General features: G+C 42.7%; 2 protein-coding genes across 4 annotated transcripts in view; both read left to right on the top strand.

Annotated features, from left to right (window-relative positions):
• TTL (tubulin tyrosine ligase) overlaps positions 1-32,928 on the top strand; it is a 33,964-nt gene extending 1,036 nt beyond the window's left edge. The window contains exons 2-7 of one of the 3 annotated variants that reach the window (XR_004287911.1): positions 2,135-2,213; positions 10,667-10,899; positions 17,411-17,546; positions 18,494-18,763; positions 26,563-26,782; positions 29,371-29,484. Coding sequence is in view for 2 of the 3 variants with exons in the window: in XM_032352757.1 (XP_032208648.1) it covers positions 2,135-2,213; positions 10,667-10,899; positions 17,411-17,546; positions 18,494-18,763; positions 26,563-26,706; positions 29,371-29,485 (977 nt within the window). In the remaining variant the exon portion in view is untranslated. Of the gene's footprint in view, positions 1-2,134; positions 2,214-10,666; positions 10,900-17,410; positions 17,547-18,493; positions 18,764-24,124; positions 24,237-26,562; positions 26,783-29,370 lie in introns of those variants that run through there. The other 2 variants (XM_032352757.1, XM_032352758.1) reach the window with 2 other exon arrangements.
• Positions 32,929-37,285: 4,357 nt separating this feature from the next.
• POLR1B (RNA polymerase I subunit B) lies at positions 37,286-67,589 on the top strand. Its single transcript, XM_032352756.1, has 15 exons — positions 37,286-37,607; positions 42,036-42,203; positions 42,451-42,597; positions 44,124-44,256; positions 45,563-45,699; positions 46,579-46,802; positions 47,782-47,953; positions 51,019-51,190; positions 52,368-52,649; positions 53,532-53,665; positions 58,415-58,585; positions 59,597-59,753; positions 63,935-64,131; positions 64,943-65,196; positions 66,269-67,589. Exons 1-15 carry the CDS (start codon positions 37,377-37,379, stop codon positions 67,149-67,151), a joined length of 3,462 nt encoding a protein of 1,153 aa, XP_032208647.1. The 5' UTR covers positions 37,286-37,376; the 3' UTR covers positions 67,152-67,589.
• Positions 67,590-71,202: the final 3,613 nt, after the last annotated feature.

Here is a 71,202-nt window from a genome sequence, read left to right as displayed (position 1 = left end):
TGCAGAGATGAGCCAAGCCAGGGAATGGCCGGAGGGTGTCTGACTTCGGCCTTTCCTTAGTGTTTCCACAGCTGTGTGTTGAATGCAGATTTTACAGGACGCGGGCTTCCCCCTGCGTCCTACTTCTCTGACCTGCTCATCCCGAGGGAGTAACCTTCGGGAGTAACTTACATGGTTGATGCTGGCTTGGCATCATATCTACATCCATATCCGCATCCTCGCGTGTAGGGAGGGGCCGGGGACAGGAGAGGAGGGGAGGACCAGCAGCTCCTTTCTAGATGACGTAATCCAGAAGTTGTGCAGATCACTTCAACTTACATCCCATTGACCTGAACGGTCTCGTGGCTTCTCCTCACTGCGCAGTCATCCCGGAGATGCAGCCTCTCCCACAGTAGCCATCCATGTTCCTTGCCAAAATTCTCCTGGGGTGGGGACCAGTCAGTAACGAGGAAAAGTCATCTCTGCCTTGGAGGGCAGCCCAGAGAGAGCCGTGTTCGATGTCCAGCCGAGGATACAGTTTTTAGAAATAGGTGTGGTCAGAGGGTGGAGAGGTTGAATGGGCAGATTGAAAGCTGGCCACTGGTGAACCTCCATAGAGCCTTTGGGTGGGGGGGGGTGGCTTGTACAGTGGTAGTGATTTCGGGAATGAAGGGTGTTTAGCATAGCCTTATGGACATTTTTCCTTTGGAATGGTACCATGGACAACTTTTTATTGTTCTAGAAATGTAAGATGTATGTATGAGGGGGACTCCATAGGGGGACTCCATGGAGGGGCTAATTTCAACCCCCAGAAATTTGGGACCACAGGGAATGTGCCTGCAGATTCCCTTTGGTTAACCTGTCTCTCCAGGAAGCCCTTAGCAAATAGAATACCTTCCCTGAAAGAAGAACTACTGACACTTGAGAACATATATTTCCTTCTTGCTCTTGCATTTCCCTGCCTGACCGACTGACTTTCCTCTGTGGAAAGTCTCTGCCGGGGCCAAAGCAGGGACGTGGTTGGCATTGCTATGGTGGACTAGGGAGGACTAGGGAGGAAGGAGCAGAAACTCACAGGGCCCAAATCATAAACCAAGTACCACAGAGTCGACAGAGGATAAATATTTGGTTTTTTATGGAAAAGAAAACAGCATCCGTCAGCCATCTGGTTATATGTCTTCACTGTTAGGGATATTTAGTTTTTGCTTAAAGTGTGAAACCCAAGGAGGTGGCTTATAGAGCCAGGTAAAGTCTCAGGAAGGTTGGTACCATGGAGATAAGAAAGTAGACAGCTGAGGTATAAGGCAGGTTCATCTGCCCCAGGGAGACAGTGAGAGCTAGTTAGTGCCTAAGTCTTTTAATTTAAATTGTATGCTGTTCTCAGATGTATTCTTCTTACCTCTGGCATCTTCTACTCTCCCTTTGTTTGGTTTTACTTTTTTTGTTGTTGCTGGAAATTCAATGCATTTTGTTAGGATTTTAAACAAAAATGGAGGCCTTTGTGTTTGTTTGTGTCCTTTCTGCTCTATTTTATAGAGGAGGGGACAATCCAATAAGATTTACTAAAGATGAGTTTCTCTGTGGAGATACTCAGAAGAAGGTTCTCAGGGCTTCTGATTTTATAGACCTGGCTTCTCCACTACCTTCGTTCGCCTCTTGTGGCTCTTCTAGAAGGTCGCAGAGGTAGACGTGCTTGAGAAAAGCAACAGCATAGTTCTAGTGCCCGCCTTGATGTCTGTAGAAAAGCAAGGTTGGGGTGTCAGAGCATGACTGTTAGAGTTGCATTGTACAAAGATTATTAAATCCTTCTGTGTTAAGCCAAGAGTAGGGTGTGGTAGGGATCAAAGAGTGGTGAAATGGAAAATGCCCTTCTACCCTAAGGAGAGAAAACAAAAGCAGCAGCTGTCTTTGGCAGAGCTAGGATGTTGTTACCTTAATGCCCACTGTGGGGCCGGGGAGGGTTTCCAGGACCGTGCTGTGGAAGGGGAGTACATGTGCAGGGCAATGGAACAGTTCCATTTCCACCAACCAGTCCTGAAATGAAAGAAAGAAAAACTGGGCATGACACAGCTGTTCTCTCTCCTACATGCTGGTGCTGACATGGTCATTTCCCACCTGTCCTCTTTCCCTTCTGAACCTCCTCTTTCCTTTATAGGTCACGAGCCTGGGCTGATGCAGTTGGTGAATTACTACAGAGGGGCTGACAAACTGTGTCGCAAAGCTTCTTTAGTGAAGTAAGTGTTTAAGATCCTTTCAATGCAATACATAAATGTTTTTCGTTTTCATCCTGAAGCACTTAAACAAAAATGTGAGGTTGTTTTTTTTTTTTTTTTTTTAAGAGGATAAAAATAACTTTGATCTAAAAAGCCAGCAATATGAGTTCTGGAGCATCCTCTGTGCTACTTTGATTGCAGTTTTAAACTTTGCTCTTTGTGCTTGATAAAGCCTGTCTGTCTCCTAGGAGGCTCCCTAGAAGCAGAGGGGAAACCAGGTTTCTTGTGTGGGTGATTGATGGGTCGGGGGAAGAGGTGGAGGCTCCTGGGAGAAACTCACTTGGAAGCAAGCGGGGGCCAAACAGCAGGAGGAGAAGCCAAGCAAAGATGTGGTTTCAACAGAAGTCTCTCCTCAGCTTGACGCCCTGACGCTTCAGGAGTTCATGGTACCTCAGCATTGAGACAAGAGGACCTGTGCTCTAGTATCAGGCAGCCACTGGCTGTGGGGGAAGTGGGAAATGTAGCTCCTCCCACAAATTTTGAGCAGCGCCTAGACCCTGGAGCAGAGGCTTGCATGAGCTCTTGGGAGCCACCTCCCGGCAGCCAGGGGTCTCCTCAGAAAGGACAGCGGGGCAGGATATAACACTATTGGCTACACTGCCCATCTCTGAGCAGTGCGGTTATAGCAAGGTGTCACAAGAATGGTACGGGAAGGTGGAGGGGAGCAGTATTATACAGTAATTAAGATCTAGGATCAGAAGCTTGGGTTCTTTTTTTTTTTATTTTTATCTCAGAGTTCCAGAGAAGCCTGGGTTCTAATCCCAGGTCTTCTTCTTCTTGGCTGGGGCAAATTTCCTCATCCCTCTGAGCCTTAGAATCTACCTCATAAGGTGGCTGCAAGGATTAAATACGGTGACGATGTAAAGTATATAGCACAATGGTAAGACTCTGTGCATTAGTTTCCTTTTATGTAAATAAAATGAGGATAGTAGTAGCAACTGCCTTAGGGTTGTTGTAAGAATTAATTGAATTGATTTGTGTATTGGCTTTGAGTCATGTCTGTCTCATAGTTCACACTATATAAATATAGGCTCTTTTATTACTCTTATTATGGCTGTCACTGCTATGACTGTTTTCATTTGAGTAGGGAAAAACTGGGTAGTGCCCTTAAAATTGTGGCTGTAACAGGTTTCCAGTATTCTTTCCATGATGACCAATGAACATGTGTGTGTAGCCAAACAAACCACTTAGGGAAGAAGACACTGGAAGGTATGACTCAGTTTAAATGCTCTTTTCCCCACTTGCATTTCTCTCGGGGCTCCATCTAGGTTGGGTGTTCATGGCATTATTTTCCCCTTTTTGTTTATACTCACTGGCCCCAGTCATATATGTATCCACTTCTCTCTGTGATGGATTTTCATGATTCACCACTACCCCTAAAGGTGAGCAAAGCTTTGTGAAGTCTTATTATTACATTATTTTAAAAGATTTTGTTTATTGGTCAGGGAGAGAGGAAGAGTACGTGTGCAAGCAGGGGAGGGGCAGAGGGTGAGGGAGAAGCAGACTCCCCACGGAGCAGAGAGCCCAGTGCGGGGCTCAATCCCAGGATCCTGAGATCATGACCTGAGCTGAAGGCAGATGCTTAACTGACTGAGCCACCCAGGCGCCCCTTGTTAGTACATATTCACATATTTAGAATGCAAAAGATTATTTCACCAAAAATAAGAGTAAAAGTGGGACATGATTGTTTATCCAGATTATTCGTTTAGAAAATTTTTAAAAAGGTTTATTCAATCTTTTTTCTGCTATGATTTTTTAATCTGAAGATAAAGGTAGAATTTAGCTTTTAGTATAAAAAGTATAAGCTTTTTTTTTTTTTTTAAGATTTTATTCATTCACCTGACAGAGAGAACGATCACAAGTAGGCAGAGAGGCAGGCAGAGAGAGGGGAAAGCAGGCCCCCCACTGAGCAGAGAGCCCGACACAGGACTCGATCCCAGAACCTTGAGACCATGACCTGAGCTGAAGGCAAAGGCCCGACCCACTAGGCCACCCAGGTGCTCCTAAGTGTAAGCTTTTATGAGTATAAGTACAGAGGAAGCTGTAAAAAATACATATCTATAACATTCTACATATTTGCATAGTTAGCAGCTATAATGAAGTGGAGTCAGTACATGGCTGGAATCTTGATTGGGTCTGAGTAGGTATCTGGATCTTGGATGCTCAGTTGGTTAAGAATCTGCCTTCAGCTCAGGTCATGATCTCAGTGTACTGGGATCAGGTCCTGAATGGGGCTCCCTGCTCTGTGGGGAGTCTGCTTCTCACTCTGCCTGCTGCTTCCCTTGCTTGTATTCTCTCTCTGTGTCAAACAAATAAATAAAATCTTTAAAAAATAATAATAATTCACATTTCCCTGATGATGAGTGATGTTGAGCATCTTAAAAAAAAAAAAAGTGACCCATCTGTAAACATGGAATGGTGGTGATCATACCTAGCTCTGTGTCCTTCTATGGTATGTGACATTGTTGTGATGGCACCTTGTGAATGGTGGCTGGGGCTTGTCATCATCCGTGTAAGCTTTCTTCATTATCTCAGGTGTCCCTCAAGGGATTGTAGTAGTTCCAGGAATTGATGGTCCTTTTGTTGTTTTGTCCCTCTCTCATAATTTTGTATGGTGTGAAAGGGCTCCAGAGAGTTAAAAACATAATATTCTCATTTTAATGTGGGACAAAATGGCAGCTCCAGGAGGACAACTCGGTTGCCCATGGCCATATCTTGCCCATGTTGAGCTTAGACGGTTCTAATCTGTACAAATGGGACCTGTGGGCTGTATGACTGGGCATCCCTCACAGGGCTTTCCAGAACTGCAGTAGGGTTTTCCACTGGACCCTTTACAGCAAGTCCCTTCCTCTTGTTACTTCAGGGCATTTCAGAAATTCATCAAGGCCCTGAGGCTGTATTCTCAGAGCCCCAAGTGGCTTTTCTTTTGACCCAGGGTAGAAGCTTTCTTTTCCTATGGTGAATTTTTCTCCCTTGTGTATATATGTAAGTCTTCTATTGTGATTTCTTTCCAAATGAGTTTATGAGGAAATGCAGCAATTGCAAAGGTTGCTGTCCAGCAGAAATAGAATGCTAGCCACGTGTGTAATTTTAAATTTTTTTATAGCCGTGTTAAACTAAGTGCCAAGAAAGAAGTGCAGTTTACTTTAATAATATATTTTATTTGACCAGAGAAATCTAAAATAATCAGTTTGATGTATTATTAATAGAAAAAACAATTCATGAGATATTTTATGTATTATATTTTCGTTCTGAGTCTTCAAAATCTGATGTGCATTTTACATTTTTGGAACATCTTACTTTAGACACTAAATTTTCACCTGAAATCCTTTCCCTCTAGTTAGATTTCATAAAAATTTATGGTTGGAAAAGTAGATTTACAAACTTAGATTATCCCCACATCAACTTTTTCAGTAACCAAATGAAAAATCATTTTCCCGTAATAGTCACATGCACATTGACAAAACTGGTTCATATTTTTAGAAGAATTGACTTACCATGCCCAAGTTAAGTAAATTTTCTAACTCTTATGTCAAAACCATATTATTAACATTAACATAAATTCAAAAGAAGTATTAAATAAATTGAAAAGAAAATTTAAATTTAACAATATCAACAAAGTGTTCCTCAAACTTTTTAACTTTTGCAGTCAATTTACATAATGCTATTTCAACTTAAATCTACATGTTGAGTCATTTTCTAAAAATATGTAAAATTCATTATTGTTGACTTATATTATGAAGTTGAAACAAAAATTTTCACACTCGTCTGACTAGGTCATAAATATGATCTTCTTTTCCCTTCCTTGGAACTTTAAATTTAGCTTGATCATATGTGGTGTGGGTATCAGTGAGAAAATGTCAATCCCACTGCCATTTTTTATGTTTGATTATTGAGTGAAATAATTATTTCTTGACTTGGGGAGCATTTTCTTTTATTGCAAGGAATTCTGATTTCGAGTTGACAATACAGTGAATTGTAGGACTCCTTTATATCTCAATCAGTGAACACTGGCAGAAAACACAGAATCATTAAATCCATTGTCTTCTGTTTCTTTCAACAGTTCCATACTGGGGAATCATTGTAGCATTTACAAGTATATACTAAAGCATTTCAACAACTGTATCCATGATAGTTTTCACAGAGCCGGCTTCAGAAAATTGAGTGCAAGTGTTTCCGATATGTAACATACAGTACAATGAAGCAATAAAAGAAGCATCAGTCTTAAAATCCCAGTAAGTCAGATGTCAACCCAACCTAGCTGAAGTACTGTCACCATAGAAGTTTTCACATACAGGTGAAATTCTTCTTTGACAGATATAAAAGATTAAAAAAATACCTACGTCACAAGGTTCATAGTTTTTTGTTTTCATTTTTTAAAGATTTTAGGGGCGCCTGGGTGGCTCAGTGGGTTAAGCGTCTGCCTTCGGCTCAGGTCATGATCCCAGGGTCCTGGGATTGAGCCCCGCATCAGGCTCTCTGCTCAGCGGGGAGCCTGCTTCTCCCTCTCTCTGCCTGCTGCTCTGTCTACTTGTGATCTCTGTCTGCCAAATAAATAAATAAAATCTTAAAAAAAAATTTATTTATTTGACAGAGAGAGAGAGAGATCACAAGTAGGCAGAGAGGCAGGCAGAGAGAGAGAGGGGGAAGCAGGCTCCCTGCTGATCAGAGAGCCCAATTCGGGGCTCGATCCCAGGACCCCAAGATCATGACTTGAGCCGAAGGCAGAGGCTTAACCCACAGAGCCACCCAGGCACCCCGAGGTTCATAGTTTTGAGGCTACAAATACTTTTTCATGTATTTGAAAATTCTTTGAGACAGAACATACCCAAAGTATTAAATTGGGCAACATCTCGTGTCACAGAACTCAACTAAAACTAAAGAAAAATATTTAAGATTTTTTTACTTTTGAATCAGTTTTTGATATTGTTAGAAAGGTTTAGTGCTCCTTGGGCAATGTTCATGATTTAGTTAAAGATTGTTCACTTTTTGTAAAATACCTTTTTTGCTCTTTTCCTCAGAATATTTCTTCTAACTGTATTTCTATCTAAAATGGTTTGCTTTTTTTTTTCTTTAAGGTTTTACTTACTTATTTGAGACGGAGAGCATGAGCAGGGATGGGGGGCAGAGGGAGAGGGAGAAGCAGACTCCCCACTGAGCAGGAAGCCTTATGCAGGGCTCAACCCCAGGACCCTGAGATCATGACTTGAGCTGAAGGCAGACCTTTAACCAACTGAGCCACCCAGGAGCCGCTAAAATGGTTTTTTTTTTTGGAGCACCTGAGTGGCTCAGGCAGTTGAGTGTCTGAATCTTAGTTTTGGCTCAGGTTAATTCTGGTTTCAGCCACAGATTTCACTGATTGTTTTTTTAGTTTTTATTTAAATTCCAGTTGGTTAACATAGGATGTAATATTAGTTTCAAGGTGTAGAGTTAGTGATTCAGCACTTACATCCAACCCATGGTGCTTAGCACAGCAGTGCACTCCTTCAGTCATCACCTGTGTCATCTGTTCCTGCCACGCTACTCTCCTCTGGTAACCATCAGTTTGTTCTCTTTATTAAGAGTCTGTCTCTTGGTTTGCCTCTCTCATCTTTTTGTTTTTTGTTTTTGTTTGGCTTGGTTTGGTTTGGTTTGGTTTGGTTGTTGAGAGGAAACAGCTTATGAAATTTACTGTGTATTTGCTGAAAATGCCTCCTTTGTACAGCAAACACACTTTTTCCATTTTACTCTGCGATAGCAAGTTGCAGTTGCCATTCATTATGAAGTTTCTGACATACCTTCCACCAGTTCTTTTTTGTTGTTGTTGTTATTTCTCCTTTATAGTTCTGGTCATAGCTCTACCTTTGGCATCTTCACTCAATTCTGGATCAATCTTTGATTTAAAAAATAAGAAGGAGGGGCGCCTGGGTGGCTCAGTCGATAAGTGTCTCCCTTCAGCTCAGATCATGATCCCAGGGTCCTGAGATCAAGCCCTGTTTTGGGCTCCCTGCTTGGCAGGGAGCCTACTTCTCCCTCTCCCACTCCTCCTGGTTGTGATCCCTTTCTCGCTATCTCTCTCTCTCTGTCAAATAAATAAATAAAATCTTTAAAAAAAAAAAAGAAAGAAAGAAAGAAAAAGAAGAGGTAGCTCTGTTAAGCAACTGCCTTCAGCTCAGGTCATGATCCTGGAGTCCTGAGATCAAGTCCTGAATCAGGCTCCCTGCTCAGGGGGGTAGCCTGCTGTTCCTCTGACCCTCTCCCCTTTCATACTCTCTTTCTTTCTCATTCTCTCTGTCAAATAAATAAAATCGTAAAAAAAAAAGAAGAAGAAGAAGAAGAAGAATCAAAACCTGAGAGAAGAAGAAATATCTGACACTAACAAAGCCATGCTAAATGCATGTCTGCTCTATACTAGAAATGTGTTCATGAACTTTTGTTAGCTTCAGAGCTGGTAAGGGAATTCTAGCAATGAAGTTGAGGATAATATACAAACTCAAAGGGAATAAAGCTATCACATTAACTTGACCAAAAAAAAATCTGGCAACAATAGTATTCCATTGCTTTAAATTTAAAAATTTGTCCATGCTTATTTTTTAACTAGATATGTAGTGACATTTCACGTTAGTTACCAATTATGATATGCATAGCTATCCTTGTAACTCCTGCTGTCTGCATAATAAACACGATACAGTGTTTCATCAGCAGTGCATGGAAGATAAAGTCACTTGAACTGAATGAACCTATTGTCCCTGAGTAGAACAGTGATGTGTTTATGCATGCTACTAGAAACACATGCGCCTGACGTGCTCGCTGCAGTACCACAAAAATATCTTAGGTCATGCCGTGGTTAATGTCTTCCTACCAAAAGAGTACAATTGTGAATAATGGAAGGATATTTTGCAATACTTCAGCTTTTACATTAAAACTAAACAAAGTTTAAAATTCAGTTTCTGTGTCACATTGGCCATATTTGAAATTCTCAGAAGCCACGTGTGGCTAGTGTGTGTGCCTTGTGTAGATAGAGTTGGCCAATGTAGATAGAGTTGAATATTTGGTGAGTTAGAAATTTATTGGTTTTGTTCCTTTGAATTCAAGTAATTGTCGCATTCTATTGCCTTTGGCTTAAAAATAACTTTATTTTAAATCTAAGTTAAAAATTTCCTTTCAGGACCGCTGGTGGCTTAGTTGGTTAAGCATCTGCCTTTGGCTCAGGTCATGATTCCAGGGTCCTAGGATTGAGTTCTACTTCGGGCTCCTTGCGCAGAGGGGAGCCTGCTTCTCCCTCTGCCTGCCACTCCCCCTGCTTGTGCTCTTTCTCTCCTTTCTCTCTCTCTGTCAAATAAATAAATAAAATCTTTAACCTTTTTTTTTTTTTTTTAAATTTCTGCCATTTGCTCATAGAGTGGTTTTTGCAAGTAGATCTTAACACAGGCTTAACATTAATAGTTCTTTTCTAGGTAGAGGAGGGAGCACAGCTTAGGGAAGGCCTGTAGATGTCTTTGGGTGAGTTCCCTCCTGCCTCCAATTCTTGGGGAGTAAGAGTAAGTTTTGAGTGAGGACCAGGAGTTTGGGGCTTGTGTAATGGCTGTTTCTTACTACCTTTATGATCTTGGGAAATTTACTTCTCTGGGACCCAGTGGCTAATCTGTGAGATGAGATCCTAGTGTACCCCCACCGGGGGTCTGATTTGAGAGTAAATGCACCGGGAAGCCCTTCATAAGCCCTTCTGTTTATTAAGTGCCTTGCCCATGGCCTGACTTCATCCTCTGTTGCGTTATGTTATTTTGGGGGCCGGAGTTATGTTTAGTTATGACCACTGTAGTCGTGTGCCCTATTAGAAACATTCCTCCTTTATGTGTCATTGAATCCAGGCTGGGCTAAAAGCAAGAAATGAAGAACTAAAACAAGTCTTCAGATAATTCTTCAAAGACTACTAAGCAGTAGTCTTTGCTCTCCAGAGAGTTGGGCCAAGATAGTTTTTTTTCAAGTAAGCCAAATAGTTTCCCAGGTTCTCTACTTTGTTTTTCTTTAGCATGGGTCTAGCTCAACCACAACATGTATGTTGAAAAAGTATTGTCTCAGAATTACTTCAAGTTAATTTTCCTTAGAGGTGCATTTTTAAAAGAGCTAAAGTCCTGGATAGTAAGCTCCTTTTTAACTACTTGGAGCATGCCTTTAGGGTTGCATGTCATAGCTGGGTGCTGCCCAGTAGTGTGTTATAGGTCAGCTCAAAGAGGCCAAGAATGAAGAGTGGGATAAAAAGACCAGCTCCTAAATAAATAAAATCTTTAAAATAAAGCAAAACAAAACAAAAGCAGCTCCCGGCCCTGGTATTGCCTTGCCTCCTTGACAAGCTCTGGGGGAAAGCACTGGCTTTTCTGAATGGAATGGCAGGGTGTACTAAGAAGGGAAACTGACCTTCTGTCATCTGTCAGGCTAATCAAGACAAGCCCAGACCTGGCTGAATCCTGCACATGGTTTCCAGAGTCCTATGTGATTTATCCAACTAATCTCAAGACCCCAGTTGCTCCAGCACAGAATGGAATTCACCCACCGATCCATAACTCAAGGACAGATGAAAGGGAATTCTTCCTGGCTTCTTATAACAGAAAGAAAGAAGATGGAGAGGGCAATGTTTGGATTGCAAAGTCATCAGCTGGTGCCAAAGGTGAGTTGGCATTGCTGTCCCCTTCTGCCTCTGCTGTAGGTTCTCATATGGTTTGTTCAGTTGTGCGTTAGATTCAATGATGTCTTTAGATGAGTGACTATTATAATCTGAATGCTCAAGGGTAGAGACCATGTCTAGTTACATAGTTTTAAGTATTTATCTAGGTACTGAAGACTTATAAATATATATCTCCAGCCAAAGTATTTCCTTTTAAGCTCCAGATTCAGTTTGGCAGGCATTTCAAATGTAATATATCTGATATGGATCTTTTCATTTCCTGCCCAGTTTAACCCACCCTAGCCTACCCCTCTTTCAGTCTTCATAGTACGTGATCTCACAGTATGTGATCCCACTCTCCACTCAGTCTCCGAAGCCCAAAATCTAGGCTTCATCCTTGATTCCTCTTGTCTTTACAGTCCATACCTAATGCATCAGCAAGTCTTGCTAGCTCTACCTTCAAAATATATTCTGAATTATTCTTTTTCTTGCCATTTCTGCTGCTATCACTTGAAGTCAAAACTACAATTCTCTCTAGTCTGTGTAATTGCTATGCCTGCTCACGGCCAGGTCTCTTAAGACAGAGCGATGTCTAAAAACGTAAGCCTGATCAGGTTACTCCCTGTTCAAGACTTACCAGCTGGCTTCCCAGTGCAGTCAGATAACCTTCAGGTTGCTGATGGAGCCTACACTATTTAACATTTGCTCCTATCATCACATCTCCTGTTCTTGACCTTGCTCACTGTTCTATAGCCATGCCTGCCTAGAGTCCTAAAAATATCCTAAATCCGTCTGCATATCTCAGATGTCCCTATGGATTATTTTCTGTTTCTTTCAGCTCAGATGATGCCTTGTCAGAGAATCCTTTTCCTTTCTAAAATAGCCTTGATGCCCATTGCTCTCTGTCCTTTGCCCTGCTTTGTTTTCCCTCCCCGCACTAACCTCTTCCAGCACGTCTATTACATATCTGTTTATCCGCCCGTCTCCTCTCTTACACCATAAGCTCCTTGTAAACACAGAATTTCTGTCTTGTTCATCTCTACCCTCCCCAGAGACACTCAGTAAATGTGTGATGAATGCATAGAAGGAATGCGGTTTATAATGTTGACTCAAGCTCAAAATATAGGCAGTCCCCAATGTAATGAACACATAAACACGGTCTATCTCTATAGCTACCATCATATGCTCCTTTTAAAATCATTCTATTTTGAACTTACTTCTTCTTTTATTGCCTTGGAAGACCATCTGGCCATTGGTACTCATTTCTGTCCCCGGTCCAGTGGACCTCACCTTCTTTTCCACCAACCATGAGACAGGAGGGCATCACCTGGAATCTCCTGAAAGGGGGAGAGTTGGACTCTTGCCACAAGCCAGGTACCTCACCTACTTCTCTCTCCCCTCTTGTGACCTCTTCTCAAGTAATGTCCCCTAGTTTTGTTATAATGATAAATGGGGGAATTAGAAGAGGAAATAGACATTTACAGAATTCCATATTCCTTCTGTGGATTTGGGCTTGAGTCAGGATGGCCATTGTAAGGACATCTTGTATCATGGAGTCTTAGCCTGAGTGAGAATCAGGAGCGAGGCAAGGCCCTTGTCAAGTCGAGCCAGTGATCCCACCTGGGTGGTGTCTGAACCCTCACCCAGACACGTCGTAGATTGGTGGTCAGCATCAGGACGAGGTAAAGAGAGAATAAAATGCCAAACAAGGGGGAAATTTTGCCTTAGGGAGTTGAGATAAGTGGTATGCATTTGTTTTGTTTGGGAACTACAAAATGAAACCAATAGGATGTATAATGGCTTTTATTCTTGTTAAAGAAGTCTCTAGTACCTGCCACATGCTGGGAATAGTTAGCTCAACCTCCACACTATATCTGGTGTAAAGACCCCCTCTTCACCATCCCCACCACCGATCTTGGACCTCAGCTACCTTCACCTCTCACCTGGAGCGTTGTTCCTTGTCCTCCTGCCCTTGGCCGTTCTCCAGAATACACATGCAGTACAGCAGTCAGAGATCATGTTAAAGCACAGTCAGACCCTGTCACATCTGTGTGCACTGCTGTCTCCCTGGTGCTGGGGCAGCACACAGAACCCAGCCAAAGTTCGGTATATATATTGAGTGATGAGTGAATGAATAGATGAAGTAATGGGTGTTTGGAGATACAGACATAAATAAAATAGATATGATCTCTTGCTCTTATGGACGCTAGGGATACATATATTTCCAGATAAATAGTTGAGATGGGCACAAATAACAAAAAGAAAAGACTGTCACCTGGAAGCTCCTTAAAGAATTCCAGAGTTTCCTCATTATTTCTCCAGGCTTAGTTAGTGAGGATATAAAGAAGCAATATTAGAAATACAGTTAACGAATCCATGGAAACATGGTACACTGGTATTCAAAATTTACAAAATATATATAGATTTTATGTATCTTTTTATACCTACAAAATAAGAGAGACCTTCAGTGATACTGTTGCTGAAGGTTTGTAATGAACTGCTTCCTCTTAGTTGATGCACTGCCTTTTGAAAAATCAATAGGATAATACAAAGGAAGAGCCATAGAGAGTACATAGGCCTTGGCCTACAAATCTTGTTCCTGAAAACGTAACTCCAGGGAAATATTTTAAAAGAAACAAGAGTGATCTATAGCAAAGACATTTACTACCATGTGACCTGTAACAGCAACATTTTATTTAGAAACAACCCCACTGTCCAGCAATCAGTAAACGTGTAATTTTCTTCAGCTGCTAACATAATTGTAATGTTAATGTAGAAACAGTCAAAATACTAACAATATAAAGTGAAAAAAATTGACGATATAAGGTGAGTTCACTATGACTGAGCCAATCTTTCCTTATGGAAAGGAAAGTGATATTAAAAGATAAAAATAACTATATTAGGAAATAAGACTACAGGTAAATTTTCTATTTCACTTGAATGCCATGTTCTTTTTCAATAATAATAGTTTTTTAAAGTTATCAAAATGTAACTTTCTACCTTCTTCCGTTTATTTTTCCCATCTATCAGCATTAGGTTTATTTTCAATAAGAAATAGTATATAGAAAGAAATAGCATAAGGGAAACAAAGTTGGAGCAAATAGGAGGGAATGTGAGCAGATATGGAGAGCAAGGCATTAAAAGTGGTACAGTTCCAGAGCATTAGTAGGAAGGGATATTTTAGGATAACTATTTATTTTTTTAAAAGATTTTATTTATTCATTTGGCCAAGAGAGAGCACAGGCAGGGAGAGGGGCAGGCTGAGGGAGAGGGAGAAGCAGGAAGTCTTATGTGGGTCTTCCTCCCAGAACCCTGTGATCATGATCTGAGCTGAAGGCAGACACTTAAACTGAGCCGCCCAGGTGGCCCTTAGGATAATTCTTTGCCCCAAGGCAAAGAATTCTTAAACTTAATGTCACATATATGACCATAAGAGTAAATAAAAGCTCATAAGCCAAAATCTCAATAAATGAGGTGGGTTTTTTTGTTTTTTGGGGTTTTTTGCTCTATGAAAGACTCTATTGAAGAGGTTGAATATCCAAGCTATAGACTTGGAGAAAATAACTTCAAACCACCTATCTGACAAAAGACTCTATATCTAGAATAAACAACTTTCAAAACTCAACAGTTAAAAAAAGAAAAGAGATAAAGTCCATTTAGAAGATAAGCAAAGGCATAGGAATGTATTCCATTGAAAGGCTCTACAGAGGGATGCCTGGGTGACTCAGTCAGTTTAGCATCTGCCTTTGACTCAGGTCATGATCCCAGGGCCTTGGGATTGAGTCCCACTTCAGGCTCCCTGCTCAGTGAGGAATCTCTTTCTCACTCTCCTTCTGCCCCTGCTTGTGTTCTCTCTCACTCACTATCTCTCTCAAATAAATAAGTAAAATCTTTTTAAAAAGCGGGGGGGGGGGCTCTACAGATAAAAAATAAGCAAATGAGAAGATTTTCAGTATCATTAACCATTAGGGAAATGCAGATTAAAACCATAGTACTTCTATTAACATGGCTAAAATACGAAATGGTAATGACAGCAAGTGCCGCAAGGGTCAGGAGAAACTAGATCATTCACACAGTGTTGGTTGGGATGTAAAATGCTACAGCCACTCTGGAACAAAGTGTAGTAATTTTTTGTAACACTAAACCTATAACTACCATATAACCTAGTAATTGCACACAGTAGGGCTTTTGTCCCAGAAAAATGAAAACTTATGTCCGTGCAAAAACCTGCATGTGATTGTTCATAGCAGCTTTATTTGTAATAGCTGGAACCAAACTGGAAACAACTCAGATTGCTTCAGAAGCTGAATGATTAAGCCAACTGTGGAGAATTGATAACATGGAACAGTCCTCAGCTCCTCAGCAATGAAAGGGAATGAAGTATTGATCCATACGGCAACTTAGATGCATCTCCAGAGAGTCATGCTGAGTGAAAGAACCCAAGCCCCAAAGATCACATACTATATAATTCTATCTGTATAAAATTCCTGAAATTTTGGACAAAATTATGGAAATGGAGAACAGATTAGCAGTTGTCAGGAGGGTGTTATGGGGAGGGAGGTAGTTGTGGCTTTAAAAGAGCAACACTGTGATGGATCCATGGTAATGGAACTGTTCAAAACAGGAGAATATATTTGCAAGTCATGTATCTTATGAGACACTGTATCCAGAACGTGTAAAGAACTCTGATAACTCGGGGACCTGGGTGGCTCAGTTAGTTGAGCAACTGCCTTCAGCTTGGGTCATGATTCTGGAGTTCTGGGATTGAGTCCCACTTTGGGCTCCCTGCTCGGCAGGGGGTCTGCTTCTCCCTCTGACTGTCCCCCTCTCATGTTCGTTCTCTCTTATTCTCTCTCAAATAAATAAATAAAATCTTTTTTAAAAAGATAAAAAAAAGAAGTCTGATAACTCAGTAATAAAAGGACAACCTGGGACGCCTGGGTGGCTCAGTTGGTTGAGCCGCTGCCTTGGGCTCAGGTCATGATTCCAGCATCCTGGGATCGAGTCCCGCATTGGGCTCCTTGCTCGGCGGGAGCCTGCTTCTCCGTCTGCTTCTGCCTGCCACTCTGTCTGCCTGTGCTCACTCTGACAAATAAATAAATAAAATCTTAAAAAAAAAAAAAAAAAAGGACAACCTAATAAGAAAAGAACAAAGAACGGAAGTGGCTATTTCTCCAAAGAAAATATACAAATAGCCAGTAAGCACATGAAAACATGCTCCGCATTGTTAGTTACTAGGGAAATGCAAATCAAAACCACAACGAGATACCAAGTCACACCCACTAGGATGGCTATAATCAAGAAGATAGTAAGTGTTGGCAAGAATGTGGCAGAATTGGAACACTCAAATATTGCTGTTGAGGGTGTAAAATGGCGTGAACATTTTGGAGATTAGTTTGACATTTTCTCAAAAAGTTAAACATAGAGTTACCATATGACCCAACTATTACACTCCTAGGTATATTCACAAAAGAATTGAAAATATGTCCACACAAAAACTTCTGTGCAGGTCTTCATAGCAGCATTATTCATAAGAGCCAAGCAATAGTGGAAAAAACTCAAATGTCCATCGGTTGATAAATGAATGAACAAAAATGGTATATCCACACAATGGAATATTATCTAGTCATGGAAAGGGAGAATGATGTAGTGGTACATGCTACAACATGAATGAACCTTGAGAACATTATACTAAATGAAGAAGCCAGAAACAAAGGCCACATACTATGTGATTCCATTTATATGAATCATTTAGACTGAGCAAACCAGAAAGTAGATTAGTGGTTGTCAGAATAGGATAAGGAAGGAATGGGGAGTTTACTGCTAATGATACGGGTTTTTGCAGGGTGGTGATGAAAATGTTTTAAAATTGTTAGTGGTTGTTGCAAATCTCTTGGATATATGAAAAACCATTGAATTGTATACTTTTTTTTAAATTTTTTTATAAACATATAATGAATTGTATACTTTAAAGGGGAAAATCTTATGATATGTAACATATCTTAATAAAGCTGTTGAAAAGGACATTGTATCATTTAAAGTTGATGGACACTTTACATGTATGCAATTTTTCCTATTACAGTACTGTAGAGAATTGATCTGTATGATTATCTTTATACCCTAACTTTCTGGATATTTCTATAAGCTATAGTATGAGAATTAGGTTTATTAAGGTCTTTATCAGGGTAGCCTTGTGGCCAACAGTAAAGTGACATTTATTTAGGATGTTTGGATATTTTGGATGTCTGTGAAAATGAAATTTCATGTTTGAAGCCTGTCAAGGTAGTGTTAAAGTCCTATGTGGGAAAAGAGTTAGATGGCTCTGGTGCTCTTGTGGGCAGAGGGGAGAATGTGAGAGATTGGGGAAGTGATGGGATGGAGGAAGAAAGTGAGCAGGCCATAGAAGCCTCCTCTCGGTTTTCTCCTGCTATCGATATTCCCCTTTTGGCTTTGTAGAGATCTTTTCCTCTTGGGATCAACTGGACTCATTTCTCTTACAATTTTGCCCTGTTAGGTGAAGGCATCCTCATCTCCTCGGAGGCTACAGAGCTTCTGGATTTCATTGACAACCAGGGTCAGGTGCACGTGATCCAGAAATACCTTGAGCACCCTCTGCTTCTGGAGCCAGGTCACCGCAAGTTTGACATTCGGTAATGCATCGGTGTCCAGAGTTTTTGTTACTAATCTTGAGGAAAATGGCGGTAGTGGGTGATAAGGGTAACACAGAATGTGAGGAAGTAGTTGACCATGTTTAACATATAGCCAAAATTGAGCACAGCTGAATAGAACCAAGCTTCTGTACCTAATTTTCTATTTTTCCTTCAGTATTTCTCTTTTCTTTCTAGAAAACATTACTAAAACTATGGGTGTTCCTTTTTTTGGTATGTTCTCTTTACTCAGAATGACTTGTGTCTCCATAGAGGAGAGTTTAAGTGTATGGGGCTTGCTTATGGAAGCAACTGAGAGATAAACCTAGAACACATAATTCAGAAATAGGACATAATACGTCCTTGCTTTATTATTTGTGTCCTCTATTTTTTAAGGATTTCATAAACACACCTCACTTACCTTTTTGGATTCTGACTTTCTGAGCAAAGTTCTGGCATAGAATAAGAGGTTGTATTGTGCCTTCTAAAGCTAAACAGCCTTCTCCCCCACTTTCCTGTGGTCTTGCTGACATCTCCTCTATGAGGATTCGGTCTTCTTGTTGTCTTCATAATAACTTGCTGCTTCTTGAAAACCAGTCCTATGTCAGATCACCTTCAGGATGAACACTCTCCCTTTTAAGATTACTATAGAGCAAACATGGCAAATGGAAATTTCATGGATAAATCTTAGGACCCAACCTATCCAGATCTCTTCAAAATGTTGTCTTTTGAAGATCAAAGGCTCCTTGCCATTTTTGATAAAGTGTTTTAATTGCCTCATTACAGTGATAATCCAGTATCTTGGCTAATTGTCATGGCTTGCCTCATAGAATTTTAGAACCTGTCTCCTTCCTCTGCTTCCCTCCAAAACTGTTAAGGTGTGGTGATGATGTATAAGCTATGGAGAAACTTTGGATGACTTGAGTGAAACTGTTTTTATTGATTTGCAGAAGCTGGGTCTTGGTGGATCATCAGTATAATATCTACCTCTATAAGGAGGGTGTGCTTCGGACTGCTTCAGAACCATATCATGTTGATAATTTCCAAGACAAAACCTGCCATTTGACCAATCACTGCATTCAAAAGGAGTACTCAAAGAATTATGGAAAGTATGAAGAAGGGAACGAAATGTTCTTTGAGGAGTTCAATCAGTACCTAATAAGTGCTTTGAACATTACCCTGGAAAGTAGTATCTTACTACAAATTAAACATATAATAAGGTAACTTAATTGTATCTTTTTTAGTTATGTGTCTTGGAGAAGCTTTGGGAGTTTGTGCCTTTCAAGGAATTATTCTATTTAAGCTGTCTAATTTAAGGACAAAAATTATTTGTAATATTCCTTCATTATCCTTTCAATATCTATAGGGTCTGTAATGATGTCACTACTTGCATTCCATATATTGGTAACTTATTTCTTCTATTTTACCTGGACAGAATGGCTAGAGATATATCAGTATTATTAATCCTTTCAAAAGATTACTTTTTGGTTTTATTGATTTTCTCTGTTGTTTTTATTTCTTTGACTTATGTTTCTTATTATTTTCTTCCTTCTGCCTTTTTTTTAAAGATTTTATTTATTTGACAGAGAGAGAGATCACAAGTAGGCAGAGAGGCGGGCAGAGAGAGAGGGAGAAGCAGGCTCCCCGCTGAGCAGAGAGCCCTATGCCGGCCTCAATCCTAGGACACTGAGACCATGACCTGAGCTGAAGGCAGAGGCTTAACCCTCTGAGCCACCCAGACACCCCTTCCTTCTGCCTTTTTGAGGGATTTGTTTTGTAGTTTCCTTAAGGCAAAAATTTAGATCATTGATTTGAAAGAATTCATTTTTTAAATGCATTTAATGCTGTCTGTCCGTTTCCCTCTAAGTACTCATTAGCTGCATCCCACAGGCTTTCCTATGTTATGTTTTCATTTTCATTTTATTAAAATATTTTCTAATTTACCTTGTTACTTCATCTTTGACTTGTGTTATATAGAAGTTTTTGCTTAATTTCCAAATATTTGGGAATTTTCCAGATATTTTTCTATTACTGATTTTTATTTTAATTCCATTTTGGTCAGAGAACACTTTAAAATTTGTTAAAGATTGTGTCATGGGGGTGCCTGGGTGGCTCAGTGTGTTAAGCCTCTGCCTTCGGCTCAGGTCATGATCTGAGGGTCCTGAGATCAAGCCCCATATCAGGCTCCCTGCTTAGCAGGGAGCCTGCTTCCCCCTCTCTCTTTCTCCCTGCCTCTCTGCCTGCTTGTGATTTCTCTCTCTGTCAAATAAATAAATAAAATCTTTAAAAAAAAAAAAAGTTGTGTCATCGCCCAGAATGTGGTCCAGTTTTAGTGACTGTTCCATGTATACTAAAAATAATGTTTATTCCCCTGTAGTTGGGCTGAGTGTTCTATAAATGTGAATTAGGTGAAGGTGGTTAGTAGCATTGTTAAAGTCTTTTATATCTTTGCCGCATTTCTGTTCTACTTGTTCTGTCCATGATTGAGAGGAAAAACATTGAAGTCTCCAAGTATAATTATGGATTTGTCTGTCTCTCCTTTAGATTTACCCATTTTGCTTCATATATTTGGAGATCTGTTTTTAGGTGCATATGCATTTAGAATTACTACCTCTTTTTGGCAACTGACCACTTTAACCTTATGTAACGTCTTGTCTGTCTTTCTATCTGGTAATGTTTCTTATTTTGAAAGTCAATTTTGCCTGATATTAATATAGCCACTCCAGCTTTTTTTGATTAGAGCTATGTCTCCATCCCTTTAATTCTATCCTATCCTATTCCATTCTATATTTAAAATGGGCTTCTGGGGTGCCTGGGTGGCTCAGTTGATTAGGCAACTGCCTTCAGCTCAGGTCATGATCCTGGAGTCCCGGATCGAGTCCCGCATCGGGCTCCCAGCTCCACAGGGAGTCTGCTTCTTCCTCTGACCTTCTCCTCGCTCATGCTCTCTCTCACTGTCTCTCTCTCAAATAAATAAATAAAATAGTAAAAAAAATAATAAAGTGGGCTTCTGGCAGGCAGTATATAGTTAGGTTTTGTTTTCATTTTGTTTAACAAATCATTCAACATGGTAATCTCTGCCTTTCTAATTGGTGTGTTTTTAACATTTAAATTTAATGTGATTATTGGTTTGGTTGGATTTACATGTACTATTTTATTATTTGCTATTGGTCCCCTTTTGGTTTTTCATTTTCCCATTTCCTACTTTTTATTTTTTATTTTTTTATTTTTAAAGATTTTTTTTTTTGATCAGAGAGAATGAGAGATAGCATGTGTGCTCATGCACACAAGCAGGGAGCAGCAGGCAGAAGGAGAAGCATACTCCTCACTGACCAAGGAGCCCAGTGTGGGACTTGATCCCACGACCATGGAATCATGACCTGAGCCAAAGGCAGGCACTTAACTGACTGAGCCACCCAGACCTCCCCATTACCTACCTTTTAAAAATTATTTAAATTTACTTAGAGTTTCATTTTAATTTTTCTGTTGAGTATTTGGCTCTCTCTCTCTTTTTAGTGCTTACTCTAGGAATTATGATTATTATACCTGATTTTTATTTTACAGACTTCTTAGAATTAATAATTTACCACTTCAAATAAAGTACAGAAAACTTATAGCTTTATAGTTCCTTTAACTCTCCCCCAGTTGTGGTGTGGTTTATATTTACATACACTGAAATCTCTACTGCATAATATTATAATTCTTGCTGTAAATTGTCATATATATTTTTATTTGTATGTTAGATTGACAGGTTGGATTTTTTTAACCAAAATACAAGACCAAATGGTATGCTGTGTACAAGAAAACCCACCTTAAATTAAAAAAGAGAAAAATATTATTTTTTATTTACCCAAATAATTGCCCTTTTTTATTTTCTTCCTTTAGTCCTAAAGTTCCAAGTTTCTCTCAGGCATTATTTCCCTTCAGACATTAGCATTTCTTTTAGGGTAGTTCTTTAGATAATCAATCCTTTTAATTTCTGTCATCTGAGAATGTCTTTATCTCACCTTATTCCTGAAGGATATTTTCACTGGTGTTACATAAACATAATATCAAGCAAAAATTGCAAAATATATAAGCTATTTACAAGATATATGCAGATTGATTCTGTTCATATAAATTGAAAAACAAGCAGAAGTAAAACAAGTTATTTAGAAGAATATTCATGTATGGTAAAAACAGAGAACTAAAGGTATGAAAAACACAACATTCAAGATAGTGGTTATCTCTGAAATGGAAGCAGGAGGGATCCAAGAAAGAGGCTTAAAGGAATCGTGGTGTGGGTACATGGGTGGTCATTAATGCTACCTATATTGTAAACTCACAAGACATTATTATCATTAGTATTGTATAGTTAACATTATTTATATTTCCCCATACATTTTTACCATTTATGTTGTTTGTTTTTCTTTCATGTATTTTCTTAATTTTGTCTAGGATCAGTTTCCCTTTTTTTGTTTTTTGAGAGAGAGAGCTTGTTTAGGGGCTGGCGGGGGGGTGGGAGGAGGGAGAAAGAATTCCAAGCAGTCTCCCCACTGAGTGCAGAGCCTGATGCAGGGCTCAATCTCACGACCCTGAGATCTGACCTGAGCTACCCACGTGCCCCCAAAGCAAGTGTCTGGAAAAAAAAAAAAAAAAAGAAGGGGGCACCTGGGCAGCTCAGTGGGTTATGTGTCTGTCTTTGGCTCATGTCATGATCTCAGGGTTGTGAAATCAAGCTCTCTGCTCAGTGGGGAGTCTGCTTGATATTGTCTCTCTCCCTCTCTCTCTCAAATAAATAAAATTTTAAAAATTAAAAAAAAGACATTTGCTTTGGAAACAGATTTCTAGATCAGCAGACCCCCCCACCCTTTTTTTAAAGCACTTTGAAGATGACTTACCATTGTCTTCTGGCTTCTATTACATAGGTGTCATAGTGCTTCTCCAATCTGTGGCTTCAAGTCTTTTATTTGTTTTGGGATAGTCATGGCCACTATCTTTTCAGTGAGGGCTTTCGTCCCATTCTTCTCTCCTCTGGGATTCTAATTACATGGATGCCAGTCTTTTTCACTGTCTTCTGTTTCTCCCATGTGTATCATTTGATCTCTCTCTTCAGCAATTAAACCTGCTTAAAAAGGAAAAAACCTGGGATTCCTGGGTGGCTCAGTTGTTAAGCATCTGCCTTTGGCTCAGGTCATGATCCCAGTGTCCTGGGATCGATTCCTACATCGATCCCCACATCCGGCTCTCTGCTCGGCAGGAGGCCCGCTTCTCCCTTTCCCACTCCCCCTGCTTGTCTTCCCTCTCTCACTGTCTCTCTCTCTCTCTGTGTCAAATAAATAAATAAAATCTTAAAAAAAAAAAGAAAAAAAAGGAAAAAGCCATTAAAATTTGTTGTTAAACTCATCTGTTGAGTTCTTGATTTTAGGTATTATATTTTTCAGTTCTAGAATTTCCATTTGACTCTTTTTAGGTTATAATTCTTTTGTGAGATCCCCAACTTGTCTAATAATTATATCTTGAACATGTTAATGGTAATTCTTTAACATCTTTATTTGATTAGTCTGAAATCTGAATTACCTGTAGTAAAGGTTAGCAAACTCTGTTCTATGGGCCAAATCCAACCTAAAACTTGTTTTCAAATAGGCCATGAGCTAAAAAGTTTCTACATTTTTAATATGTTTTTTTAGAAATTAAAGAATATGTAACAGAGACCATATGTAGTCTTCAAAACCTAAAATAGTTATTGTCTGGTTCTTTATAGAAAAAGTTTGCCAGGGGCGCCTGGGTGGCTCAGTGGGTTAAGCCGCTGCCTTCGGCTCAGGTCATGATCTCAGGGTCCTGGGACCGAGTCCTGCATCGGGCTCTCTGCTCAGCAGGGGGCCTGCTTCTCTCTCTCTCTCTCTCTCTCTCTCTCTCTGCCTGCCTTTCCATCTACTTGTGATCTCTCTCTGTCAAATAAATAAATAAAATCTTAAAAAAAAGAAAAAAGAAAAAAGAAAAAAAGAAAAAAAAAAAAAGAAAAGAAAAAGTTTGCCAACCCTTGACTTTTATAGATCTTGTTTCTATTGTCTGTTTGTTTTTTTTTTTCCTTTTGGTCCTGATTCTTAATATGCCTGAAAATAATTTTTTAGTGTTATTCATTTATTATAGTTTACTAAATCCAATAGTTGTTTTTAAGGTGTAACATGCATATGGTAAAGTCCACAAATCGTTAAGTGTACAGTGTAGTGAACTTTTAATTAGGCACACACTCAGCTAATCATCCATGAATGAGGATATAAAACCTTTATAGCACCCCCAATACTCCCTTGGACTCCCTCAAAATATATACTTCATGCCACAGATATCCACTCTTCTGACTTTTATCATCATCCATTCCTTTTGTTTACTCTATGTTTTATGTAAATGGAATTGTACTGTATTTCCTGTTTCATGTTCAACTTTCTTTCACAATTGTAGGCATGGGTTTCATCTATATTGTTGCATATAGCAGTGATTTACCTTTTATACTGCTGTGTAATATTTCATGGTGTGAGTATCACGTGGTTTATCCCTTCTATAGTTGATGGGCATCTTGGTCTTTATCTTTTACATTGTAGATCTCTAATCTACCTGAATTCTTATATGTCAAGTTTCACGTTTTTTCTACGGGGTATCCCGTTGACCCAGGACCATTTGTGCGTAAGACTGGCCTTTCCCCACTGCATTTTGGTGAGCTTTTGTTGTAAATCAGGTGGCCATTTGTGTTAGGGATCTCCATTCTCTTCTGTTGGTCTATTATCTGTCATGTCATTAGCACCTTATCACAATGACCGAGGCCTCTTCCTTCACGTAGTCTTACATCAAGTCTGGCAGAATAACTAGAGTCCTGTTTCTTCAGGGATTGTAGGTGCTTAGAATTCTGATACCAGATAAATCAAGTATGCTGAATAAAGATTTCCTATTTTAGGCAAAAATTTATTGGATATTTATTACCCCCACCATTGCCCTGTATAGTTCAGAGAGTGTTGCTACTTTGATGCTATACATGTCCCTAACAACTCTCATGATTTTTCTTCCCCCCACGCCCCCCAGCTAGCCTCCCCCTCCCTTCCCACTCCTGCTGGAAAAAGATGTACTGTCTAAAGTCTCTGATGATGAAAAAAAATTATTTAAAGTGAATTATTAATCTTGAGCTTCTAGCATATTAAAAAAAGTAATATTTAATTTTCATTTACTTCTGACTCTTAGTTTTTCCTTTATGTGTTTGAGCATAGTGTTTCTTTAATTTTGGGGAGGTTCCTTCTTCTTTTTTTAATCATGAGCCTCTATTAAATGTAAAAATTTTCTTAATTATAATATTGGAAAGGGTCTTTTAATTAAAAGAAAAGATAAAGGTATTCCCTTAAAGAGTACAGATAAAGCTATAGAAAAAAAAAAAGTGATAGGTGGCTTACCAGTGTAGGTTAAAGATGAATGAGAGAAGAAATTTTCATTCCAGTTGATTCTTAAATGGCTAACTGCCCAAAATTACTTTTAAAGGTTTAAACATATGTATTGAAATACTTTCCTTTTTTTGGGTGGGGGGGAAGTAAGCTGATGCTTGGGCTGGGGTGGGGGGGATGTGGTGGTGGAAGGAGGTTTGGGAAGCAAAATTCCAGCTCCATGTTCAGGGAAGTCTCAGTTCTTGAAAGTCATGAGTCAAAACGTACTTGTATGGATACATCTTGGACTTAGTCACATGAAAGCCAGCTCCTTCATTTTTCCTTCTAAACATACAGTTATGTAGGAGGAAAGCTATTTCTGGTAATCTTAGAGTCATCATAACATACTTTATTACTAAAATAGATAATTTACCCCAACATTCAGTTGAGGGAAGAAGTCAGGGAAGATCTGCATAAAACAGAAATGACATAGGTTTTCTGGATGGTTATACAAAATAGTGATTTATTAGTAGTAAGGTTTTTATTTATTTTTTTTTTTTAGAGAGAGATTTTATTTATTTGTTTGACAGGAAGAGAGCACAAGGAGGGGTGGGGCAGTGAGGGCAGAGGGAAAAGCTGACTCCCCAATGAGCAGAGAGCCTGACACGGGGCTTGATTCCAGGACCCTAGGATCACAACCTGAGTGGAGCCACCCGGGTGCCCTCAAAAATTCTTTATGTAATTATCTCATTGAACCATCCCAGTGCTAGGACTAAGTATTATTTTTACCCCTTCCTTTATGGATAAAGAAATCAAAGCTTGGCTAAGAGAGGTTAAAAACTTGCCTAAGATTCTGGCCTTAGGCCCCTGACCTTAGATCTCACGTATTAACTCAGTACATTTTTGAAGTTCATGTTCAACTTTTTCCTGTTTTCAGTTTGTCTGTGTTTTTTTTTTCCCAATTTTTTTTGAACAGTAGTTGATGTTAATAGTAATTCTATTTTGTATTTTAATATTTAAGTCTTTTGATTTTGTATTTTAATATTTAAATCTTTTGATTAGTAATAATTTGGCATTAGAACTGAAGCTAATGAAAGTAATGAATGAGGCCACCTTCACCGCCAGTTCTGCTCTTCACCAAATGGTAGTCCATTTCTTCTACACGGCCACAACGCATGGGAGTGTTTTATTTATTACAAACAAACATGGCAGCAGTCTCCTGTTGGGGGAAGCCACCTTTCCAGGGGCTGTGGTGACTTAGCACTGTGCTGGGAAAGCAGCCCCTACCTGTAAGAACATGAGTATTTGCAGAGTTCTCTAACAAGTAGCTTGATAAGTAGCTTTGTCTTGAATAATCATTGGTAATTAAAAGAGAATTGGAGCACCTGGCTGGTTCAATTGGTGGAGCGGGCAACTCTTGACATCTGGGCTATGAGTTTGAGCCCTGCATTAGGTGTAGAGCTTACTTCAAAATAATATCTTTAAAAAATAAAATAAAATAAGTAAAAGAGAGAATTAAGTCCAAGTGGATATTTTACCATCACTTTTGATTCAAAATCATCTAAGGACATCTTCCGTGTTCCTTCTCCCTCAACCAACCCATTCTCAGTGAGCTCTCCCCCTTTGCCCTGCAGAAGCTGCCTCATGAGCGTGGAGCCTGCCATTAGCACCAGGCACCTCCCTTACCAGAGCTTCCAGCTCTTTGGCTTCGACTTCATGGTGGACGAGGACCTGAAGGTGTGGCTCATTGAGGTCAACGGCGCCCCGGCTTGTGCTCAGTAAGCCTGAACACCACTGTGTTTTAACAAATGGGAAGTTGGTTCCACAGTTGGAATAGCCAGTCTTGGCAAGGTGGTGAGTCTCTCTTCACCTGTGTCCAAGCAGAGGCTGTTTTAACTGCTCTGAGGGAGGATGGCCTCTGGCAGGACCCTGGCCAGCAGGGGGCTCTGCTGAGTCACACTACTTCCCAATTCTCCCTTGTGTTAAGAGGGAGTCTGTGCTTAGGTGGCTGGTAGTTGCTGTGAGAGTTTCAAACAAAGCTAGTAACTGTCAGAGGAGACCCTCTTGTGTGACCAGTTCAGGGAATGGGGTCCTGTGAGTTGGCGGGGCGGGGGGGGGTGCTGATAGCCAAGAAATTGAGGGGGTTCTCCAGGCAGGAAGTACTTTGAGAAGGCACTGTAGACGCAGTGGAGCTGGAATGGGGATGTAAGAGAAGAGGGTTGCATGTACCATGGAGTGGAGGGGAGAGCTTTCAGAAGGAGGACATAGCATCCAGTGGGACCACGCCCCGTGCCCGGCTCTGTGGGGGATGCACAGATGAGCAGAACCTGCCTGCGAAAGCCTCACGGAGGCCTTAGAAGTTAGGGGAAGCTGGACATGATCCTCGAAGGCTGCTGGTTCTTCTGAAGATTCACTTTCATCAGGTCAGGACCCTTCATGGTTCCCCACGTCCACATCTTAGAGGAATTGAGGTGATCGTCCACATGTTCAGGAGAAAGTTCTGGACCTACAAGGGGCATCGTTGACACACAAGCCACTCTTTCATTAGGAGCCAGGCCTTCGCCACTTGTTCAGTGGCTGTGACATGGCATGTGTGATTCATCTCGTTCGGCAGTCCCTTCAGCTAACCCGTACTCGTTAGTACCCCAACCTCCCAGGCCCCAGTATGGGGGTCCCATCATGAGCTGAGACACAGGCCCTGTCCTTGGAAAGACTGGGCATGACAAAGGACCAGACAAATACAGATTACAAACTGGGACATGCTTTATCCTTGATCAAGGATGTTAAAGTAGTATCATTGAGCAGAGGGCTGCCATTGAGAGGTGGTGCTTGGCACTGAGTCGGAAGGAGAGGTGAGCAGGACTGCTGGAAAACAGCAGCATGCCTCTGTTCCCCTTTCCTTCCAGTAAAGGTTCAGTCATCTCATGTGTCCTGTGCCCTCTCTACCCCGCTTCCTGTCCCCTGTCCCTTTGCCTTCCTCATTCAGTGTCAGCCTCCCCCCACCCCACCCCCCCGCTTCGGGGTATGGTTCCCATCAGCACGTGCATATGCAGCAGATTTCCTCAGCAGTTATAAAGAGCCCTCCCTTGAGGCCATGTCCTGCTCTGGCGACTCCTCCTTCCTGCTCCTGTGTAGCCAGACTTCTGGAACGCAGTGTCTGCTCTTTCTCTGCCCTCATCCGTGCTGTGGTCCATCCTGGGCTGGATGTCATCCCCTCCACCCCACAGAAATGTTCTTTGAAGGTCCCCAGCTAAGTCCATATTGCCAAGTCCAGCGGCCCCTTTCCGTGTGGACATCCTGGACCTCCCAGCAGCATCTGAGGGAGCTGCTGACACCATGCTGAGATACGCTTCTCTTGTGGCTTCAGACACACTCTGTAGTGGGAAGCTTTGGCTGAGGAGATGTGGGCGGGATTGGCCTCTTGCTCCTCAGCAGTGGACCCCTGTCAGCGCCTGGGTGTTTGTCTTCTCTCTCCACTATGCTTTCCCTGAACGTGATCTTATTCAACTTCATAATTTTTTTTTTAAAGATTTATTTATTTATTTGACAGAGAGAGATTACAAGTAGGCAGAGAGGCAGGCAGAGAGAGAGAGGAGGAAGCAGGCTCCCTGCTGAGCAGAGAGCCCGATACGGGACTCGATCCCAGGACCCTGAGATCATGACCTGAGCCGAAGGCAGCGGCTTAACCCACTGAGCCACCCAGGCGCCCTCAACTTCATAATTTTAAAGCCACCAGATTACATCACAGCCCAGGGTTCCAGAACTGGTCAGCTCAGCCTCCAGCCTTGACAGTCCTCTGCTCTCCATCCCTACTGTCCTAGCTCTCCCACAGGCCCTCTTCCATCACTGTGGACGCTTTTGCAGAGAGCCTTCCAACGGGGATCTCCTCTTCTGCTCTTGCCCCAATAAAATCCACTCTCAGTGCGCACTGTTCCTTCTCCCCCTCACAAACACACTCTTTCTCTCCTCCTCTCTTTTTTCTTCCCCACTCCTTTCTGTCTCTCTGGGTCTATCTGTCCTTTCCCTCCTCTTTTCTACCCCGTCATCCTCTGTCTGACCTCACTCGTTCCCCAGGTGTCACCTATTTGTCACCCCTGGGGAGTCTCTCCGAGGGTCTCCTCAGCCACACTGAGAAGGTGCTTTCCCTCCAAGTATACCCACCACAGGCAGGCAAGATGGCTCTTAGACTCTATGGAGATTGCCCATCTTCCCTGCCAGTGAGAGCAGGAGTTACTGGTCTCTTCACCCGAGATCTTCCCGAAGTACTTGTTAAGGGGCTGCTTGATGCTCGTGCAGCATGTGTATGTACCATGGAAACCAGTTTTAGGAACTTGGTCATGAGATGGAACACTTAGGGCAGGTCCCGGTGAAAAAATATCTGTTGACTTTCCACTTGCACTTTGATGACCGTCTACAATGATATTTTTTAAAACACATTTCAGGAAGCTTTATGCAGAACTGTGCCAGGGCATCGTGGACATAGCCATTTCCAGTGTCTTCCCACCCCCGGATGTGGAGCCGCAGCACGTCCAGCCAGCGGCGTTCATCAAGCTGTGACCGAGGGAGGCGCTCAGAGCTGCCTCAGAAGAAGCATGAGCTCCTGCTCCAGGGGAAGGTGGACTGTCAGGGTGGCTCACTACCAAGCCAGGACTGGAGAAAGAGAGGCAACCGGCAAAGCCACGACAGAAGGGAGAACACCAGAAGAAAAGGCAGCTTCCCCAAAGAGCGGTGGCTCAGGGGTTCCCAGGTGGCACTCTCAGCGCTGCTGTTGAGATGTGAGAATGGAAGCCAGTTGCTGAGAGGCGGGGAGCCAAATACTCTTCTAAGGGGAAAAGACAGGGATTTGATTATTTTATGTTCTCATCCTTTAAAAAAATCCAGTTTTTATCCTAAGGCAGCATTGTGAGCAGCGCCTCTCCTCCCTGGGGGTTGAGACTGTTGGACCTTTCGTTGGTGTCTTTCCACCTGCTGCAGCCTTAGTGCCTTAGCTCCATGCCCAGCTGCAACCCTTCTGTCTGGGACACGGATTGGATATTATAGTGTCTAGGAGGTTGCCAGTGTGTCCCCTGCCCATCTCTCTCCACAGCACCTGCCCGTGGAAGTCTGGACAAGCATGCATCAACAGCACTCGGGTTCGTGCTGGGCGCCACCTCACAGCGAGCGAAGGGGGCTTTCCTCGTCATGTTCCTGACGGCATTTGGTCAGTCACCTGTCAGGGCCGGTGTGGGCTAGGCACCAAAACAGCAAGTGCTGCTCTCGATCTGCTCTGTGCATGTTTTAGAAACCAAGCAGCAAGTTTGCCACAAACCCATAAGCATCAAATAAGCATGAGAGAGAAAACAAAACAAAACAAAACACAATGTCTTGCTTTACTTAATAGTTGGGTGTGGTAGGTTTTGGAAATATGATGATCCTCACTTATCTTTGTTTTAACCAGAATTCTCCATGCACTTTTGCAAAGTTCCCTTTGGCTCGCTTTTTTTTTTTTGTTTGTTTTAACTTCTGTAAAAATCCCTCTAGAGGGTAGGAGTAGAGTTACACACATAAATACACACACACACACACCCCCTACCAAGTGACACTGCCCTAGACACAGGTAGCTCTCCCCCATTTTCTTGCCCTCAAAGCACCTTCTGCAGGAACTAGAAGGGCACGTTTGGTTCCAGGGAAGATTCTCTGCCTGCTTGTGCCTCTGCATGCCAGGCGAGGGTCTAACTGAGTGTTTGTCTGGCCTGAATGGGGGAATCTCCTAAAATGGGAAAGACGTGGTTTCAGAGCTCTACACAGCATCTTGTAAGTCAACAAATGTGTCCTGTTAGGTGTAGTTTCCACTCACTGGATCAAATATTCTGTAGACTTTTCAGGAAACTAGATCCCTAGCAGTGGGAAGAACAAGATGCTACTTGTGTTCCAACGTGAGCTGAATGAGCAGGTCCTTCTTAGAATGTACTGGGAACCACAGCAGGCCTCCTGTCCAGTACGTGCTGTGTTCTTCCTTTGTGTATATGTGTGCCCCATTATTCTTTCTGTGTGGTACCAGACAACAGTTCTACCGTCAGGGAGACTTTCCTAAAAAGGGAAAAGAGCAATGCCTCCTGAAACACGATGAGATGTGAGAGCTCATGGTGAAGAAAGGATAAGGAGTATTTCGTAGATGCAGCAGTGGGTGTAGGACGTGGTAGCATTATGTCGGGGTGAAGCAGAAAGGCCAACTGGTTCGGCTCTTCTGCAAATTGGAATTACAAAATACTCTGGTTACCCAGAATACAGACAATAGGGTTTGCATCCAGAGTGAAATTAAACAGTCAGCAGGGAAAGTCAGTCTTGGAAGGCCAGCACTGTTCGATGAGTGTTTGGGGACTTTGAGCAGATCATGACAAGGTGCACACCCTTCTAGAAAGTGTGAGCTACTCAGTCCTTGGGAAGTCTCTGTGGACTGGTGACGGGGGAAGCATGGAGGCTTTTGTTGTGTTATCATACGTGAGTGTAGATCTGTAATGATCTTTTGGACCTAAATTAAAGGACCATTTGAGAGTCCTAACTCTCACAGTGACAGAGCTAAGAATTTAGATGGTGCAAGTCCATGGATCTTGACATAATTACTAGGAAACCTCAATCACTGGCATATATGTGAGGGACGTAAAGCTTTAAAAAGAAAACTATGCTTCATTCCTCACAATGTTTCAAATAAATATCTATTTCATGCATTAGTTTTTGATCGGGTGGGATCAGTTTTGATCGGGTTGGCTCAGAATTGTTCCATACCCTTCCATGATACCTTTGGCACAGATGGTAATGCCTCGCCCCTCAGTCTTCCTACATGCAGAGTGCGTATGTGTCGCCAGTTGCTAGGGGAGGAGTGTTCTTTATTTGGAGATGTTAATTCCAGTCTTCGCACTGTCATTTGACCGCACAGTGTGAGATGAACCCATTAACTTCTCTGTGCCTTAGTTTCTTATCTCATGGAAGGGATTGTTGCCTGACCTAGAGACTACCTCAGGGACTTCTAGTGAGGACAGGTGAGGTTAGGAAGACTCAAGAACCTGTGGTACCAAGGTTCTCAGTGCTGACTATATGCTGGAATCACTTGGGGAGCATTTTTAGAATGTTGGTTTCTACACCCTGCCTTTCTCTCCCACCTCTGACCAATGAAATCAGAACCTGAGGCATCAGTGTGCTTTGAGATGCCTTGAACCACTGCTTAAGAAGGAAGGACAAACACACTGCTACCTTAGAATAATCAAATAAGACCTAGGACTTTTTGAAAAAGTTCCTTTAGGAAGGACAGGCATTTCTTGAGGAATGACCATGTTGGTCAACATGTCGACCTACGTATTCATGATATAAGCAACTGTTGTCTAAGCATGTTCTCGTTTTGCTTCTTGTCCAGCATTTGTAAACTCAAACATGCTTTCATTTCCTTAAACAGTTTGTGAAGCCTTGACAACAAATGTAAACAGCCAGGAATTCATACATCTGCTAAATATGTGTTAAGGGTATTCGTTACTGAGAGAAAAGCCCCTTCCCTCATTAACTCCTGTGGTAATCATAAACTCGATTTTACCCAGAACATTGAAGTGCCTCAGTGTCTGTATGATTCAGTGCAGCGGGTGCTGGCATGCTTACCTGCGCACTCGCCCTTTCACTAGCACCTCAGGATAATTATCCCAGACTCGGGATATCTGGTAGTGTCAGAAATGTATGGGATCCACAGGATATGCAAACAGCAGCAAAGCTAGAGTGTGTTTTTGTTGACAGCCACGGTTGTGTCAAGCAGGTGTGGATCCAGCCCTGTTGTGGGGGTGGGGGACTCTGCTGGGGAAGACAAGGGGCCAGAGTGAGTCCCCTACGGCATGTGGGTGCTGTGGAGAAAATTCAGTGATACACTTGTCTCTGATCCTAGATGCAGAATCTGTACCTAAGAGGAAATGACTTCTGAAATAAGGTGATTTTATGAATGTTTAAAATGCCCAGAGCATTAAAGTAATATTTCAAGCGTCTTTGTGCCCTTTGGTTCTATCATCTCATCATGGTGGTTGACTGTCCTAGGATATCACTGGTTATATGAATCCACAGTTCTGTTGCTCAGGTAGGCAGACTTTTTCCAGAAAGGGTCAGAGTCGTAAATATTCTAGGCTTTGCAAACCAAACAGGTTCTTTATTGCATATTCTTCTTCTTTTTAACCAACTCTTAAAAACAAACAAACAAACAAACAAACTTGGTTGACAGGTGGTACAAACACAGGCCAGATGTGGCCATTGCTTGCTGACACAGCATGTTACCCAATACATAAGCCAAGAGACTGTCCTTTGAAACTGTAATGTGCTCCTCCAAGGTGAAGCATTGAAATAATTTCTGCTGCCAAAATCCGGTCCATCTCTTCCCTACCTTGTGTGTTGTCTGAATCATGCTACAGATGGTCAGGTGAGCCCCCTGGTTGTGAGAAAGCATTATGTGTGCTTCAGACATGGGAGGAGGTAGAGGGGCTTCATAAAATGATTCTACAATCAGCGGGAAGACCGTGAAGTTCTAAGAGTTCACTAAGGCCACGTATAGGAATATCTGTAAGTGGGCACCGCCTCAGGCATTTAGTGTCATTTATATAAATTGTAGTTAACTTGTAACTTCCTGTGGGATGAGACTGGATGCTTTGGACTTCTTTCCCATGTATGGCCGCTTTTACTCCATAAACATCTTCTGGCACAAAGATTTGTGGCCTTCCACAAATGGAAACCCTGGCTTAAGCACTCCAGACACGTCTCTGATTTGATAGGATACACACCTACCAGACTCGGTGTAGATTGCATGGGCAGGGTGCAGGGACAAGCAGACAGGAACCCAAGCAGGAAACTACTTAGGATCCTGAGAGTGGACAGGTTCAAAGCCTTTGGAGGACCTTTCTTCATGGGCTGGTCCTGCTTGCTGTCTGGAGCTGCCCTTTCTCCTTAAAGAACCTGAAGTTACCCATGGCCCCAGAGGTTCAGTGATAATTTAAATATGTCTCCCCCAAAACATCCCTAAGGGCAAAGGGAAATGAGCTCCTGTCCCAGGGAATCCTTTGCATAGGTTGATTGCTGCAAGCCAAGATTCCTTTTCAAAATTCACATGAGAGGACATCAGTAAGAATAGCAGGGAAAAACCTCTGAAAATCCTCTCTCCTTGAAAGGGATGGGAACACTGGCAAAAACTGTCTAGAAATTAACCAAAGGCTTGCAACAATCCAGAAACATTTATTAAAGAAAAACCATTCTACCTTGATAAGAATAGCAAGTTCTGGAATGTTTTAATTCACTCTACTTTCATTCCCCTTTTCTTAGCTCCGTAGTAGCCTTGGAAATGAAAAGCCCCACGATCATGGTAAAACCCCGGAGTCTTGCAACAATTGGAGGATACAGAGGCGTTGAAGCTCCTCCAAAAAGCCCCATTGCCAGTGAATTGTCATTATTTGACCTGTCTGGCTGTTCATGTAGGTCCTCATCTCAGGGCTTGTCTCAGCACTTCTCAAAGTGGGCCTGGTGTGAACAACCTTTTCCCTACGTGAGTTTGTTAAAAATAATCAGCAGTTGTTTATCAGCTTCCTGGGATGGCTGTAAAAGTTGGAAGGAACAACAAGCTGACCAAAAAAACTCAGGAAAAGATGGGGAATGAGATATCCATCAGAAGTTTTAAAAAGTTTCTAAAGAACAAAAAAGGCCGCACATATGTATAGGGCTGTGTGCAAGCCTGGGGAGACCTGAATTCCCGCAGCTTTTTTTTTTCCCCCCTTTTTAAGTAGGAGCCCAGCACAGGGCTTGAACTCACAACCCTGAGATCAAGACCTGAACTAAGAACAAGAGTCAGATACTTAATAGACTGAGCCACCCCAGCACCCTGAATTCCCTCAGTTTTTACCTCTATATGACCAGGAGGATCTACACAAGCCTCCCTGGCATGCCCAAGGTGCATGCGCGGACACACACACACACCCCCTTGGCAAAGACAGGGAGACTTACTGGTCCAAGTGTTTAAGGAAATCTGTTCTGTCATTAGTTGACCACTAAGCTAAGAGCAGAGACTTCAGTGGCCACACACATCAAAGAATATAAACTTTACAGAATTATTTCAGGAAAGTCTAATCAATGACAACAATAAACCTTGGAGAGGATAGAGTATCTGGTTTCCAAAGTTGCCCCAACATAGTATTACATTTTTCCAGTTTTCAGCATAAATTATGGGACATGCAAAGAAAAAAGAAAGTATGGCCTTTGGAGGGAAAAGGCAATCAGAAGAAACCATCCCTGAGGAAGCCCAGGCACTGGTCTTATTGCACAAAAACTTTAATTCAGCTATTTAAATGTTTAAAGAACTAAAAGAATGATGAGAACAGTGTCACCAGAGAGAATATCATTAAAGAGATATAAATTGTTTATATAATTTATATATCTATGTCTATAAAAATAGAACCAAGTAAGAATTTTGGCTTTTAAAAGTACAGTAATGCAAATGAAAAATTCAGTAGAGGGCGTGTAGGTGGCTCAGTTAGTTAAGAGTCTGCCTTCGGCTCAGGTCATGATCCCAGAGTCCTGGGATTGAGCCCTGCAAGTTGTTGGGGCTCTGTGCTTAGCCTAGAGCCTGCTTCTCCCTCTGCCACTCCCCCTACTTGTGCCATCTCTCTTTCTCTCTCTGTCAAAAAAGTAAAATATTTTGGCGGGGTGCCTGGGTGGCTCAGTGGGTTAAAGCCTCTGCCTTCGGCTTGGGTCATGATCCCAGGGTCATGATCCCAGAATCCTGGGATCGAGCCCCGCATCAGGCTCTCTGCTCAGCGGGGAGCCTGCTTCTTCCTCTCTCTCTGCCTACTTGTGGTCTCTGTCAAATAAATTTTCAAAATATTTTTTAAAAAAGGATTATAAGGGAATCCTATGAACAATTTTATGCCAACAAATTAGGTAACCTGCCCCAAAGGGCACATTCCTAGAACGACACAAAATTGATGAACCTGACTCAAGAAGATACAGAAAATCTGAACAGACATAAAAAGTGGATTGAAGTAAAGACCAAAAAATCTTTTCATAGGGAAAAGCCCAGCATCTAATAGCTTCACTGCTAAATTCTATCAAATGTTAAAAATGTAATGTAGCCAGACAATGCATTTTTCTTCAGCCATGAAAGAAAAGAAGTACTGAAACTTGCTGTAGCATGGATGAACCTTGAAAGCAGTGGAGAGATAGGATGATCCGTTCAGAACGTGTGCTCTGAAGAGGATTCTTGGTAGTTGAAGAGGGACAAGGAATCAGTGAGTTGTTTTTGTATTGTTCTGTTTAACAGCTTTTCCAGCAAATTTGTAGGCTGATGGAAATGGTTGTTCCAACAATAACCCCCTCATTCTCTTGCCTTCAAAGAGTTCCTGACTTGGGGGGTGGAGGACGAAGGAAGAATTTTCCTTCGAAGGAGCAGAGACGTGATAAAACAGGAGGAGGAAAAATTTAGGGTGCAGGCGCGCCCATCTCGTTAGGTTTAACGGTGTCAGCATTGAATAGAAACAGAAGGTAACTTGTAAAAGTGATACAGGGGTAAGAACTACCAGCTGACCTAGGTAGACTAAGACTGACAGAAGGGATGGATTCCCAAGGGGCAGGAGGACACTTTTAGGAGTGGTGGATTAATTCATTACCTTAATTATGGTGATGGCTCCACCGGTGTATACATGGGTCAGAAGCTATCCACGTGCACACTCTAAACGTGTGGTTTACTTCAAGCCAATTATGCCACAATACAGAATACAACCGTTAAATACACACCCAAAGGATGAAGTTGAAAAACCTGTGCCGACATTCCTGGATAAACCCATATCCCGGGGGGAGAAGCGATTCATAGGACTCGCACAAACTCCAAGGATCTTAAGGCTGGAAGTCTCCTCCTCCTGGAGCCTCAGGAATCCGGTCTAGATGGGGGGGGGGAGCGGGCGGCGGCTAGCGAAGACAGACCACTTCTTCACCATCGCAGGGCAGCTTTCACGACTTCAGAGCTGGGTGGTGACAGCAGTCGGTCTGGTTCCCAACTTCTGCTTTTTTCCACAAGTCAGGGTCAGCATCACGCATCAGCTTCGGAAGGTGATCATGGGAAACAGGAGGGGAAGGAATCTCTGAAGACCACTCTCCTCCGGGCCTAATTCACTGCGCGAATAAACGCTAAACGGATCACTCGACGAACCGGGCGCAGAGCTGGCGTGATGGGATTCCCCGCGGAACGGGAAATAGGTGGGACCGCCGCGCTCTGGCTCCGTATAGTTCCAGACCGGCCCATTCACTCTGTGGTGTAGGTTTCAGGTCGACCCTGTAAAATCGAAGGGCCAAAGTCCGGCGGAATCGGAGGAACTACATTTCCCAGCAGGCCGTGGGCGCCGGCGTGCCTGCCCTTCTTCCCGGCGCGTGCAGAGCGGTCTCTGGTTGTGGGTGTACTGGCGGACGCATGGATCCTGGCGGACGCATGGATCCTGGCGGACGCATGGATCCAGGCGGATGCATGGAACCAGCCGGCCGGTGGCAGAATCTGCCCAGCGGGCCTAGCCTAAAGCACTTAACTGACCCGTCTTATGGGATCCCGCGGGAGCAGCAAAAGCCGGCGTTGCAGGAACTGACGCGGGCGCATGTGGAGTCCTTCAACTACGCTGTGCGCGAGGGGCTCAGCCACGCGGTGCAGGTGAGCCCGGTGTCCTCCCCGGCTCCTGTCCGCTCTGCGTTGCCTGGCGCCGCTTGCCCCTGTGCGTCCTGCGACGGGGCGAAGCTTCGAGGCGGGCAGAGGAGAGGGGCCCCGCGGGGCTGGAGGAGGGAGGCGGGTGGCAGGGTGCGTGTGTGGCTCTGGGGGAGTGGGACATCCGGGTAGGGGGGGAGAGGGAAGGGGAGTGGAGCCTGCGTGGAGTGGGGCACTGGCCTCGGGTAGGGGTCCTAGATAGATGGCTTGGAGGTCCCGATATAATTCCAAGTAGTTGTACCCCTCGGTCGCGCCACACCCCGCGCGGGGCCTGGCATCTGTAGTCGACTTGACTAGGGGAATACTAGATGCGTTTGTCACTGCTGGATTTCTCTGTGACTGGAACCCGTAGTGTTTTGTGGGACAGGTCCAGCGTGCGGTGACAGCCATGCACAACGCACGCGCTTTCATATCACTGGGAGTTTTCACTTCTCCGAGAAACTTCCCTGAAAAGGTTCTGAGCCCATTCACCCAAAGACCGTACTGGGGGAGGTCGTCCTTCCACGGTTTTCTTCGCTCACAGCTTTAAAGGGAGAAACTGCTGGACAGTTTCTGAATTAGGTGGGTGTTGAGGAAGATACAGATGAGGCATAGAAGCGAGATTGGGTAGCCGTAATACTTGCTCAGCGTTAAGTGATTGATCTAAAGGATAAGGTAGGAGAGATCAAGTGAAGGTGGTGGTGGGAGGTCGAGTCTCCTTTAGTCAGCACAGCCACCGTCTCCAGGTGCTAGGCTCTGAGGGCCAGGAGGAGGCAGTCCTGTGTGAGACACAGTTCTTGCTTTTGAGGCCTTGGTATCACGTTTTGCGAGTGGAGTGGAGGAGAGGGACACATGGAAGCAGTCAGTGCCTGTACTCTGGAGAACTCTGCCAAGCACTATGGTAGGGTATTTGAGGAGCACATAGGAGGCAAGGCTAATCCAGGTGCTTGAGACAAGGCAGGGTCAGGTGAATTGAAGGGGGGAGGAGAGTGCACTCCCTCCAGGGGAAGCGGAAGAGCACAACTCAGGGGACACCACCGTGTGGGTTTATTGGGTAGGATTTGTGTCCTGAGAAGTAGGGGTAGTAGATTTGCCAGTTTCTGATACTTGAACTCTCCAAATAATGCAAGAGCATTGAAGTTTCTTTGAAGATTAATTAATACTCCTTTACCTTTTGGCAACAGATAAGGCTGATGAAAAATATTTGTGTCGTATCTCTGAGAAAAACCATATCTAATTAAAGGTTAATGAGCATTGGGGTTTATTGAAACAGTGAAAAAAGAGCCCGGGATTCAGATGATCAAGGAAGACTTGCTCTAAAATAAAAATGCACGTATACACAAGACTTTTTAGGAGGAGTCATAGATAGACTGGCGGTTCTCAAACTTTTTGGTCCCAGAACAATCTCCTGCTCAAAAACTCTTGAGGGAGGGGCACCTGGGTGCCCCTGTTTCCTCCACTCTCTGCCTGCTTCTCTGCCTGCTTGTGATCTCCGTCTGTCAAATAATAAAATAAATAAATAAATAAATAAATAAATAAATGAATAATAAATTAAATAAATAAATGAATGAATGAATAAAAATCTTTGAAATAAAAAAAAATTCTTGAGGGAGCGTAAAGAGCTTTTATCAGTATTTACTCTATTAGAAATTGAGGTTGAGAAGTTTTTACAACACTAATTCATTTAAAAGATAAACCAATTAGATACTAACATTTTTAATAAAAATATTTTGGGGAAGGATCAAGGTGGTGGTTGCCAGGGTGTAGGTCCTGGAAGTCTGATGGCTGCAAAGGGCAGCTGGGACCATGGTGCTGTTGGGTACACAGACAGCCTCCCACATTACCAAGGACTTGCTCTTGGGGCTGTATCCCAGGAACCCTATCCCAAGACCCCAGAAGAACTGGCCACTGCTGCCAAAGAAGTATAATACGGGGGTGGAAGACTACCAGCCATACTCAGATGACAGACAACATGGGGTGCAGCGACTACCAGAAGCTCCCTGACCACTCTTGGCAGGAGAGGGATCCATGGTATGACTGGGACCGCCCAGGCCTGAGGTTGAACTGGGATGAACAGATGTACTGGAACCTTGACATGTCCATTGGGAGCCTTGTGGACACATCTCCTTTGCCTGTTTCCTGAACTCTCATGTGTAAGCACCTCTTGGGCTTTGTGGCCTTCATGGTGTTCATGTTTCGGGGTGGGGAAACTTATGCCACCTACCAGCCCATGGGGCCAAAGCGGTGTCCTTATAATAATCTGTACCTGGAACGAGGCAGTGATCCCACTGAAGGGCCCAAGCTTGTGGTTCTTTATGAGATCTGAGGAGACTCCATCAGCTTTGTTCCCCCTAAGCGACTCCCCTATTTCTAGAGATTTAACTTTAATGAAATCCCTGATAAAACTTAGTGCTATGGTTTAAAAAAATTTTTTTTCTAAAGCAGAAAAAATTAAAGGTAAATGATATTTTTGCACATTTTTAAAATGTCTGGCTTATTAGAAGACAGCTGGATTCCCATTTCTGCTTCTGTATTCAATGTCTTGCAATATGTTGTTTTAATTAAAAGTACATGTAGAAAATGTAACCTGCCCAGATAATGATGCTGCACCGTAGCTGGTACCGTGAGACTAGGAGAAAATGTTGTTGGAAATAACACAGTAAAGTAAGTGACTAACAGAGTCCAGGGAAGAATAACCTTTGTCATATTTTTGTTTGTTTAGAGTTTTGCCCAATTTGGGGATGGGGGGGATGGATTCCTTCATTCTGTGAGTCCAAATTAATACATCACAGTCATCTTTTCAGAATACAGTCGATTCTCATTTTTCAGGAATTCGTATTTATTAATTGCCTACTCACTAAAATTTATTTGTAACCCCCAAGTCAATATTCACCATGTGCAGGGGCACCTGAGTGACCCAGTTTAGGTTAAGCCTCTGCCTTTGGCTCAGGTCATAATCTCAGGGTCCTGGGATGAAGCCCCACTTTGGGCTCTCTGCTCAGCAGGGAGCCTGCTTCCCCCTCTCTGTCTCCTTGGGATCTCTCTTTGTCAAATAAATAAATAAACTCTTAAAATATTCACCACATGCAGAGTGGTGAAAAATTTGAATTGCCCAACGGCCATCATCCCAACTGAGGTCCAAGAAGGTGATGCTCCACTTTCTTGTTTCAAGCTCTTGTACTATAAATAAGTATCCTTCTAGAAGTCTGTCCAGTTTTTCTCATTCTGGTGCTTTTTATTAGTGATTTCACTGTTTAAGATGGCCCTCAAGCACAGTGCTATCTAGTGTTCCAAGTGCAGAAAGGCTATGACGTATCCCTTAGAAAATCTGTGTTAGATAACCTTTGTTCAGTCATGAGTTAGTGCTGTTGGCTGTGGGTTCAGTGTTCATGAATCAACATATATATTGAATAAGGTATCCTTAAAACAAGGTTATGTATTGATCAGTTGACGAAATGTAGTCAGGGACCCACAGGAACCTAATTTTGTCTTTCCCCTCAGAACGGTGGTTCAGTATTCACTAATCCAGTGTTTGTGTCAACTTTATAGACCAGAGCTATCTCAAGTAATGAGATCGTATTGAGATATAGATAGTGCAGCTATGGCTTGAAAAAGTGAATCTTCTCCCTTTTAAAAATTAATGCTTAATTTTAATCCTTAAACAGGACAGATTAAAATTTTGTTTTAGAATAAAATACTAAATTCTAAAGCAATGCCAGCTTTAGATAAAATTGTAAAATTTAGAAAAGGTCAACTGAACTGACATGAGGAGGAGAATATTTTCTTGGCTCCACTTTCGGCATTCTTGTTCTAACGCTAAGGCTTAGGGGTTCATAATTGGTTGTAGGGGAGCTCAGTGATGCCCTTTCCTCAGAAGAGCAGAGCTTCCCCCAGGGAGCAGTGCAAAGAAGCAGCTGTTGTGGCAGAGGAAGAACCACGACCCCCACCTGTGGCTCTGGCTTCAGAACGAGGCCACCATGGAATGAAATGTACAGATATCAAAGAAGGGCATTAGAGTGTCCGGTCCTAAATCAGCAGGTGTTTCCATTCCTTGCCTGTTAGGCGCAGTCCCATTTGTATGGCTACATACTTAGCAGACACCAAGTATAACAGAGAAGGCAGACACTTGGTTCAGAGAACAGCTTTGTTCTGTACATAACTGTCCCTCGAGCCTGCTACGAATGTGAGTTGTAGTAGACCGTCATCTGAAGTAGTACATCATCGTTTTAGGGACTTGGGGTGTGAGTACAGTAGATGTAGCTTTAACCCTCTTCCTAGATAGGTCACCTGCAGCATGGTAGGCATCAGTGCGTGTAGAACGTGCGGGGTTTGGAAGAACCCTAGAGAAAGAGGGTCTTGGAGAAATGCAAGCAGTTAATAGTATGGATTGTATTTCAGGCTATCCCTCCCTTTGAATTCGCTTTCAAAGATGAGCGCATCTCCCTTACTATTGTGGACGCTGTCATCAGCCCGCCCATGGTTCCGAAAGGCAACATCTGCAAAGAGCTCAACATTTATCCAGCCGAATGCCGGGGCCGGAGGAGCACCTACCGGGGCAAGCTGACGGTCAGTACAAGTGACAGCATGCGACCCTCACACGGTGCGTCTGCGAGACTACAGCTGACGCCTCATAAAGCGTATACCAGAATTCTGCTTTCTTAGCATGGTCGTCCAAGAGATTCCATCTTCTAAATTGAAAGCATATGCTCATTTACTTTCCGGCCTTCCTCCTTACTCTCTTAAAATACTTGTTCTTGTAGATGCACACAGTTTCTTTTTCTTAAGTATTTTTTTTTCTCTCCTTTTCCTTTAGGCTGATATCAGCTGGGCAGTGAATGGAATCTCAAGAGGAATCATTAAACAGTTTCTTGGCTACGTTCCCATCATGGTGAAGTCTAAGCTTTGCAACTTACACGGCCTTCCTCCCAAAGCCCTCATTGAGCACCATGAGGAAGCAGAGGTAACTGCGGGCGCCCGGTATGCTGCAGGGCCGGGCGATGCTAGAGAAGGCCCGAGGTGGGGGCGAGAAGATCCGACACTCATCAGTGGGAATCAGGTTTTCCTTCTCTGCTTCCGTTTCTGGTTAGGTTAAACGGGGCTGGCTCCCTTGTGTGCATCTTGTGCTGGGCTCAGAATGAGGCTCAGAGACAGTGTATGAGAAGTGGCCGTACGGTTAGAGAACATTATTATTGTGGGGGAAGAATTGACAGGCTCTTCCCGAATTTTCCAGAGGATACACATTTAGAGATGTTCTGTTTTACCAGCAGTAAGACTGTGTGAGCATATTAAACGCTTCCCCTACCTTCCCTTCGGCGTCTCTTTCAGCCACGGTAGGTGGCTTTGCAGTATTGAGTTGGAGTGATCAGGAGCACAGACTCTGCCTGGAGCGGGGAGACTGTAACATGTAACGTGCTGGGATGAGCGTGATGGTGTCAGATCTGGGTTTGACATACAGATGCTCCACTTAACCACTTACGTGGGTTTGGGCACATTCCATCTTTCTGAGCCTCCATTCCCTCTGCTGGGCATAACAACTGTGCCTCTTGTTATTACGAGGATTAAATGGGATGGTAACATAGAATTCCTAGCATGCTTACACCTGCTTCAGAGTGGGGCTGCCACTGTAGTAGTTTTTGGGTTTTTTTGTTTTATTTTTTTTTTTATAGAAATGAGATATTAGAACTGTGAAAAAATAGTTTCCTCTTTAGCTAATCTGAATTTCTGGTTTCCAGAGGGTTTTGTTTTGTTTTTTTTAAGATTTTATTTATTTATTTAACAGACAGAGATCACAAGTAGGCAGAGAGGCAGGCAGAGAGAGAGGAGGAAGCAGGCTCCCTGCTGAGCAGAGAGCCCAATGCGGGGCTCGATCCCAGGACCCTGGGATCATGACCCGAGCCGAAGGCAGAGGCTTAACCCACTGAGCCACCCAGGTGCCCCATCCAGAGTTTTTGTACAAAGTTTTTTTTTTAACTTATTTGGGAAACCTTATTTGCCTGGAAGCAAATGGCTATTGTTTTCATCTCTTTACAGTAAGGTTTTTTTGTTTTTGTTTTGTTTTTTAAACATCATATGAAGACAAATCATTTTAGGGGACAAAAGGACAAGTTAGGTCGAGCCTGTCCAGTGGAAGAAAGTACCCTGATTTTCTTCCGTACTTTTCTCCCAGGTCCCCAGAACCTTTTTAATGTACTTGAGAAGACTGTTGGTTCACACACTAACAGATTCCATACAGTTTCCAAGGGATCTGTAGACCTTTTCGCCTCCGTGTGTACCTGGCACTATATCTGGCAGGTAGTTTCATGTTTATAACTAATGTATCTAATTTTTTTAAATTAACATAAAATGTATTACTTGCTTCAGGGATACAGGTCTGTGAATCATCAGTTTTACACAACTCACAGCTCTCACTATAGTGCATACCCTTCCCAGTGTCCATTACGATTAATGTGTCTTTGTTTAACAAATTATACTTCATCTCTTCGGCAGGAAATGGGAGGCTATTTTATAATAAATGGCATTGAAAAAGTCATCCGAATGTTGATTATGCCTCGGAGGAATTTCCCCATTGCAATGATCAGACCAAAATGGAAAACCAGAGGACCTGGCTATACTCAGTATGGTAAGTTGTAGTGACTTTTGGAATGTTCTTTTAGAAAAGTTTTGTTTTTCTGGGGCGCCTGGGTGGCTCAGTGGGTTGGGCCTCTGGTTGGCTCAGGTCATGATCTTGGGGTCCTGGGATCAAGCCCCACATCAGGCTCTCTGCTTGGCGGGGAGCCTGCTTCCTCCTCTCTCTACCTGCCTCTCTGCCTACTTGTGATCTCTCTCTCTGTTAAATAAATAAAATCTTAAAAACAAAAAAAAAAAGTTTTGTTTTTCTAGTATGCATTTCTGTGCTAAGAATTTATAGTGAAAAACCCTACTTTCTATTATGTGTTCTTTTTTTCACATTGAAAGAGCACATGTATTTATGGTATTGCTTACAAAGATGGAGGTTGGCCTGACTTTACCAGAGGTTAGTATGGGTCTCAGAAGTCTCCTGGAGCAGGCTGCCATGGCATTCCTCTTGGGGTCCCTGGCAGACAGCCACCTGGACTCTGAGCACTCTCTGTGACCAGGCCTGGCTTCTAAGACAACATTTTACATTCTTGGGCAGCCCTGCAGTTAAATAATTGAGCTAAAAATCAGCCTCTAATGATAGCCCGACGTACTGGGTCTAGAATAACAGCAACTCTGCAAGTCACAATGTCTAGTCATTTATCCTTTTGCATCACTGATGCAGAGTGTCTCAATGATCTTTGCTTAATGCAAACAAACTTAAAATCTAAAATTCTGCTTTTCTCCATTTGAACTCTTTGATCAAGCCATCATCTCTTGACTGGATTCCACAGGGTATGAGGGATATAAAGTGCTATGTGATCAGGCTTCACAGGGTGCCAGTGATACAGCGTGTTATAAGACACGGACCCTGCTCTGGAAGGAAACTTTGGAGTTGGATTAAATTTCTGTAGCTTCGGTTACTAAGAGGTTTTCAACCAGGGAGGTTTTGCACCCTAGTGGACATTCGGCAATGGAGACGTTTTTGGTTGCCAGTCTTTGCTAACCTTCGTGATTTGGCTCTATTTTTAAGAGGGTAGATAGGGGCGCCTGGGTGGCTCAGTGGGTTAAGCCTCTGCCTTTGGCTCAGATCATGATCTCAGGGTCCTGGGATTGATCCCCGCATCGGGCTCTCTGCTCAGTGGGGAACCTGCTTCCCCTCCTCTCTCTGCCTGCTGCTCTGCCTACTTGTGGTCTCTTTCTCTCTGTCAAATAAATAAATAAAATCTTTAAAAAATTTTATTTAAGAGGGTAAACATTATTCAGAAGAAAAAACGACAGAAGCAGTTACAATATTACTGAGTTTTTGACTTCTTGCTTTGTTTCAATAGGAGTCTCAATGCACTGTGTGAGGGAGGAACATTCTGCAGTCAATATGAACCTTCACTACTTGGAAAATGGCACGGTTATGTTGAACTTTATTTATCGGAAAGAACTATTTTTTCTTCCTTTGGGATTTGCACTTAAGGTGTGACTTCATGAATATATTTCTTTTGCTATGAAGACCTTCACTGGGGGGTCACGTTCTGTGCAGAATGGATGGATAGGGTCTCCTTAGCGGTGTTCATGCTGTACCAGCTGTGCACTGCTCCATAACAAGTTCTCCAAAATTTGGTGGCTTAAACCATCTGTAAATATTTCCCTCTTACTATTTCTGTGGCCGGGAGCTTGGAAGTGGCTGGGACTGGGGGACACGTCTGCCTTGGGATGTCAGGAGGTTGCAGTGAGATGTAGGGGCTGTGGTCATTTAAAAGGCTTGACGAGGGGCAAAGGGTCCACATCCAGGGTGGTCGCTCACAGCTGGCCCATCATTATGGGCTATTGGTGGGAGGTCCCAGTTCCTCCGCATGGGCCTTTGGACTGGCTGAGTTAGCAAGGCTATACCTGCAGTCCCTTCTATGACCTATCCTTGAGAGTCACACATCCACCTTTCCACTGTATTGTCTTGGTCCCACGGGCCAGTGCTGACTTAGTTTGGGAGGAGGCTGCATAAGGCTGTGAATGCCAGAAGGCGAGGCTCACTGGGGCCCTCTTGCCATCTTATCATATAGCCTCTAATGAGAGCCCTACCTACCGTATCTAGAATAACAGCATCTCAGCAAGTCACAGTGTCTAGGCATTTATTCTTTTGCGTCACTGATGCAGAATGTCTTATCAATCTCTGTTTAACGCCGAAACAACTTAAAATCTTATCTCGGAGAGTTCATTTCCATTCACCCATAGTGGAGTGTTAATTTTTCTTGGATATTAGAAAAATAGAGAATTGTTACTAAATGGGTAAAATGGTTTAGTTATTATGAGTAATTCAAAAGAAAACCTTTCTTTTTTTTCTTTTTTTTTTTTCTAGGCGCTTGTCAGCTTTTCCGATTACCAGATTTTTCAGGAGCTCATGAAAGGCAAAGAGGAGGACTCTTTCTTTAGGAACTCCGTTTCTCAGATGTTAAGGATCGTCATGGAAGAGGGTTGTTCCACACAGAAGCAGGTTCTTAACTATCTAGGTGAACGCTTCAGAGTCAAGCTCAGTCTTCCTGACTGGTGTCCAAACGAACAAGCTGCAGAGTTTCTGTTTAAGTATGTGTGGTTTTGCTTAAACTGCGTTTTTTTTTTTCGTGGGACGGAAGGTGTCAGTGGTTCTTTTTATTGGTTGTAGTTAGTGCTGGTGCGTCATCTGGGACTCAGAATGTACCTGTGGGTAGGATTCTGGTCTAAGGAAGTAGGGGCTAGCCCTGTGTTTCCATGGCCATTCTCACCTTTTCCTTTTATGGTAGTTTCATTTTATTTTATTGTACTTTTACACTTTTACTTTGAAACAACTTAGGATTTCTGGAATCGCTGCAAAAATAGTATGGTGGACACTTCCATTCGCTATTCGGTATCATTTTGACAACATTTGCTTTCGTAATTTCTCTGCATGTGACAAACATGTTTCTTTGTGCAACATTGGAAAGTTGTAGGCAGGACGTCCCTTTGTTTCCCCAAGGCAAGGACTCTGGGTTCTATAACCACTGTCTAGCTCTTAGCACCATCCAGTATGTAGCCATAAGACCCATCAGGAGCCCTTGAATGGTCAGTACAACTGAGAAACTGAATTCTTAAGTTTATTTAATAATTTTAATTAATTTGGGGCACCGGGGTGGCTCAGTGGGTTAAAGCCTCTACCTTCAGCTCAGGTCATGATCTCAGGGTCCTGGGATTGAGCCCCACATTGGGCTCTCTGCTCAGCAGGGAGTCTGCTTCCCCCCCACTTCCTGCCTCTCTGCCTACTTGTGATCTCTGTCAAATAAATAAATAAAATCGTTTAAAAAATAATTTTAATTAATTTAAATGTAAATGGCCACCATTTTACACACTGTGTTGTCCAGCACAGCTCTGGACCTTGTGACGATGTGCTGTCCTTTTGCTTATGTTGCCAGTGAAGATGAAAAGCAATTTTTTGAAAACGAGTAAGCTCTTCTAGGTAAAGAGGAATCAGGCCCCTTGGTCAGTAGATCATCAAGGACGAGTAGTAACAAAATGGTTTTTTAAAAAGCTTTGCTTTCTCTTTTGACAGCCAGTGCGTCTGTATCCACCTGAAATCCAATACGGAAAAGTTTTATATGCTTTGTCTCATGACCCGGAAGCTCTTTGCATTAGCCAAAGGAGAGTGCATGGAGGACAGTCCGGATAGTTTAGTGAATCAGGAAGTCCTGACACCCGGTCAGCTCTTCCTCATGTTTCTGAAGGTAAGTGCCTGCTGCTCTCGCCCCGGCCAGCTGCCCTTCTCGTGGAATACTGTGGCAGTTTCTGGCAGTATTGTTTCCTGCGTGGTTATGATTTGTAGTTTGGGTGTGTTACATAGTCCGCCTTTTCTTTATGTGTGTTTACTGAGCAGTAAGGGACTTGATCAAAGATCTTAGTTTATACCAAATTCAGAAATGTCCTTCATGGGGTGCCTGGGTGGTTCAGTGGGTTAGTCCTCTGCCTTCGGCTCAGGTCATGGTCTCAGGGTCCTGGGATCGAGTCTCCCATCAGGCTCTCTGCTCGGCGGGGAGCCTGCTTCCTTGCTCTCTCTCTGCCTTTTATGCCTGCCTCTGCCTACTTGTGATCTCTCTCTCTCTCTGTGTCAAATAAATAAATAAAATTTAAAAAAAAAAAAAGTCCTTCATGTTTCTTAGTGGCTGAGTGAAGACAATAGCAGATCTTGGTTGTAACATTAATGACCCCGAGTGACTGGCCTAACCATGTGTCATTTCCTTTTGCATCATTTTTGTTTTAAGCTTCTAAACCTCTGAACGTGGGACACAATAAGAATCTTCAGGAAGGTACACGACAGTGACCTAATCTGAATCACAGCCTTGCATTGGCCATCCCACTGAGTGTTGCTGCAGAGATTGAAGTGTCTGTCATTTCTGTGCTTGGTTCTGAGGGCTAGGGCTTCTCAACCGTGAGGGAGCAAGAGCGAGTGCCGGGCTGCCCTTGCTGAACTTGAGAACAGATCAGGTGGGCGCCATGCCTCGCCTTCTGTGACGTCTCCCTTCCCTGCCCTTAGCACCGTCTGCTCAGCCTCATACGCCTCAACCTTTTAGCGGGAAGGCTGGTGGACCTCTCAGGAAGGCTCCCAAGAGGCCTCTCTGGCTTCTCTTGCTCTGTTGTGTGCAGCCTTTACATATAAGTCCCCAGTCAGCTGGGGACTCACACCTAGTCCCAAAAAGTGCGAGAACCTAAAAGAACGCAATTTGGCAGGAAAAACTGACCTGCAGTGCAGGGAGCTATTTATAATTTTTACTGATTCTACTAAGTATGACAGTTTGTATGTTTCACTGTAGAACTGTGTTTGATTACAATTCAGTGCCTCAGTCTTTATCAGAGGTGTTAGGTTTGTGCGCCTGCTACCTTTCTAGAGTCTGGAAAATTCTTTTTTTTTTTTTTTTTAAGATTTTATTTATTTGTTTGACAGAGATCACAAGTGGGCAGAGAGGCAGGCACAGAGAGAGGGAAGCAGGCTCCCTGCTGAGCAGAGAGCCCAATGCAGGGCTTGATCCCAGGACCCTGAGATCATGACCTGAGCCGAAGGCAGAGGCTTAACCCACTGAGCCACCCAGGTGCCCTAGAGTCTGGAAAATTCTTAATACTGAAATACGTTTGGCCCAAGTGGTCTTGTGATGCACTGCTTCTTGAGGAAAAGTTTGTTGTGAGGCTTAAGTAAATATGCCAAGGGCCAGCATACAGTACGTGCCCAAGAAATGCTGCTTGCTCTCTTAGCAAGTTAACGACAAAGTGACAGGAGGCAAACGTGTGACTAGGGAGTGAGGTTAGCTCCTCATTCCCCCAGTCTCCTCCTGTCTTGGGTTGCAGAGCTGCTCCCCATGTCTCTTGATCCTCGCTTGCCTGACTTTCTCTTCTCTTTTCTTTCTTTTCTATTTTCCATTGTGTTTCAGATTTCTGGGAGAAGAGTCAGTCTTGGGGCGCCTGGGTGGCTCAGTGGGTTAAGCCGCTGCCTTCGGCTCGGGTCATGATCTCAGGGTCCTGGGATCGAGTCCCACATCGGGCTCTCTGCTCAGCAGGGAGCCTGCTTCCTTCTCTCTCTCTCTCTGCCTGCCTCTCAGTGTACTTGTAATTTCTCTCTGTCAAATAAATAAATAAAATCTTTTAAAAAAAAAAAAAAAAAAAAGAAGAGTCAGTCTTTCCTACTAGTTTGTCAGCCATCTTGTATTTTGGGTGTCATTTGGAGACTTTGACCTCCTTTTAGTCGTTTTAATTGGTAGGACAACAGGCTGCTGCTTGGTCTTAAAGCTTTGTTTTTGTTGCCCGATTCTCCCTGTCGAAGCTGTTCTGACCGCTTGATAAAGGCCCTTTATTTTGGTTGTTTAAATATTTTATTTACTTATTTGACAGAGACACAGCGAGAGAGGGAACACAAACAGCAGAGTGGGAGAGAAGGAGCTTCCTGCTGAGTAGGGAGTCCGATGTGGGGCTTGATCCCAGGACCCTGGGATCATGACCTGAGCTGAAGGCAGACATTTAATGAGTCACGCAGGCGCCTCCGATAAGAGCATCTTTTTTTCTTTTTTTTAAAGTTTTTTTTTTTTTTTAACTTTATTTATTTGACTGAGCCACCCAGGCGCCCCCGATAAGAGCATCTTAATGAAAACACTCTAACGCCAGAGCAAACCACTAGTGTCGAGAGTGTTGACTGGCAGTTTTGCCCCACTCCAGGGGACATTTTACGGTGCCCAGAGACAGTTCTGGTAGTCATGGCTTGGGGGATGCTACAGGCCTCCAGTGGGTTAGGGCCAGGGACACTGCTGGACATCCTACACGCATGCTGGGCCCCTCACCATGAAGAACTATCCAGCCAAAATGTCAGTAGTGCTGAGGTGGAGAAACTCTCATCTACAGGCGTTTGTAGATTCTATCTTAATAATGCCTGACCTGGGGCGCCTGGGTGGCTCAGTGGGTTAAGCCTCTGCCTTCAGCTCAGGTCATGGTCTCAGGGTCCTGGGATTGATCAGTCCCTGCATCAGGCTCTCTGCTCATCAGAGAGCCTTCTTTCTCCTCTCTCTCTGCCTGCCTCTCTGCCTACTTGTGATTTTTCTCTCTGTCAAATAAATACATAAAATCTTTAAAAAAAAAAAAAAAAAACAAGAATGCCTGACCTATAATAGTGCATGGTTTTCAGGTTTATAGGCCAGACATTTTCCATGTCAAATGTATAAATTAGTGGGCCTTTGTTGCAAACGTACAGATTACATGGGAGTAAATACAAAACGTGAATAATTTGAATGTAATGGCTTAAATTTTATTTTAGGAAAAAATGGAATCTTGGTTAGTATCTATTAAAATAGCTCTAGACAAGAGGGCTCAGAAGACGAATGTGTCCATAAACACTGAAAATTTGATGAAGATTTTTAATCTGGGAACAGACCTTACAAAGCCGTTTGAGTATCTTCTTGCTACTGGAAATCTACGTTCTAAAACAGGTAAAACTAAACGGATTGGCTTTGTTTTAGTTGCACTGCGTTTGCTCAGTGTAGATTTATATATTGCTAAGAGAGGTTCTTTTTGAAAGTGATCTTGTCCCTTTCAGTAAAGACCGATTTCGTGTTGTAAATTTGACAAATGTGTTTCGGTCTGAAGGACTTGAGACAAGGCATCCGTGGAGCTTAAATCTACTTCTCGCTGTCACGTGCATCTCTGTGGCTCTTTCCAGAATACTAAAGACAGCGTAGCTCTGTGAGGAGCAGTCACCAGGACAGATAGTCTGGGAGGGTTGTAGATGTGTTCCTGTCCCTAAATCAGGTGCTTTAGAAAGGCCTGGAAGACTTAGGTGGTCATTGAGAACCCAGAAATATGCTGGTTTTGTTGTTTGTGGGTTTTTTTTTTTCCCCCAAACAGATGGTACTAATGCAGTTTTTTTTTTTTTTTTTTTGAAGATTTTATTTATTTATTTGACAGGCAGAGAGAAAGAGGGAAGCAGGGTCCCCGCTGAGCAGAGAGCCTGATGTGGGGCTCGATCCCAGGACCCTGAGATCATGACCTGAGCCGAAGGCAGAGGCTTTAACCCGCTGAGCCACCCAGGTGCCCCCAGTGCATATTGTTCTTAAGGATAACAACTTCTTACACATTCTCCCCGCCTCAATGATGGGTCCCATTTAGTTACTTGCTGTTTCATATTCATTTAACATTTCCCCCTAAGGAGGTAGTCATAGAGGAGAGAGAGAACCAGGAGACTGATATAATTTGGAAGTCTGGGGGGTTTTACTGCCTTTTTTTGTAAACTCTTCCCACTCAGGAGAGCTAATAAACTTTCTAATAACTCACTGTGTAATTTATAGCGTGCCCTGAGGTGCTTGTCCTCAGAGCCTCAAATCAAAAGAGACTTGTGTTTTTATTTTTATTTTAATTTAATTTAAATTTTTTTTAAGTTTTTTTTGTTTATTTGACAGACAGAGATCACAAGTAGGCAGAGAGGCATGCAGAGAGAGAGGAAGGGAAGCAGGAAGCAGGCTCCCCACTGAGCAGAGAGCCTGATGCGGGGTTCGATCCCAGGACCCTGAGCTGAAGGCAGAGGCTTTTTAACCCACTGAGCCACCCAGGTGCCCCGAGACTTGTGTTTTTAAGTTGAGCCTGTTTCTGAATGATTTTTGTTTTATGAAGGTCTTGGCTTCCTGCAAGATTCTGGCCTTTGTGTTGTGGCTGATAAGCTGAACTTCGTACGCTATCTCTCCCATTTCCGCTGTGTGCACAGAGGGGCCGATTTTGCCAAGATGAGGACCACCACGGTACGCAGGCTGCTGCCGGAGTCCTGGGGCTTCCTGTGTCCTGTGCACACCCCAGACGGGGAGCCCTGCGGCCTCATGAACCACTTGACTGCTGTGTGCGAGGTCGTTACACAGTTTGCGTACACGGCATCTGTTCCCGCTCTGCTGTGCAGCTTGGGTATGTGGGGTGTGGCCAGAAGCCGTCTCGTTTGGGTATGTGGGTTTTAACAAGTGCAAACTATTAAGGTTTGCTTCTTTGGAGGCTGAGCAGAGAATTCCTGTAAGAATTGTTTCTTCTTCTATGCTGGAGTTGGTCTGATCTCTTGGCTCTTTGTAGGACAGGTACATTTTTTTTGTTTTAAATGAGTGAAGGAGGAATTAAATATGGTTTTGTTCTCTCTCTCTCACACACACACACACACACACACACACACCCCTCCCCAACTCCCAACCAAAAAAAGATGTCAAAGCATTTGAAATAAAGCAGCATTCAGGATTGAATATCAAAAATAACGTTTTGGGTCACTCTCTGTGCATCTGATTTCTTGACCACTACATCTCTAAGTATGGAACCCTGTCATTTTTCAGGAAGACAGTTGAAAAGGAGTAATCTAGTCTGTACCATCAGAGACATAGTCTTTGTTCCCGGGGATCTTCTGGCTGCTCTCTCTGCTTTGGCTGAATGTCCTGGAACGCCCACAAAGCAAATACATTTTAACAAGTAGGCAAATTCACAAGTGTGGAATCCACAAATAATGAGGGTCACATGTAGTTAGGCTTTGGGGGAAAAGTTCATCTGTTTCCATGGTTCAGCTCAAAATATAGAAGGTATACATACACCCTTGTCCCCCAGCTGCTTTCCCCCAGACAGAGTCACTAGCTGCTCATGTGTCCTTGCTGCAGTGACTTAGAAACACTAAAGCAATAAAAATATGTGGTTTAGAGACAAGATGACTAGCTGTCTAAAATGACGAAGCGGTTGCTGAGCCCACCTGGAGGGACTTCTGGCTGTAGGAAAAAAGCATTCCAACGTGAGCATTCTGTGTGTTTATTTCACCAGGGGTCACTCCAGTTGACGGAACTCCACACCGACCGTACAGCGAGTGCTACCCTGTCCTGCTGGATGGCGTCGTGCTCGGCTGGGTGGATAAGGAACTCGCTCCTAGCATTGCAAATTCGCTCCGACATTATAAGGTGATCTTGCCTCTTGGTGAATTATTCTATGTCTTGATCTTCATTGTCAGTCTTTTTCTCATTGTTGAGGTAGCCGCAGGACTGTCCAGAGTGGTCAGAGGGTCTGGAGATCAGAAGCTAATTCCTAAAATGCCTGGGTGGCCCAGTGGGTTAAGCCTTTGCCTTAGGCTCCAGTCATGGTCATGATCTCAGGGTCCTGGGATCGAGTCCTGCATCGGGCTCTCTGCTCGGCGGGGAGCCTGCTTCCCCTCTCTTTCTGCCTACTTGTGATCTCTCTCTCTCTGTGTCAAACAAATAAATAAAAATCTTAAAAAAAAAAATGATACAAAGGTGCCCGTACATCCCCTGTAGTCACAGAGTCTTGTCTTGTGCTGACCTCATAGGTTGGGTTCAGTGACAGATACTTTGACCTGAAAGCATTTTTTTTTGGTAGTTTCCTTGAGGCCCTACTCTAACAAATTTTAACTTTTTTTGTTTTATAAATACTAGTGGCCTATAGGGGGCCTCAAAATAGCTTCTTTGTATTTCAAGTAATATGAGAGATAGGCAAGATACAAGTCATGTCCTGTTGGCTTCTGGATCTTGAAAGTATATTTTTAAAAAATCAAATAGAATGACATCTTTTAACTAACTTACTTGGAATGTTCCTAACGAGAGTATTGTTACGAAATGATGAGCATTGAAGAATTGTTCTTTGGCAACAGGATGGGTTGTAGTTCGTGCTCTGGTCTATTTGGTTTAGTTTTGGTTTTTTAGTTTTTAAAATTGTTTTACTTTGGTATAATTGTAAATGTAAAGATGTTTGAACAGCACTAAGAGCTCCCATGTACCCATTCCCTGGTTCCACCAGTTGTTACGTTTTGTTCCACGTGGTTTATCCATTTGTACGCTCTTTATAAACAGGTACATAGTTTTTTCTTCTGAACCATTTGAGGGTGGTAGACAGATAAGACGCCTTTTCCACAAAAATTGCAGAGCATTCTTTTTCAGAACAAGGAGTTTCTCTCCTTAGTAATCATAGCATGCATTTTTTTTTTTTTTTTTTAGATTTTATTTATTTATTTGACAGAGAGATCAAGGAGGCAGAGAGAGGCAGGCCGAGAGAGGGAAGCAGGCTCCGCACTGAGCAGAAGCCCAACGCGGGGCTCGATCCCAGGACCCTGAGATCATGACCTGAGCCAAAGGCAGACACTAAGCCCACTGAGCCGCCCGGGCGCCCCACTGTACTCTTTTTAGCATCAGGGTAATGGAATGTGCCCCTGAAACTCAGATGATCCCAGTTGTCTCAGTCAGGTCCTTTATGGCATTGTCCTTTATGGTGTTGTTTTCGCCATCCTGGGCTGGGCCCTGGGCAGCATGTATTACATATAGTTACCATGTTGCTTTCATCTCCTTTACTCTGGAACAGTCCCTCAGCCTTTCAGGTCTTAACTTTAAAAAAACAACAAAACAAAACAAAACCTACAGGCCAGTTATTCAATATTCTTTAATTTATGTGGGCATGGAGCTTTCTGATGATGTGATTCAGGATATGCTTTCAAGAGGCACATGAGGCTGGCCTGTCCCGAAGCTGGCTGTGTTAATTATGATCACTCTCAGGTTGTCTCTAGGTTGACCCGCTGCACCGTTACCAGTTTCTGTGTAATTAGTAACTTGTGGAGAGAGATTTGGAAGCTACATGAAAGCCCTTGCCCTCATTAGAGTTTCCCCCATGAACTGGTGACTTCTTTGCAGAATTATTACTATTCTGGGGCATCTGGGTGGCTCAGTCAATTAAGTGCCTGCCTTCGGCTTGGGTTATGATCCCTGGGTCCTGGGATTGAGCCCCAGGTCGGGCTCCCTGCTCCGCGGGGTCCTGCTTCTTCCTCTCCCTCTCCACCTGCTTGTGTTCCCTCTCTTGCTGTCTCTCTGTCAAGTGAGTGAATAAAATCTTAAAAAAAAAAAAACAAAACTGCTCTTCTATTGAGGATTCTTTGTTGAGTTTGTTACTACTGTGATGGCTGCCAGATGGTTTCCTAACTTTATTGTTCCTTTGGCATTTATGAGTTGCTGTTCTGTAAGTAGAGTTTTCCCTTCTCCATTTGTTTATTTATTCACATCAGCATTGATTTATAAGATGCTTGTTTCATTTCATGAGTATTCCATTGCTGCTGCTCATTTTGATGCTCAAACTGGATCCGTTTGTCCCTCTCCAGAAGTCCCTGTCCTTTGGTTTTGTTTATAAATTTACATAATAAAATTTACCATTATAACCATGTTAAGTTCTGTGCCATTAAGCACATTCATACTGTTGTGCAACCATCACCCTGTCCATCTCCGGAAGGTTTTCGTCATCCCAGACTAAAACCCTGTCCGTTCCACAGGAACTCGCCATTTCCCCCTTCCCTGATTCCTGGGACCGTTCTTCCACTTTTCTTTGTGAACTTTGACTTCCACCTCATGTCGGTGGAATCATACAGTATTTGTCCCTATGTGTCTGGCTTATTGCACTCGGCATAATGTTTTCCAAGTTCATCCATGTCGTAGCATGGATCAGAATCGCATTCCTATTTTATTTTATTTAATTTTTTTTTTTAAAGTAGAAGCTTCTCTAAGCCTTTTTTTTCTTTTCTTTTTTTTTTTAAGATTTTATTTATTTATTTGATAGAGAAGACACAGTGAGAGAGGGAGCACAAGCAAGGGGAGTGGGAGAGGGAGAAGCAGGCTCCCCGATGAGCAGGGAGCCTGATGCGGGGCTCAATCCCAGGATCCTAGGATCTTGACCTGAGCCGAAGGCAGAAGCTTAATGACTGAGCCACCCAGGCACCGCCACATTCCTTTTTTAAACAGAAGAGTGTCCCGTTGTATATACTACATTTTGTTGAGCCATTCATTCATTGGTGGACACTTGGGTTGCTTCCACCGTTTGGCTGTTGTGAATACGGCCGCTATGAACCCGGGTGTCCAAGTACCTTTTCAAATCCTTGCTTTTAGAACTTTTGGGTGTCTGCCTCCCATCGGAACCATTGAATCATACGGTAATTCCGTGCTTCGTTCTTGGGTCTGTTTGGGGACAGATCTGTAATATTTTCCCTTAGGTGTGTACTGGGTGTATTATATTAATTTATTCCCTAATAATCATCATTCTCTAGTCATAGTGATGAATAATGAATCCTAAATTCCTGGAATAAATCTCACTTGGTCTTGGTGGATTTTTTTCTTCATTGACATGAGTATCTGCTTTATAAAAAGAATTAGAAAGTTTTCCTTTGGGGCACCTGGGTGGCTCAATGGGTTAAAGCCTCTGCCTTCAGCTCAGGTCATGATCCCAGGATCCTGGGATCGAGCCCCACATCGGGCTCTCTCCTCAGCAGGGAGCCTGCTTCCTCCTCTCTCTCTCTGCCTGCCTCTCTGCCTACTTGTGATCTCTGTCTGTCAAATCAATAAATAAAATCTTTAAAAAAAAAAAAAAGTTTTCCTTTGTTTTCAGTGCCCTAGAACAGTTTGTGGAGCATTGGGTTATCTGGGTCTAAGTCTGCTAGAATTCCCCTCTGAAACTGTCTGGCAAGTGCTTTCTTTGGGGGTAGTTTCTGGATACCTTTATTTCTAATATGGAAATTGATCATCTTTTAAAAGGTTTTCTGCCTCTCTTGAGGTCTGTTTTGGTAAATTGCATTTTATCCATTTCATCTTGATTTCTTATAGGTATGCAGAGTATACCCATGATTTTAAAATTTAGTTTTAATGTTTTTTTTCCTGTTGTTATTTCCTGCTCAGCACATTTGTGTGTTTGTGTCCCCTTTTCTTCTTGTTTAGTTTAAGTGAGGGTTTTTTTTTTTCTTTTTAAGAACCAAGAATTTTGATTTGCTGTTTTGAATCTTTTTCATGCTATACCTCATTAATTGCAGGTTCTATCTTTGTTAACTTGTAGGGAGTTTGTGTGTTTTTGTGTGTCTCTGTTGGCTTTTTTTTTTTAGCTTTTGCATTAAGATTTTAACCCATCTATTTTTTTTGATGACTTAATTAGCTGTGACCGCCCTTAAGTTCTGATATATAGGTTTCATTATTTTTTCACATTTCTGTAATGTGGATTCATATTTAGCCAGGAGTTGATCAATGAAAGTTTTGTTGTTTTTTAAATTCCAGGTAGAAGGGCCTTTTCATTGAGTTTATAGGTTTTTGTTTTGTTTTGTTTTGTTTTAAAGGTTTTATTTATTTGACAGAAAGAGATACAGCGAGAGAGGGAACACAAGCAAGGGGAGTGGGAGAGGGAGAAGCAGGCTCCCCACTGAGCAGGCAGCGTGATGCAGGGCTTGATCCCAGGACCCTGGGATCGTGACCTGAGCCGAAGGCAGAGGCTTAACGACTGAGCCGCCCAGGCACCCCCATTGAATAACAAGTTTAAAATAAAACCAGTAACGTACTATATTCTAGACATCAGAGGACAAACTTTTGCTTAGTGTGTTCGTTCACACACACCTTCTTGGTTTACCTTTCCCTGAGTCTTCCCCATTACCAGTTTGTCACATAGTAGGGCTGTGCCCTCCCCCCTCCAGAAAGTAGGGCTTTTGCCAGCTCTGGATACTGGGTGAGTGGCATTCTGTGCGGTGATGAGACTGGCAGGGCACTAGGAAGTTACTGGCATAACTAATTTCCTCATACTGCTTTTTATATTTGACCTCCTTCCCCATTCTGCCCACCTCCTGGGTGGCAGGAGATAGATATAAAACACATCGCTCCTTAATTGAACTTTCTTTTTGTTGAAAACAGGTGTTGAGAGAAAAAAGAATTCCTCCCTGGATGGAAGTGGCCCTTATCCCCATGACAGGAAAACCAAGTCTGTACCCAGGATTGTTCCTATTTACCACTCCTTGTAGACTGGTGCGTCCCGTGCAGAACTTGGAATTAGGCAAAGAAGAACTAATTGGAACTATGGAGCAGGTACGTAGAACATTGTGATTGGTACCTGTATGTGCTCATGTAGTGTACAACTTCAGGAAACATAATAACCACTGTGGTTTTTTTTTTTAATTTTTTATGAAGATTTTATTTATTTATTTGAGAGACAGAACACAAGCATGGGGAGCAGCAGAGGGAGAGGGAGAAGCAGGCTTTCTACTGAGCAGGTAGCCCGACATGGGGCTCAATCTCAAGACCATGAGATCTGACCTGAGCCGAAGGCAGAGGCTTAAGCCACTGAGCCCCCCAGGCGCCCCTAACCACTATTTTTTTAAAAGTGTTATCAGGGAGCTTGGGTGGCTCAGTCCCACTCTTGATTTTGGTTCAGGTCATGGGACCGACCCCTATGTCAGGCTTCCATGTTCAATGGAAGTCAGCTTCAGATTCTCTCTCTCTCTCTCTCTGCCCCTCCCCCTGCTTGTGCACTCTCTCTCTCTCTCAAAATAACAACAGCAACAAAAACAAAACAACAAAAAAAAAACCAACAAAAACAAAACTTTTTATAAAGTGTTGTCATTGTTTAGTAATGATTGGGCATTTGCAAGAAAACCAGAACTTACCTTCTGCCTCCTTTGTGACCTCTCATCACGAGAGAGGATTAGTGGTCACATCACCTGCCTGCCCATCCTGCCCCGCTCCTTGGCACCTGGCTCTGCCTCAGGTGCTGAGGTGGGAACATTCCATCAGACTTACAGTATTTACCTACACCTTTGCAGTTGCAAAACTGTGAGCTTTGTGCTGCTTCAAAGTATCTTTGTTCCCCTCCTTTACAATTGGACCAGGGTGGATTTAGAATGAAAAGTGTCAGGCAAACAGTATTTCTGACCCGAAGCTTCCCTCTGCTTCCCAGTGGATCCCATCAGTGTTCGTGATGCTCAGTGGGGAAGGTTTTCGTTCCAGTCTTTGAGTCCCACACTCTGAGAGAGAGGGAGAGTTAATATGTTAGCCGTCAGGTACTCTGCCTTGAACTTCCTTGTCCTTCCTCTTTTCCAGATCTTCATGAACATTGCCATCTTTGAGGATGAGGTTTTGGCGGGTGTTACCACTCACCAGGAGCTCTTCCCCCACAGCCTGCTGAGTGTGATCGCCAACTTCATCCCTTTCTCCGATCACAACCAGAGTCCCCGGAACATGTACCAGTGCCAGATGGGTAAGATGGAGTGGAGAGTGGTGGTATTCACAAAGAAAGGCGCTTGTAACTTTTTCATTGTGAAACAATTTCAAACTCAGCGAAGTGTTGCGAGCACGGCACAAAGAACTCCCATAAGCCCTTTATGTAGATTCTGTTAACATGTTGTCCCATGTGTACCGTTTTCCATTTGGAGGTAAGCTGCAGACCGATGCCCCTTCACCCTGAAGAATTTCATTGTGTATTTCCTACCAGTAAGGATGTCCCCTTGCGTATTACGGGGCAAAGATTAACATCAGGAAGTGTACCATTGATGTCATTATACTGCTTTATAGTCCTTACTCAGATTTTGACGTATCTTCTCAAAAACATGGTTTATGGCAGATTTTTTTCTATGTAGCACTTAGTCCTCAATCACATGTGGCATTTAGTTGTTGAATCTCTTTTATTTTTATTTTTATTTTTTTTAAAGATTTTATTTATTTAGTTGACAGAGAGAGATCACAAGCAGGTAGAGAGGCAGGCACAGAGAGAGAGGAGGAAGCAGGCTTACTGCTGAGCAGAGAGCCCGATGTGGGGTTCGATCCCAGGACCCCGGGATCATGACCTGAGCCGAAGGCAGGGGCTTTAACCCACTGAGCCACCCAGGCACCCCCCTAGTTGTTGAATCTCTTTAGTCATTTAAATTAGATCCTTAGCCTTTGTCATCTCTGACACTGATGTTTTTGAACAGAAAGGTCATTTTGTGGAATGTTTGTCGATTTGGATTTGTCTGAGATCTTGTGATTGGATTTTTGAAGAACCCAAGCCGTCGTTTTTCCCATATCTCACCACTGCCAACGCCCTGCCTGCCCACCCAGTGATTCCGGTTTCCACTGAGTGTCGTATCCCTTGAGCCTGGAAGCCTTCCTTTAGTGCTTATTTTTGTAGGTTAGGTTGCTGGCTACAAATCCTCTTAGTTTTTATTCCTCTGGAAATGTCTATATTTGATCTTTACCTGGAACTGGATGTACAATTCTGGTTGAACAGTTACAGTTTTTCAGCACTTAAGAGATTTTACTGGGTCTCTTCTTGGTCTTTGTCATTTGTGTTAGAAGTCAGTGGTTGTACGTGTCATTGTTTGCTTGTATGTAATGTGTTATTTTCTCCTGTCTGTAAGATTTTCTCTTCATATCTCATTGGTAGCTGATTGTGATATGCCCACATATGATGATGGTCTTTGTGCTTGGGGTTTACTGGTCTTCTAAAATCTGTTTTAAAAGATGTCATCAAATTTGTACTTTTCTGCCATTATTTCTAGAAACCCTGCTTCTGCCCTATTCTCTCACACCTCCTCTGAGATTTCAGTATATGTGTCATCTATGTTAAACCTTTTTTTTTTTTTTTTTTTTTAAAGATTTTATTTATTTATTTGACAGAGAGAAATCACAAGTAGATGGAGAGGCAGAGAGAGAGAGAGAGGGAAGCAGGCTCCCTGCTGAACAGAGAGCCCGATGCGGGACTCGATCCCAGGACCCCGAGATCATGACCTGAGCTGAAGGCAGCGGCTTAACCCACTGAGCCACCCAGGCGCCCCTATGTTAAACCTTTTGATATTGCCCTATAAGCCATGGGGTCTCTGTTCTTTTCTTTTCTTTTTTTTAAAGAGTTTATTTATTTATTTATTTGACAGACAGAGATCACAAGTAGACAGCAAGGCAGGCAGAGAGAGAGGAGGAAGCAGGCTCCCCGCTGAGCAGAGAGCCCGATGTGAGGCTCGATCCCAGGACCCTGGGATCATGACCTGAGCCGAAAGCAGAGGCTTCAACCCGCTGAGCCACTCAGGCACCCCATGTTCTTTTCTTTTTTTTTCCCCCAGTCTTTTTTTTTTCTTTATCTTCAGACTGGATTTTTTTTTTTTTTAAAGATTTTATTTATTTATTTGACAGAGAGAGAGTACAAGCAGGGAGAACAACAGAGGGAGAGCTAGAAGCAGGCTCCCTGTTGAGCAAGGAGCCCGAAGCGGGGCTTGATCCCAGGACCCTGGGATCATGACCTGAGCCAAAGACAGATGCTTAACCAACTGAGCCACCCAGGCGCCCCCAGATTGGATCATTTTTACTGATCTATCATTATCCTCACTGACTTTTTATTCTATTTCGGATATTTAATGTTTCAGCCCTTTGTTTCCATTTATTTTTTATAGTTTCTGTTTTCTCAGAGATTGTTTTCTTTGTGAATTGTTTTCCTTTGTTTTTGAGCATAGTTGTAACAAGTCTTTAAAAACCGTTATCTGCTAACTACAAGATCCTTTTTTTTTTTTTTCTTTTTAAGATTTATTATTGTATTTTTTAGGGAGAGGGAGAAGCAGACGCCCTGCTGCAGGGAGCCTGATTGAGGCTCAATCCCAGGACCTCGGGATCATGACCAGAGCCACCCAGGTGCCCCGCTAATTCCAACATTGGGTCACCTCGGGATCACTCTCCATTGATTACATTTTTTTTTTTTCTTGAGCCATGGGTTCTGTTTTCCTGTTTCTTTATATTTCTAGAACTATCAGATCATATCAGGAATGTTGTAAATGATAGGTTTTAAGACTCTGGGTTCTAGGGGCGCCTTGGTGGCTCAGTGGTTAAGGCCTCTGCCTTTGGCTCGGGTCATGATCTCAGGGTCCTAGGATCGAGCCCCACATTGGGCCCTCTGCTCAGCCGGGACCCTGCTTCTTCCTCTCTCTCTGCCTGCCTCTCTGCCTACTTGTGATCACTGTCTGTCAAATAGGTAGTTAAAATCTTTAAAAAAAGAAAAAAAAAAGACTGGGTTCTATTACATTCCTTTGAAGAGGATTGGTTTTTAGATTTAACTGATAGATAGCTGAACATAGCAGTTGTATGTTCTTCTAGCCTTAGGTGGGCTTCTTAGATCTGTCCCATGCATGCACAGCTCAGCCCACTGAGATCTGGACTCAGTTTATACATAGAGTTTAAGGCCCTCCCTTTATGTTTCTTCCCTTTCTAAAACTTCCCCCCTGACTTTCCAGTTGCCATTGTATTCTGAACTCTATTCCTTGGCTCTTTAAGCCAGTAAAACGGTAGGTTTCTGTTTGGGTTATAGCCGCTTTGGTGACTGGACAGCCAGGCCAAAACAAAAACATTAAAACCTGAAAAACGTTAGTAGTTTACTCAGTCCCATTTCTTTCATCCGAGTGTATATTCTTTTCCAGTTCCTCACTGCTTCTGGTTACTCTCCAGTGCTTTCAGGTTGTGTGTGTGTGTGTTTGTGTGCCCGTATGGTGTTTTTGTTTTGCATTGTTCTGGATCTTATGTGTGGAGGGTGGTCTTGTAGAAGTACCCTTCTATTACGGGAAGCCAGAAGTCTCCTTTTCTGTATTTTAAAATTCCATAGAGAGAGAGAGAGACAGAGAGAGTGTCATATAGTCTTAAAAATCTTATTGTTTCAAATTGATTCTCTATAATATAAAGTAGAAAGAAGTCTTACTTTCCTACCTGGGAATTAACAAATACTGACTTATAATGTAATTATAAATAATTATAATTATAATTAAAAATATAATTATGAAATAATTAACAAATACTGACATTTTGCTCTGTGTAAGAAAGCAGATAAGTTACTATACCGTTTTCACCCCTTCTCTTCCCCCACTAGTAATACCTTATATTATATATATCCTTTATTATCCCTTTTTATGCTTTTCTTCATCATACATGTGTTCATAAACTAGGTATAAATTGTCTGGGATGTGTTACAAAAATACATAAATCCTATAATATTAACTGTCATTCTGTGCTTTTTCCCCCTCAGCGTTGTCTTCATGGTCTGGTTACGCAGCTACATGTGGTTCTGCTTCATTTTGATGCTGTGTGTTAGTCTATAGTGAGCAGAACCACCACAATTAATTTATTCATTCCCCCATGATGAATGTTTTGTTGTTTCCTGTTTTATTTTATTTTTTAAAATATTTTATTTGTTTGAGCGAGAGAGTGAGGCAGAGCACAAGAGTGGAGTGAGAGGCAGAGAGAGAAGCAGAGACACCCCACTGAGCAGGGAGTCTGATGCAGGGCTCGATCCCAGGACTCCCGAGATCATGACCTGAGCTGAAGGCAGATGCTTAACTGACTGAGCCACCCAGGCACCCCTCTAATTTTATATATGACCTTTATAATCAGGGGGAAAAAAGATGCTAAAGTTTTTTTCCCCCTTTGTAGGGAAGCAAACCATGGGCTTTCCACTTCTCACTTACCAAGCTCGATCAGATAATAAACTGTATCGTCTTCAGACTCCACAAAGCCCTTTAGTGAGACCATACATGTATGATTATTATGACATGGATAACTATCCAATTGGGACAAATGCCATCGTTGCTGTTATTTCTTACACTGGCTACGATATGGAAGATGCCATGGTAAGTTCTCCCAGATGTCATTCCATTCCTTTTACTTTTTAACTTTTTTGTTTACTGTGTTTCTACATCCTGGTGCATGAGTGTTCTGTTAAATGATGAATTGCTAGTCTCCATGAAAGTGGCAAGCCCTAAGGGATATTCACTAAATATTCAGATATGCATGCATGGTGCATATTTGAGTACATAGTATAAGGTGTTGAATGAGTATAGTCTTGGGAATATCTACCTTTTATATTTATGCATGATTAGGTTTTAAGCCATAGTGTAGGTGGCTTGGAAAATGTGTTTTGTTTTGTTTAAGATTTTATTTATTTGAGCGAGAGGACACAAGTAGGGGGAGGGGCAAAGGGAGAGGGAGAAGCAGGCTCCCTGCTGGGCAGGGAGCCCGATGTGGGGCTCGATCCCAGGACCCTGGGATCACAACCTGAGCCAAAGGCAGATGCTTAACTGACTGAGCCACATAGGTGCTCCAGAAAATCTGGAGTTTTTATTTTATTTTAATTTTTTAATATTTATTTATTTGTCAGAGAGAAAGAGAGAGCACACAAGCAGGCAGAGTAGCAGGCAGAGGCAGAGAGAGAAGAAGGCTCCCCACTGAGTAAGGAGCCTGATGCAGGACTTGATCCCAGGACCCTGGGATCATGACCTGAGCCAAAAGCAGATGCTTAACTGATTGAACCACCCAGACATCCCTGCAGTTTTTTAAATAGAATGCCAGTTATCCTAAACCATGTATTTTCATTCTAACCATTTTTGTAAAAATCCCCATTTGGCTTCAGTCTCTTAAATTAACAATTCTTTGACCTCATAGATTGTGAATAAGGCCTCCTGGGAACGAGGCTTTGCCCATGGAAGTGTCTACAAGTCTGAGTTCATAGATCTATCTGAGAAAATTAAACAAGGAGATGATAGTCTGGTGTTTGGAGTCAAACCTGGTGACCCGCGGATTCTGCAAAAGTTAGACGACGATGGCTTGCCGTTCGTCGGAGCCCAGCTACAGTATGGAGACCCGTATTATGGCTACCTGAACCTCAACACCGGAGAAAGCTTTGTGATGTACTATAAGTAAGTTTGGGTACCCAGTGCTATTTTTAAAAGGCTGTTTCTCCCTGAAATTGCTGAGGTCAGTGAAATTTACCTTGTAAGAGGTGAATTTTGGAGAAGATACAAGCGATAGCTCCCTGACTGACTTAGTCATAACTGAAATGGCATTTCTTTTCTTTCTTTCTTTCTTTCTTTCTTTCTTTTAAGATTTATTTATTTATTTATTTGACAGAGACAGAGATCACAAGTAGGCAGAGAGGTAGGCAGAGGGGGAGGGAGAGGCAGGCTCCCCGCTGAGCAGAGAGCCCTCTGCGGGCTCGATCCCAGGACCCTGGAATCATGACCTGAGCCAAAGGCAGAAGCTTTAACCCACTGAGCTACCCAGGCATCCCTGAATTGGCATTTCTTAAATGAGACAAAGTTTGGTGAGTGCTAGTCAGCCTTTGTTTTTCTGCTTCTCTTGTCTGTCTGTTAGGATTTGACAAGTTGGCTGTGACTTCTTTTAAAACTAGGCTATTCAAACTTAGTCATCTCTCTCAGGATATAGTTAGGGATTTTCCTAGCTAAAAATGTCAAGTTCATGATGCCTCTTGCTAAAATTAAAAATGTTTAGCTTATTTTACATCTGTGAAATGGTTTCAGCTGTAGGTCTTTGTAGGTGGTCTCTGTTGCTGTTCTTTCGTGTGAGCAGAGTTCCGTAGCGAACAGAATCAGCAGCCCTGTTCACAAGTGTTTTTAGGAATACCAGCTCTCTTTGTGCTGGAGAAGAGATGTTAGAATAAGTTGTGCAGATATCCTTTATGAAGCACTAATTATGTCAGTTAAAACTTAGAGGTGTCTTGTGGCGCCTGGGTGGCTCAGTGGGTTAAAGCCTCTGCCTTCGGCTCAGGTCATGATCCCAGGGTCCTGGGATTGAGCCCTGCATTGAGCTCTCTGCTCAGCAGGGAGCCTGCTTCCTTCTCTCTCTCTGCCTGCCTCTCTGTCTATTTGTGATCTCTGTCAAATAAATAAATAAAATCTTTAAAAAAAACCTTAGAGGTGTCTTTGTCAGCGTAAAGAGAATAGTTAGACTTCTGTCTGCTTTTTTTCCCAGGAGTAAAGAAAATTGCATCGTGGATAACATCAAAGTGTGTAGTAATGACACCGGCAATGGGAAGTTCAAGTGTATCTGCATCACGATGAGAGTCCCTCGGAACCCGACCATTGGAGACAAATTCGCCAGTCGCCACGGGCAGAAGGGCATCCTGAGCAGGCTGTGGCCAGTAGAGGACATGCCGTTTACCGAGAGTGGGATGGTTCCAGACATTCTGTTCAATCCTCACGGTTTTCCATCCCGCATGACCATCGGGATGTTAATTGAAAGTATGGCAGGGAAGTCCGCTGCCCTGCACGGTCTCTGTCATGATGCGACACCCTTTACCTTTTCAGAGGAGAACTCGGCCTTGGAGTACTTCGGGGAGCTGTTAAAAGCCGGTGGCTACAACTTCTATGGCACCGAGAGGTTGTACAGCGGCATCAGTGGACTAGAACTGGAAGCAGACATTTTCATAGGTGTGGTTTATTACCAGCGTTTGCGCCACATGGTCTCAGACAAGTTCCAGGTTAGGACCACGGGAGCCAGAGACAAAGTCACCAATCAGCCTATTGGGGGAAGGAATGTCCAGGGTGGAATCCGTTTTGGGGAAATGGAGCGGGATGCTCTTTTAGCTCATGGTACATCTTTTCTCCTGCATGATCGCCTCTTCAACTGTTCGGATCGCTCGGTAGCACACGTGTGCGTTAAGTGTGGCAGTTTACTGTCTCCGCTGCTGGAGAAGCCACCCCCTTCCTGGTCCGCCACGCGCAACAGAAAATACAACTGTACGTTATGTGATCGAAGTGACACCATCGACACTGTTTCTGTGCCTTACGTGTTCCGGTATTTTGTAGCTGAACTGGCAGCCATGAACATTAAGGTGAAACTGGATGTCATTTAACTTGATGGCACCTTTCGGGTTAGGAGAACGATCGGATTAAAACAAACTCTAACTTGGGTTCAGTGAAGAGATGACTCCGTTCCTCTGGAGTTTTTCTCAGGGGTGTTCGGGTTTTCCACCAAGACCGGGCAACTAAGAATTCAGGATTTCTGAGTCTCATCAGGATAACTACTGAAGCTGATTTGCAGTATATTTGTTCAAAAGTTCCACAAGCATCTTTAAAAATGATAAACGGAAAAAAAAATGATACACGGATAAGTCAAAGGATATACAGGGAGGTATTTCCAACCCCAGAGTCCCTGTACCCTACTTTCTCTGGGCAGTGACCATCAAACGTTTCTCCATCTAGAACAAAGGAACCCAATACAAATACTATTGCAAGCCATATATTTCATTTTGTATTTGCTTATATCCACATTAAAGTAAAAACCAAAGGTACTTCTATTGAAGTGTAATTGTTAAACAAAACTGTGCATGTTTAACGTGTACAATTAGACGGGTTTGAGCATATGCATACACCTGTGAAATGATCACCGCAATCGAGGTAAGAAACACCACCTCCAAAAGATTCCTTGTGCCCTTTGGGTGTGTGTGTGTGTGTATGTGTGTGTGCGTTTGGTTAAAAAACACTGAATTTGACATCTACCCTCTTAACACATGTTTAGGTGTACAGTAGAATATTGTTAACTAGAGGCAGAACTCACTCATTTTGGAGCGATCGAGCTATACACCCACTCGACACCAACTCCCTGTTTCCCTCCCACCAGCTCCTGGTAGCCATCATTCTAGTCTGACTCTTTCAGATCCCTCATATAAGTGAGATCATGCAGTATTTGTGGTTCTGTGACAGGCTTATTTTACTTAGTGTAATGGCCTTGAGGTTTATCCATGTTGCACATGGCAGGATTTCCTTTTTTAGAGCCGAATAATATTCCATTGTATGTATAGCACGTTTTCTTTATTCATCTTTTTTTTTTTTTTTAAGATTTTATTTATTTATTTGAGAGAGTGAGAGAAAGCACCAGCAATGGGGAGTTGGGGGTGGGGGAGAAGCAGGCTCTCTGCCAAACAGGGAGCCCAATATGGGACTCGATTCTGGACCTCGGGATCATGACCTGACCTGAAGGCAGACACTCAACTGACAGCCACGCAGGCGCCCCTCTTTGTTCCTCTCTTGATGGAGATTTAAGTTGCTTCCATATCTTAGAAATAATGTTCATATGCTATATTTTATTTAATGTAATACAGCCAAAATGCCATTTCCACATGTAATAAGTATAATTTATGGAGATAGTTTACATTGTTTTTCCATACTAACCTCTAAAAAAATCCAGTGGCAGTTTTTCTGTGTTCAATATTTCATTGTTTGGATGTATTGTTCCCTGCTGGGGCGTATTTGGGCAGTTTCATTCTTTGGGCACTATAAATGGTGCTGGTAGTAGATGACCTTGTATTCACTTGTGAATACATGCTCTTTGATGTTAAACTTTACTAAGATAATTCTTGAGTCTGGCTTTAGGTGTCTCTTAGTAATGATAAGGCAGATGGAGCTAGACTGAGAAAACTAGAATATCCTGGCTTTGCTTCATTAAACTGTTGGGAAAAAGAAATAAGGAAAAATGCCTCAAATCTGTTGGCTGATACTTGCATTACTGTTAGTAGACTCCCGGATGAACTTGACCACCCCATTCCAGTCTCTGTCTCTCTCACAAGCCCATAGCTGAGGTCTGTGGTTCCAAGTCTCCCAATTTTTTTTAGGAGCACTAAAAATGGTAACAAATAAAGTTTGTTTTATCTTTTGTTTTTTATTTAAATTCCAGTTAATATATAGTGCAATACTAGTTTTAGGAGTAGAATTTAGAGATTCATCACTTCCGAATACCATGCGGTGCTCATCATCAGTGCCCTCCTTAATCCCCTTCACTCACTTACCCGCCCCCCGGCTGCCTCCCTTCCAGCAATCCTGTTTGTTCTCTAGAGTTAAGAGTCTTTGATGGTTTGCCTCTCTTCGTCCGGTCCCTCGCTGTGTTGATCTGTTTTATTTCTTAAATTCCACAGAGTGACATCATATGTCTTATCTCTTATTGGCTTATCTTTTTTAAATTTATAGATTCACAAAATTGACATTGGGACAATTCCCAGAGTTTAGTCCTGTTTCACCGGTTTTACATGCACTCCTTTGTGTGTGTGTGTATTGTTCGGATCAGTCATACCACGTGTAGACTGATGTAACGACCATAATCAAGACACAGGACTACAAACCATAAGTGATGTTATCATAGGAAACAAACATGAGATTGCTGGAGGGGAATGGAGTAAGTGGGTGATAGACATTAAGGAGGAAAAGTGATACAATGAACACTAGGTATTATATAAGACTGATGAATCACTGATCTCTGCCTCTGAAAGTAATAATATACCATATGTTAACTGAATTTATATGGAAAAAAAAAAAAGACACACAACTATTCCACACCACAAGGCTCAGCCATGATTTTTTCCCTTCATAGCTGTCCCCAACCCTATCCCCCATCTTTAACCCCTGGCAACCACTAATCTATTCTCCATCTCTATAATCTTGTTATTTCAAGAATATTATATAAATGGAATCATATAGTAGTGACCTTTTGAAATTGGCCTTTTCCACTGTGCAGTTCCCCTGAGATTCACTCAAGTTCTTGCATGTGTCAGTAACTTATTCCTTCTTACTGCCACTCAGCACTCCATGAGAGGGTGCAGTTTTTACTTTATCATTTGGGTTTGGTTTTTGGTAGATCATGCTTTTGGTGTCATGTCTTAAGAACTCCTCAAGCCCGGGGCGCCTGTGTGGTTCAGTGGGCTAAAGCCTTCAGCTCAGATCATGATCTCAGGGTCCTGGTATTGAGCCCCACATCGGGCTCTCTGCTCAGCAGGGAGCCTGCCTCCCCATCTCTCTCTCTGCCTGCCTCTCTGCCTACTCGGGATCTCTGTCTGTCAAATAAATAAATAAATCTTAAAAAAAAAAAAAAAACTCTTCAGGCCCAAAGATTTTATATATTCTAAGCATTTATAATTTTATGCTGTACACTTAAATCTAGGATCCATGTATCCCTTTTGAGTTTTTTTTTAAGATTTGCTCATTTATTAGAGTGTGTGAGTGGAGGGGGTGGGGACAGGCAGACAGAATCTCGAGCAGATCTTGCTGGCGGGGAGCCCGACAACACAGGAATCAGTTGCAGAACCCTGAGATCACCACCTGAGCCGAAATGAAGAGTTGGATGCCCAACTGACTTAACCACCCAGGGGCCCCTTGAGTAATTTTTCTATAAGGTGTGAGGTTCAGCTCAAGATTCCTCTTGTTTTTTTTTGTTTGTTTTGTTTTTTTGCCAGAGGACTGGATATATTATGTATCTCTTTGCTGTGTTGGTATAACACAAATTAGTGTATGCAGTAAATGGATACAGGTGTAGACAAGATACATATTTATACAAATGGAATTGTTGTTGTGAAACAAATGTCTCCAAGGAAAGGATGGAGCTGTATGTAAAACTGAATGTTACTTATGTCTATGAATGGAATATTGGATAACATTAATATTTTAAGGAAATAAATACAAAATTGAATGATGGGCTAATTATCCAAATAGCATATGGGTAGATATAAAACTGCAGTAGAATAGGGCTGTCAGCTTCTGTATTTATAAAAGCGAGTTTCCTAATGAAAGAACAGAACTATACACAAGATGGAATAAATAAGTTGTCTCTGTTAAGAATGCTGATACAACGAAAATGAATTGCCCCACTGTGGTCCTTGAAATGAACCGGTTTTATTTAATGGACACTCCATACACCCAAGTGGTTGTAACAGGTACTGCAAGCTGTATTATAAGAAAAGATGTTTCAAGTATGTGTGGTCCTTCTTTCGATGGGAAGAAGTGTTCCCACAGTGATCCACAGTGAGGCAGATCCACAGTGAGGATGGTGCCAACAGGCCGAGCACCTCTGTGAGACCCAACAGGCACCCCAGCCCCGCACTGCCATGTAGGGGAGACAGCACAGGCTGTGGGGAAGAG

The sequence above is a fragment of the Mustela erminea genome, chromosome 7, assembly GCF_009829155.1.
Source record: "Mustela erminea isolate mMusErm1 chromosome 7, mMusErm1.Pri, whole genome shotgun sequence".
Classification (NCBI taxonomy): Eukaryota; Metazoa; Chordata; class Mammalia; order Carnivora; family Mustelidae; genus Mustela; species Mustela erminea.
Note: the sequence above shows the minus strand (reverse complement) of the source record. Positions and strands in the feature narration are given on the sequence as shown.

Coding starts and splice junctions, on each gene's coding strand:
- POLR1B (XM_032352756.1), top strand. CDS start 37,377: ATGGATCCTGGCGGACGCATGGATCCTGGCGGACGCATGGATCCAGGC. Junction 44,257..45,562: donor ACCTGGCTATACTCAGTATG/GTAAGTTGTAGT, acceptor TTGTTTCAATAG/GAGTCTCAATGCACTGTGTG. Junction 65,197..66,268: donor AGCTTTGTGATGTACTATAA/GTAAGTTTGGGT, acceptor TTTTTTTCCCAG/GAGTAAAGAAAATTGCATCG.